Below are 72,089 nucleotides of genomic sequence, written 5' to 3' on the forward strand. Positions count from 1 at the left end.
TAGACCGAAACGATTCTGCATCTACTACTATTACCCCCCACATCGACCGCTATCCAGCATGCATCTAGAGTATTAAGTTCATAAGAACAGAGTAACGCATTAGGCAAGATGACATGATGTAGAGGGATAAACTCAAGCAATATGATATAAACCCCATCCTTTTATCCTCGATGGCAACAATACAATACGTGCCTTGTTGCCCATGCTGTCACTTGGAAAGGACACCGCAAGATTGAACCCAAAGCTAAGCACTTCTCCCATTGCAAGAACGATCAATCTAGTAGGCCAAACCAAATTGATAATTCAAAGAGACTTGCAAAGATAACCAATCATACATAAATGATTTCGGAGAAGAATCAAATATTGTTCATAGATAAACTTGATCATAAACCCACAATCCATCGGATCTCGACAAACACACTGCAAAAAGAGTTACACCAAATAGATCTCCAAGAAGATCGAGGAGAACATTGTATTGAGATCCAAAGAGAGAGAAGAAGCCATCTAGCTAATAACTATGGACCCGTAGGTCTGAAGTAAACTACTCACACATCATCGGAGAGGCTATGGTGTTGATGTAGAAGCCCTCCGTGATTGATTCCCCCACCGGCGGTGCTCCGGAAAAGGCCCCAAGATGGGATCTCTTGGGTACAGAAGTTTGCGGCGGTGGAAATAGGGTTTTGTGGTGCTCCTGGATGTTTTCTGGGTATATGGATATATATAGGAGGAAGAAGTAGGTCGGTGGAGCCATGAGGGGCCCACGAGGGTGGAGGGCACGCCCAGGGGGGTAGGCGCGCCCCCTGCCTCGTGGCCTCCTCATTGATTTCTTGACGTACAGTCCAAGTCCTCTGGATCTTGTTTGTTCCAAAAATAACTCTCCTGAAGGTTTCATTCCGTTTGGATTCCGTTTGATATTCCTTTTCTACGAAACACTGAAATAGGCAAAAAAACAACAATTTGCATTGGGCCTTGGGTTAGTAGGTTAGTCCCAAAAATAATATATAAGTGTATAAATAAGCCCATTAACATCCAAAACAGATAATATAATAACATGGAACAATCAAAAATTATAGATACGTTGGAGACGTATCAGTCACCCAAGAGCCCTTCTACCAGCAGAACCTGGTTCTGCATGGTGATGGGTTGGATAGAGCTAACCGAGCTCTTCGCCACGAGTTGTACACCACTCGTAAGCACTTTACCGTGCTCTGACGCTGTTGCATCCCCTTGTCCGATCTGGTGATCTATCGCGATGTGTGGTCTTCCCAGCCAGGACAATGATGCCCCAGGGTGTAGGCTGGCCAGATGTGGGAGGCTACTCTCCTGCACTTGGTCCTCTTCTGCCACCTGAGCATCGGGTTCTGCACCAGAGTATCCGCGGACCCCAGACTACTGACATGGTGGACTTCCCACTGCGTCACTACCAGTTGTCAGGCTACACCTACCTCCACAGTTCTTCCTGGGACTAATGTAGGCTTGCTTATTAGTATTAGATGCATTCGCCGCGAGCCTGTGTGCCGCCTATGATGTCTTTAGTCTATGTACTGAACTCTGTGTACCGAACTCTATGCATGATCCCTTTTCTAAGATATACCGACTACTATGCAGTATCTATCATGCTCCTTTCATTATGCATGTTTCATCATGAATGATTCTTGTCTTTGCAAATTTCCCAATGCTGAACTACCCCTGTTATATATTATCAGGATGGTTAGACCAGGTGGTCGTGGTTGTGGTAGCGATCCCCCACCACCGCCTAAGTACATGGCTGGTATGATGCAATAGTTCAAGCTGAATCGCCAGTTCATGGAGAATATTATGGCTCAGTTTCCTCGCCCAAATATGAACCAACAGCCGACCCAGGTGACTCTGCAGGATTTCATGCGCCTCAACCCAACTGTGTACCGCAGCTCAACTTAGCCTCTGGATGCTGATGACTGGCTCTGTGACATCACCTATGAGATGGAGTCTGCTGATGTAGCCCCTGCCAGCTATGTCACCTTTGCTTCATTCTTCCTGAAAGGACCCGCAGCTCAATGATGGGACAACCACAGGCGTACTCTACCGGTTGGAACAATCATCACCTGGTTAGACTTCCAAGCCGCTTTCCGTGCCCTCTTCATTCCTCGGGGAGTCATGGACCGGATGAAGTGTGAATTCTGCAACCTCAATGATAAGCCACAAGTATAGGGGATCGCAACAATTTTCGAGGGTAGAGTATTCAACCCAAATTTATTGATTTGACACAAGGGGAGCCAAAGAATATTCTCAAGTATTAGTAGCTGAGTTGTCAATTCAACCACACCTAGAAACTTAATATCTGCAGCAAAGTGTTTAGTAGCAAAGTAATATGATAGTAGTGGTAACGGTAACAAAAGGTAACAGTAGTAAAAGCAATGTTTTGGGTATTTTGTAGTGATGATAGCAATAGCAACGGAAAAGTAAATAAGCGAAGAGCAATATATGGAAAGCTCGTAGGCAATGGATCGGTGATGGAGAATTATGCCAGATGCGGTTCATCATGTAACAGTCATAACCTAGGGTGACACAGAACTAGCTCTAGTTCATTGATATAATGTAGGCATGTATTCCGAATATAGTCATACGTGCGTATGGAAAAGAACTTGCATAACACCTTTTGTCCTACCCTCCCGTGGCAGCGGGGTCCTTACGGAAACTAAGGGATATTAAGGCCTCCTGTTAATAGAGAACCGGAACAAAGCATTAACACATAGTGAATACATGAACTCCTCAAACTACGGTCATCACCGGTAAGTATCCCGATTATTGTCACCTCGGGGTTAACGGATCATAACACATAATAGGTGACTATAGACTTGCAAGATAGGATCAAGAACACTCATATATTGATGAAAACATAATAGGTTCAGATCTGAAATCATGGCACTCGGGCCCTAGTGACAAGCATTAAGCATAGCAAAGTCATAGCAACATCAATCTCAGAACATAGTGGACACTAGGGACCAAACCCTAACAAAACTAACTCGATTACATGATAGATCCCATCCAACCCATCACCGTCTAGCAAGCCTACGATGGAATTACTCACGCACGGCGGTGAGCATCATGAAATTGGTGATGGAGGATGGCTGATGATGACGATGGCGACAGATTCCCCTCTCCGGGGCCCCGAACGGACTCCAGATCAGCCCTCCCGAGAGGTTTTAGGGCTTGGCGGTAGCTTCGTATCGTAAAATGCAATGATTTCTTCTCTCTATTTTTTTCCTCCCCGAAACTCAATATATGGAGTTGGAGTTGGAGTCGGAGAGGCAACAGGGGGACCACGAGGTAGGGGGCGCGCCCTAGGGGGGCAGGCGCGCCCCCACCCTCGTGGACAGGTGGTGGGTCCCCTGGACTCCATCTTTTGCAGGTATTTTTCATATTTTCTGAAAAGTGGCTCCGTGAAGTCTTAGGTCATTCCGAGAACGTTTGTTTCTGCACATAAATAACACCATGGTAATTCTGCTCAAAACAGCGTCAGTCCGGGTTAGTTCCATTCAAATCATGCAAGTTAGAGTCCAAAACAAGGGCGAAAGTGTTTGGAAAAGTAGATACGGTGGAGACGTATCAACTCCCCCAAGATTAAACATTTGCTTGTCCTCAAGCAATTCAGTTGATAAACTGAAAGTGATAAAGAAAAAAATTTACAAACTTTGTTTGCTCTTCTTGTTGTAAATATGTAAAGCCAGCATTCAAGTTTCCAGCAAAGATTATAACTAACCACATTTTCAATAACACATAGGTCTCAAGTTTACTAATATCAATAGCATAATCAACTAGCGAGCCATAATAATAAATCTCGGATGACAACACTTTCTCAAAACAATCATAATATGATATAACAAGGTAGTATCTCGCTAGCCCTTTCTGAGACCGCAAAACATAAATGCAGAGCACCTTTAAAGACCAAGGACTGACTAGACATTGTAATTCATGGTAAAAGAGATCCAGTCAAGTCATACTCAATGTAAACTAATAGTAATGAATGCAAATGACAGTGGTGCTCTCCAACTGGTGCTTTTTAATAAGAGGATGATGACTCAGCATAAAAGTAAATAGATAGGCCCTCCGCAGAGGGAAGCAGGGATTTGTAGAGGTGCCAGAGCTCGGTTTTGAAATAGAGGTGAATAATATTTTGAGCGGTATACTTTCATTGTCAACATAACAACCAAGTAATGGCGATATCTTCCATGCTACACACATTATAGGCGGTTCCCAAACAGAATGGTAAAGTTTATACTCCCACTTCCACCAACAAGCATCAATCCATGGCTTGCTCGAAACAACAAGTGCCTCCAACTAACAAGAGTCCCAGGGGGAGTTTTTTTGTAATTATTTTGATTTAGTTTGCATAAAGCATGGGACTGGGCATCCCGGTGACCAGCCATTTATCTCATGAGTGAGGAGCGGAGTCCACTCTCCTCTTGAGAATAACCCGCCTAACATGGAAGATACAGACAACCCTAGTTGATACATGAGCTATTCGAGCATACAAAACAGTATATTTATTTGAAGGTTTAGAGTTTGGCACATACAAATTTACTTGGAACGACGGGTAGATACCGTATATAGGTAGGTATAGTGGACTCATGTGGAATAACTTTGCGGTTTAAGGAGTTTGGATGCACAAGCAGTATTCCCGCTTAGTACAGGTGAAGGCTAGCAAAAGACTAGGAAGCGACCAGCTAGAGAGCGACAACAGTCATGAACATGCATTAAAATTAATCAACACCGAATGCAAGCATGAGTAGGATATAATCCACCATGAACATAAATATCGTGAAGGCTATGTTGATTTTGTTTCAACTACATGCGTGAACATGCGCCAAGTCAAGTCACTTAAATCATTTAGAGGAGGATACCACCCTATCATACCACATCATAACCATTTTAATAGCACGTTGGCACGCAAGGTAAACCATTATAACTCATAGCTAATCAAGCATGGCACAAGAAACTATGATCTCTAGTTGTCATTGCAAACATGTTTATTCATAATAGGCTGAATCAGGAACGATAAACTAATCATATTTACAAAAACAAAAGAGGTCGAGTTCATACCAGCTTTTCTCATCTCAGCCAGTCCATCATATAACATCATAATTGCCTTTCACTTGCACGATCGAATGATGTGAATAATAATAATAGTGCACATGCATTGGACTAAGCTGGAATCTGCAAGCATTCAATAAATAGGAGAAGACAAGGCAATATGGGCTCTTTTGTCAGATAAGCAATAATGCATATAAGAGCCATTTCAACACTTTAATTATGGTCTTCTCCTTCTACCCCCAAATAAAAGAAAAGAAATAAAACTATTTACACGGGAAAGCTCCCAACAAGCAAAAGAAGAACATGAAATCTTTTTGGGTATTCTGTTTAATTACCCTACAAGCATAGAAATTAAACTGATTAAAAGCTACAACTAATTTTATTGGTTTTTCTTAAGGTTTATTAAACACACAAGAAGAAAGCATAAAAAGGAAAATGAACTAGCATGGATGATACAATGAAAAAGTATGAGCACCGACATCTAGCAATGAGTGTGTGAGCATAAATGTAATGTCGGTGGGAAATACATACTCCCCCAAGCTTAGGCTTTTGGCCTAAGTTGGTCTATGGCCACAGCTGGCCTGGTGGATATCCATAATAATAGTTGGGGTTGTACTGCGATGCAGTGGCTATCGCCTGCTGAGCTGCAGCGTGGCGATGAGCGGCCTCCGCTCTCCTCTTGTACTCATCTGCCTCCTCTCTGGAAATGGTATATATTCCTCTTTCCTGATAATCAAAGAAGGCAGGAGCAGGGAGAGTAATACGGACAACACGGTGTCTATCAAAGATTAGTCGATACTGGAGAGGTGATTTGTTCCTCTCGACAAACTGGTGGTGAACCATAGCATTAAAATCTAGATAAGCAGGAGGTAATTCAATATCATCTTCGCGTATGGCTACACTAAGAAAATTAGCTATGCGGGTTGCATAAATTCCACCAAAGAAATCTCCATTAAATCTATTAAGATGCAACCAACGTGCAACAATGGCTCCCAAATTATAAGATTTGTCTTCTAAGACAACACTCTGAAGAATACTAAGGTCAGAGACACACATGTGACATGCCTCATCTTTACCATTAATGCATCTACCTATGAAGAGAGAAAAATAATGTATAGCAGGAAAGTGAGTGCTCCCTATGGTGGCTTGTGTTATATCTCTAGATTCTCCCACAGTTATACTAGCAAGAAAATCTCTAAATTCAGATTTGCGAGGATCCCTTATACTACCCCATTGTGGAAGTTTGCATGCAGTGGTAAAATCCTCTAAGTCCATAGTGTAAGAATTATCATAAAGATCAAACAGGATAGTTGGAGAATTACGTGAAGTTGAAAATTCAAACCTCATCACAAAGGTACTGGTGAGGTTGTGATACTGGCTGCACTTCTCTTCCTCGAAGCTCACAAGATCAGCATTACGCAAATATGCGCTGAATTCTTCCTTAATTCCCGCTCGATCCATAAAGTTCTCAGAAGGCCATTCACAAGGACGCACTGGAGTGTCTCTTGGTGGCTCGTCATCAGCATCACACATTGCAAGCCTGGCTCCTTGCTTCCTTGAAGAACCACCTTGGAACATTTTCCTAAGCATATTTCTTCCTCTGAAAAATTCTGATTTTTTTAGTAATTTCAAAATAAAAGTAAACCAAACTCAATAAAACTGATAACAACTACTCCTACAAGTGCCTAGGGCCTATATCATGCATCAAAATTACTTGGAACCATATAAATTTGACATGCAAGCTCAAGAACATGCTCACCTAAGCAGCAAAAATTTGCAATGAATAAAGCACTAGAACAAAAACTAATTGGACCAATGGAGGAGTCACATACCAAGGAACAATCTCCCCTAGCAGTTTTGTGAGAGGTGCTTTGAGCAAGGAGATAGAAAATGGCAGCAAAGTGAGCTAGAACTTGTGCTTGAGCTGGATATTCATGTTTGTGGGAGGAAGAAGAAGTGTATGGGTGAAAGGATAAGTGGAGGAGGGCCACCATGGGCCCATGAGGCAGGGGGCGCGCCCAGGGGGGTAGGGCGCGCCCTCCACCCTCGTGGGCAGGTGGTTGCCCCCCTGCTATGTTCTTAGTGCCAAATATTCTCAAATATTTTGGAAAAAATCATATTTAAATTTCAGGGCATTTGGAGAACTTTTATTTTCGAGGTATTTTTATATTGCACGGATAATCAGATAACAGACAGAAAAATATTTATTTTTATTTTATTTAATATAAATAACAGAAAGTAAAAGTGGGGTACAGAAGGTTGTGCCTTCTAGTTTCATCCATCTCATGATCATCAAAAGGAATCCACTAACAAGGTTGATCAAGTCTTGTTAACGAACTCATTCCGAATAACATGGAACCGGAGAAATTTCGAATAACACTATGTTACCTCAACGGGGATATGCACATCCCCAATAATAAGAATATCATATTTCTTCTTGACAGTAGGAAGAGGAAATTCAAAACCTCCAAATATAATCGATGGAATTTTTCCAATAGAGTTGATACTATGAACTTGAGGTTGTTTCCTCGGAAAGTGTACCGTATGCTCATTACCATTAACATGAAAAGTGACATTGCCTTTAGTGCAATCAATAACAGCCCCTACAGTATTCAAAAAGGGTCTTCCAAGAATAATAGCCATACTATCGTCCTCGAGAATATCAAGAATAACAAAGTCTGTTAAAATAGTAACATTTGCAACTACAACAGGCACATCCTCACAAATACCGACAGGTATAGCAGTTGATTTATCAGCCATTTGCAAAGATATTTCAGTAGGTGTCAACTTATTCAAATCAAGTCTACGTTATAAAGAGAGGGGCATAACACTAACACCGGCTCCAAGATCACATAAAGCAGTTTTAACATAGTTTCTTTTAATAGAGCATGGTATAGTGGGTACTCCGGGATCTCCAAGTTTCTTTGGTATTCCACCCTTAAAAGTATAATTAGCAAGCATGGTAGAAATTTTAGCTTCCGGTATCTTTCTTTTATTTGTAACAATTTCTTTCATATACTTAGCATAAGGATTCATTTTGAGCATATCAGTTAATCGCATACGCAAAAAGATAGGTCTAATCATTTCAGCAAAGCGCTCAAAATCCTCATCATCCTTTTTCTTGGAAGGTTTGGGAGGAAAAGGCATGGGTTTCTGAACCCAAGGCTCTCTTTCTTTACCATGTTTCCTAGCAACAAAGTCTTTCTTATCACAACGTTGATTCTTTGATTGTGGGTTATCAAGATCAACAGCAGGTTAAATTTCTATATCATTATCATTACTAGGTTGAACATCATCATGAACATTATTATTAACATTATTACTGGTTTCAGGTTCATTACCAGATTGACTTTCAGCATCAAAAATAGAAATATCATTTGGATTATCAGGTGTTTCAACAATAGGATCACTAGGAGCATGCAAAGTCCTATCATTTTTCTTTTTCTTCTTTTTAGACGAACTAGGTGCATCTATATTATTTCTCTAAGAATCTTGCTCAATTCTCTTAGGGTGGCCTTCAGGATACAAAGGTTCCTGAGTAATTCTACCAGTTCTAGTAGCCACTCTAACAGCATTATCATTATCTTTACTATTCAATTCATTAAGCAAATCATTTTGATATTTAAGTACTTGTTCTACTTGAGTGGTAACCATAGAAGCATGTTTACAAATAAGTTTAAGTTCACCTTTAACATTATCCATATAATCACTCAAGTGTTCAAGCATATTTGAATTGTATTTCAATTGTCTACCAAAATAAGCATTAAAATCTTCTTGCTTAGCCATAAATTTATCAAACTCATCTAAGCATGGGCTAGCAAATTTAGTAAATGGGATTTCAACTTTATCATATCTATAGAGAGAATTTACCTGTACTACCTGTGTCGGGTTATCAAGACCATGAGTTTCTTCAATAGGCGGTAAATTAAGACCATGTATTTCTTCAATAGGAGGTAAATTCTTAACATCTTCAGCTTTAATACCCTTTTCATTCATAGATTTCTTTGCCTCTTGCATATCTTCAGGACTGAGAAATAGAATACCCCTCTTCTTCGGAGTTGGTTTAGGAATAGGCTCAAGAATTGGCTCCGGAGGTGTCCAATTATTTTCATTTGTCAACATATTATTCAATAGAATTTCAGCTTCATCCGGTGTTCTTTCCCTGAAAACAGAACTAGCACAACTATCCAGGTAATCTCTGGAGGCATCGGTTAGTCCATTATAAAAGATATCAAGTATTTCATTTTTCTTAAGAGGTTGATCAGGAAAAGCATTAATTAATTGGAGAAGCTTCCCCCAAGCTTGTGGGAGACTCTCTTCTTCAATTTGCACAAAATGATATATATCCCTTAAAGCAGCTTGTTTCTTATGAGCAGGGAAATATTTAGCAGAGAAGTAATAAATCATATCCTGGGGACTTCGCACACAATCAGGATCAAGAGAATTAAACCATATCTTAGCATCACCCTTTAATGAGAACGGAAATATTTTAAGGATATAAAAGTAACAAGTTCTCTCATCTTTAGTGAACAGGGTGGCTATATCATTCAATTCAGTAAGATCTGCCACAACAGTTTCAGATTCATAACCATGAAAAGGATCAGATTCAACCAAAGTAATTATATCAGGATCAACAGAGAATTCATAATCCTTATCAGTAACAAATATAGGTGAAGTAGCAAAAGCAGGGTCAGGTTTCATTTTAGCATTTAGAGATTGCTTACTCCATTTAGCTAATAACCTTTTGAGTTCATTTCTATTCTTGCAAGCTAAAATAGCTAAAAGAAGCTTCTTGATCAAAAACATAACCCTTCGGAATAACAAGTGATTCTTCATCATCACTGTCATCAGTATCATCAGATTCAATATTTTCAATCTCTCTAGCTCTAGAAAGTTGTTCATCAAGAAAATCACTAAGTGGCACAATAGTATCAGGCATAGAGGTAGTTTCATAATAAGTAACATGCATAGCAGAAGTGGCATCATCAATAACATGCGACATATCAGAACGAATAGCAGAAGCAGGTGTAGGTGTCGCAAGCTTACTCAAAACAGAAGGTGAATCAAGTGCAGAGCTAGATGGCAGTTCCTTACCTCCCCTCGTAGTTGAGGGATAGCTATTGGTTTTTGGATCTCTCAAGTTCTTCATAATGATAAGCAGATATATATCCCAAGTGACTCAAAGAATAGAGCTATGCTCCCCGGAACGGCGCCAGAAAATAGTCTTGATAACCCACAAGTATAGGGGATCACAACAGTTTTCGAGGGTAGAGTATTCAACCCAAATTTATTGATTTGACACAAGGGGAGCCAAAGAATATTCTCAAGTATTAGCAGCTGAGTTGTCAATTCAACCACACCTGGAAACTTAATATCTGCAGCAAAGTGTTTAGTAGCAAAGTAATATGATAGTAGTGATAACGGTAACAAAAGGTAACAGTAGTAAAAGCAATGTTTTTGGTATTTTGTAGTGATGATAGCAATAGCAACGGAAAAGTAAATAAGCGAACAACAATATATGGAAAGATCATAGGCAATGGATCAGTGATGGAGAATTATGCCGGATGTGGTTCATCATGTAACAGTCATAACCTAGGGTGACACAGAACTAGCTCCAGTTCATTGATATAATGTAGGCATGTATTTCGAATATAGTCATACGTGCTTATGGAAAAGAACTTGCAGAACACCTTTTGTCCTACCCTCCCGTGGCAGCGGGGTCCTTACGGAAACTAAGGGATATTAAGGCCTCCTGTTAATAGAGAACCGAACAAAGCATTAACAGATAGTGAATACATGAACTCCTCAAACTACGGTCATCACCGGTAAGTATCCCGATTATTGTCACCTCGGGGTTAACGGATCATAACACATAATAGGTGACTATAGACTTGCAAGATAGGATCAAGAACACTCATATATTGATGAAAACATAATAGGTTCAGATCTGAAATCATGGCACTCGGGCCCTAGTGACAAGCATTAAGCATAGCAAAGTCATAGCAACATCAATCTCAGAACATAGTGGACACTAGGGATCAAACCCTAACAAAACTAACTCAATTACATGATAGATCCCATCCAACCCATCACCGTCCCGCTAGCCTACGATGGAATTACTCACGCATGACGGTGAGCATCATGAAATTGGTGATGGAGGATGGTTGATGATGACGATGGCGACGGATTCCCCTCTGCAGGCCCCGAGTGGACTTTAGATCAGCCCTCCCGAGAAGTTTTAGGGCTTGGCGGCAGCTCCATATCGTAAAACGTGATGATTTCTTCTCTCTGATTTTTTCTCCCCGAAACTCAATATATGGAGTTGGAGTTGGAGTCGGAGAGGCAACAGGGGGCCCACGAGGTAGGGGCACGCCCTAGGGGGGCTGGTGCGCCCCCACCCTCATGGAGAGGTGGTGGGCCCCCTGGCCTCCATCTTTTGCAGGTATTTTTCATATTTTCTGAAAGTGGCTTCGTGAAGTTTCAGGTCATTCCGAGAATGTTTGTTTCTGCACATAAATAACACCATGGTAATTCTGCTGAAAACAACGTTAGTCCGGGTTAGTTCCATTCAAATCATGCAAGTTAGAGTCCAAAACAAGGGCAAAAGTGTTTGGAAAAGTAGATACGATGGAGACGTATCACTCACCCAAGGCAACAAAATTGTGGAAGCTTATTAGCAGGAATTTCTGGATTTATCCCGCAATGCTGAAGAAGACATTGCAACTAATGCACGCAGACAGGAGAAGTTCTGTGATGGCCTTCAAGCTGACATCAAGCTATCACTTTTAGTGCACGACTTTGCTGATTTCTCCACCTTGGTGAACAAGGCCATCAATGTCGAAACTGGTCTGCAGGAACACCAGAGCTCTCACAGGCGCAACCATGACACGAGCTCATCTTCGGGCCCATACTCGCAGAAGCGTAGGATATGGATTCCCAACATCATGTACCAGCCAACTGCACCTGCTCCAAGGAAGTCCTATGCTGCACCTCGTCTACCTCCTCCACCACCTAGGCAGCCAAGTCTTCCTGCACCACCACCCGAGCTCCTGCTCCCACTCCCAATAATGGTCTGTGCTTTAGGTGTGTACAACCAGGACACCGTGCTAGGGAATGAAACCAGAACCAGAATCAACTGGCCCTTCCCATAGCTGGCCGTGGAAGCAACCAGCCCTGCAACAACAATGCCAAGTCTTATGGTCGTGTTCATGCCAACCACGTTGATCTCAATGAAGTTCTAGACCAGCCTAGTACTTTGATGGGTACACTCCTCGTAAATTCTGTACCAGCATTCATTTTATTTGATACATGAGCATCGCATTCGTTCATATCAGCTAAGTTTGCATTCATGCATGGCATTAAATAGGAAGAGATGAACACTGCGATAGTGGTACACACCGCTGCGGGCCAATGTCAAACCTCTATGGTAAGTCACAATGTTCCTGTTGAAATCAAAGGACTGGAATTCCTTGTCTCTCCCATCGTACCGAAGTCCTGTAGCATTGATCTCATTCTGGGAATGGATTGGTTGAAAGCGCGTACTGTTTCTATAGTTTGCGCCACTAAGACCGTCCATCTGCTACACCCTTCCGATGAAATAATAAGCTACAATGCCCGCATGGTTCAGAATGCTGGGGCAAGGCTATATGCGTTGAATGCATTGAATGGTGCACCACTCGAGGGCATTGAAAACATTCCCGTCGTGCGCGAATTCCTGGACGTCTTTCCTGAAGAACTTCCAGGGATTCCCCCTGCTAGAGCTGTCGAATTCATCATCGACTTGAAACCAGGCACCACTCCTATAGACAAACGACCCTACAAGATGCCACCGCAAGAACTCATTGAGCTTAAGGAGGAAATCAACAAATCTCTTCGCAAAGGTTTCATTCGCCCTAGTTGCTCTCCTTGGGGAGCACCTTCTCTCTTTGCTAAGAATAAGGATGGGACAAACTGATTGGTCCAAGATTATCGTTCTATTAACCAAGCCACCATTCAGAGCAAATATCCCCTCCCTCAGATCAATGATCTTTATGATCAACTGGCTGGTTCATCAGTGTTCTCCAAAATCGACTTGAGGTTGGGTTACCACCAGATCCGAGTTCATGAGGAGGATATCCCAAAGACCACCTTCGTGACTCGATATGGATCATACGAATACACCATCATGTCTTTCGGCTTAACCAATGCTCCGGCCACCTTCTCTCGTCTGATGAACTATATATTCATGGATTACCTCGACAAGTTCATCGTGGTTTATCTAGATGATATCCTGATATTTTCCAAGAACAAAGAAGAACATGCTGAACATCTTTGTCTTGTGCTGGAAAAGCTTCGAGAGCATCAACTATATGGCAAGTTCTCCAAGTGTGAATTCTGGCTACCCGAAGTAACCTATCTTGGGCATGTCATCTCCAAGGATGCTATTTCCGTCAACCCTGAACAAGTCTAGGCTATTCTCGATTGGACTCCTCCGAAGAATGTCAAGCAAGTTAGAAGTTTTCTCGGACTCACCAGCTATTGCCGTCGATTCACTGAGAACTTCTCCAACATTGCCAGGCCTCTGAATAACCTCTTGCATAAGGGCATCAAGTTCCAATAGACAGACAAGTGTCAGGAAATTTTCCAGGCACTCAAGGACAAGTTGACTTGTGCCCTAGTGCTTGATCTACCTGATACTAAGAAGGACTTCATCATTTACTGCGACGCTTCTTGTCAAGGATTAGGACGTGTCCTGATGTAGGAGCGAAAAGTGATTGTTCATGCCTCTCGTCAATTGCGCCCTCACGAAGAGAACTACCTAGTTCACGACCTCGAGCTTTCTGCTGTCATTCATGCACTAAAGCAGTGGCGACATTACCTTCTCGGTAATCGTTGCGAGATCTTCACCGACCACCAAAGTCTGAAGTATCTGTTTACTCAGCCAGACTTGAAACTCCGTCAGCATAGATGAATGGAGACCGTTGCAGACTTTGACTTGGGTATTTGCTATATCCAAGGCAAGGCTAATGTAATGGATGATGCCTTGAGCCGCAAGTCTTACTACAACCACCTCTAGGTTCGAAAAGTTCAGCCCTCGCTTGTCGAAGAATTTAGAAAGTTGAACCTTCATATTGTCCCTCCTGGTGCACTCGCTCCCCCTCCCCCAGAGTTCCAAAAGATGAATCTTCGTGTTGTTCCTTAGGGTTCTCTAAATACACTGGCTGTCGTACTAGATCTCATAGACGGTATCAAGACTATACAATATTATGACTCTAAAGTCAAGAATATTAAATGCTATCTCACAGAAGGAAAGCCCTCATTCTTCACTGTCACCGATGATGGCGCCTTGTACTTCAAAGGCCGCCTAGTGGTACCATGTTCGAGGAAAAACCTAGATCGGACTCAAAAGGTTATGAAATAAGCTCATGATATGCTTTTGTCTATTCATCCCGGTAGTACAAAGATGTACCAAGACATCCGTCAGAGATTCTGGTGGTCTAACATGAAGCAAGACATTGCTTGATATGTTGCTGAGTGTGATGTTTGCCTTCGTATCAAAGCAGAGCATCAAAGGCCTGCTGGAACTCTGCAACCTATCTCTATTCCTGAATGGAAATGGGACCATGTTGAAACGGACTTCGTCACTGGATTTCCCAAATCGTAGAAAGGTAATGATGCTGTTCTTGTCGTCATTGACCGGCTTTCTAAATTTGCACATTTTCTGGCGGTCAAAGAAACGATCACTGCTAGTCAGCTTGCAACTCTCTACATGTCTAGAATTGTTTCACTTCAAGGTATTCCACTGCTTATCAGTTCAGACCGCGATAGCTTGTTCAATTCAAGATTATGGGAAAGTTTCCAAGAAGCAATGGGAACTCATCTGTAACAGCCTGATTTTTGTCCCTTTCTTTTTCTTTTGTTTTTCTGAGGTTTTTGCCTGAGATTCTCTTTTTTCATGGCTTTGTGGTCTGGAAACTGAAGAAGATGCACTCTTCTTTGCTTCCAGAGTGGCTTGTCATACCCAAATCCTTCCCTAGACCCTGTCATTTTCATCCTAGCCCAAATCCCAATATTCTTTTATTGGGAATATTCCTTTTCTATTAAAGGAATAACTCAAATTGCCCTAGGTTGTGAAGCAACCTTTATTTCCATCACTCCTAAAATTCCCAAATAATTCTCATAAATTGTTTGGGTCATATCTTTCTCAAATATGGCAAAATATTTCATTTGTCATGTTCATCATCATGCTCAAATAATTCATTTCCTATTTTGTCCTAAATGGCACATTGTGAAGGAAGTGCTATTTTCCTTTCCCAATTGACCTAAAACTCCTTGGACACCTTTTCCTGTCCATATCATTGCCACATGCCAAAATTCAACTTTATTTGCCTAGGCAATCTTCCTCAGTGATCTTTCAAAGTTTCTGTCAAACAGAAGCCCCTGTGAAGGAAGTACTAGCTAGGTGCATTAAAATGAGTTGAAATTTGGCATGACTCTTCATGTGCTCATATAATTAGCCTCCTCCAAATTTCAGCTCCATCCCTTGATCTATTTGAGCACAGGACCAAATCTTTGATTCTGGCAATATTTTCAGGTTGTGAAGCAAGTGCAGTTTATATTGCTTCATTAATTCTGGGAAAATACCAGATTGTTCTCCTACTCAAATAACAACTCTCCACCCATTTTGGCAACATTTCACGTAGCCAATAATTCTCCAAAATTCTTGCAAGATTCTGGTCAGTGAAGATAGCTGTGAAGCAATACCATTTTGGTGAATCCAATTGGTATGAAACTTATATACATCTTTATATGATCAAATCATGAAGCCTTGCCGAATTTGAGATCAAGTTGACACTCCATGTGAGTGCATCATCCAAAATCTCATTTTTGACCAGATTTGGCAGTTGCAAAGGAACTCCATTAATCCTTGATCCAAATCTTCTCAAAATTTCCAGGATGAAAGTTCTTTTTACCCTAAACCTCGCAGACAAACTCTATGGCTCCAAAACCCTTCCTGTTGATCACTAGTTCTCACACAAGTTTACTGCAGTAAACTTCAGAGACTGCTTACCGTTTAACCAGATCACTTCCCCCTCTGTCAGCCCCTCCGCCAGCTCTCGTCGCCGCGCGCCCACGAGAGACCTGTAGCCGACCGTCTCTATTCGCGCCATGGCTTCTTCCTCCTCTTGTCCCCGAGCTCTGCTCGTCCCTGTGCATCGCTGTAGCTATGCTGCACCTCTTCGTCGCCTTCCCCGAGCTCATGCGCGAGCACACGCGTCCGCGGCGCCGGCCACGCGTCCGCGTCGACGCCAGCATGGCTCCTCCATCGCCCGGCTATATATAGCCCTCCCCCGAGCCGTTTGAGCACACCACCAGCCTCACCCCTCCTCTCTAAGCCTCCCTGACCTCTCCTCTAAGCTCCAGGAGCTCTCCTCTCCGCGTTTGGCCGCCATGGCCACCGTCTCGATCAACTCAAATTCCGGCAAGCCGGAGCTCTTCTCCTCCTTCTACTACCACCATTAGACCACCTAGACTCCAATGCACCTCTCCCTTGTCTCAGCTCGACGGCGGGTCGACCTTGGCCTCGACCCCAACTCCGGCCGAGCCGCCACCTTCCGCAGCCTTCGCCTCCGCCGTTCCTGAGCTCTCCGGTCACCGCGCTGCCCTGGGATGAGTTGGCCTCATCGCCCTAAGCACGTGGGTAGGTCGGGCGCCACCTGCTGTGGCCGGAGTCGCCGGCAAACCTCGTCGGGGCCGGCTCTGCCTTGGCCAGGTGCGGGCGCAGGCGAAGAGAAGAAGGAGACAACCCCCTACCCATCAGCTGGCCGCGGGCCCCGCGCGTCAGCCACACATGCATAGGCCCCACCCCTTAATCATCCCCTCCGAGAGAGAACTGTTTTGACAAATCTTTCCACGACTTCCACTACAAAAAAATACACTTCCATGATGATACGTGTTTGTCATAGTAGGTCACGTTTTTTGTCATGCATGTACATCCATGACAAATTTATGACCGAATCAAGATAGTCATACCTGGGCTGTCGTAGAAGTGTTCCATGAAATTACAAAAATTATCATCACAGAAGTGTCCACTTCCATGACGATAAATCGCGCGTCACAGAAGTGCTTTCATCAATGGTGACCGACACGTGGCATCCACTGTAATGGAACACCGTTAAGCTATCGGGTCGGGTTTTGGATCCGATAACCCGTTAACAGCCCCGACCAATGGGGATTTTCCACGTGTAAAATCATCATTGGCTGGAGGAAACACGTGTCGGCTCACCGTTGGGACAGATGTCATCCGCTCATTGGACCGACGGCGCCTATGATACAGTGACACGTGGTACGGCCCAACAAAGGCCAATTCCTGTGAAAAGGCCGGCCCGTTTGACTTGGTCAAAAGGTGGCGGGCCGGCCCACGGAAAGCCTGTTAATGGCCTGTTCGCATATAGCCCATTTACAGCCCGCTAACCCAGGGCCCGTTACGCCCTTTCCGAATTAGGCCCAGTAGCGTCATCTGGGCCGTCCAATATGATTCAGCCCGTTTTAACTTCCGGCCCATGTGTGGCCCATGACTTCTTTCGGCCCATATGAGGACCTTTGTAACTATTGGCCCATTAACGGCCCGTGGTGAAACTGGCCCGTAATGAACAGTTTATCACTTTATACCCATTAACGACCCATTATTCCATTGGGCTGTTGAGGGAGTCCTGGATTAGGGGGTCTCCGGACAGCCGGACTATATCCTTTGGTCGGACTGTTGGACTATGAAGATACAAGATTGAAGACTTCGTCTCATGTCCGGATGTGACTCTACTTGGCGTGGAAGGCAAGCTAGGCAGTACGGATATCTCCTCCTTTGTAACCGACCTTGTGTAACCCTAGCCCCCTCCGGTGTCTATATAAACCGGAGGGTTTTAGTCTGTAGGACAACATACAGCCATACCATAGGCTAGCTTCTAGGGTTTAGCCTCTCCGATCTCGTGGTAGATAAACTCTTGTAATACTCATATCATCAAGAATAATTCAAGCAGGACGTAGGGTTTTACCTCCATCAAGAGGGCCCGAACCTGGGTAAAACATCGTGTCCCCTGCCTCCTGTTACCATCCGCCTTAGACGCACAGTTCGGGACCCCCTACCCGAGATCCGCCGGTTTTGACACCGACATTGGTGCTTTCATTAAGAGTTCCTCTGTGTCATCGCCGTTAGGCTTGATGGCTCCTACTATCATCGATAGCGATGCAGTCCAGGGTGAGACTTTTCTCCCCGGACAGATCTTTGTGTTCGGCGGCTTCGCACTGCGGGCCAACTCGCTTGACCATCTGGAGCAGATCGAAAGTTACGCCCCTGGCCGCCAGGTCAGGTTTGGAAGCTTAAGTTACACGGCCGATATCCGCGGAGACTTGATCTTCGACGGATTCAAGCCCCTGCCTTGTGCTCCACGCGGTCACGATGAGTACAATTTAGCTCTACCATCGGACTGTATTCTGGAGATCGCACCGGCAGCCGCTCCGAGCCTCAATTTGGAGCCAGTTGCGCCATCCATGGACGGGTGGATAGACCCCGTCACGGAGGCCGTATCCTCAGCAGCGATCGAGCCGAATATCGACCTTACCCTTCACGAGAGCCGTGTTGCCAAACTGCCGGATCCTTCTTCGGCCACGGACTCCGAACTGCCTGCGCCCATTCCTATCAAATCCGATTGGGCGCCGATCATGGAGTTTACCTCCGCGGATATTTTTCAGCACTCGCCCTTCGGCGAAATACTGAACTCATTAAGATCTCTCTCCTTGTTAGGAGGATCCTGGCCGAACTATGTCCGGCAGGATTGGGATGCGGATGAGGAAGAAATTCGCCGCCCACCCACCACGCACTTAGTAGCCACTCACGTCCGACTATGCTCTGGCGAGGCCAGCGATCACGGGAAGGCGCGGGAACACGACGAGGGAGGAGCAGACGAGCAACAATAGCGCAAAGGGTAAGAGGGGCAAACGGGCATAGAGGAGAAGCTGCCGAACGCCATTAAAGCCTTGTCGCCTACAGCTCGCTCATGGGCGCGCGGCGACAAGCACCGATGGAGAAGTGGACGGAGGAGGAAGTGGCTCCAGGAGGACGGCGACGACGCGGGGAACACGATAGACAGGCCCGTGCTCGCTGACACGGTGAGCAGAGAAGGGGCCCGAGCAAAAAGACGCTCTGGACGCGGCCGGTGCATGCCAAAGCGGTGGTCACCGCGTGCACTGGTGCCCACAGTGCCACAAGCTAAGCCAAACAATGTCTGAGTGGATTCCTTCTTGGGAAGGTTGCAACTGTGGTGGTAGTTTGGTAAAAAGGGCTCTAGTTAAATGGTAAGCTACCTCTCAAGTTTACTGCAGTAAACTTAGTCGTGTAATGCTGATCAACAGGGAAGTGATTGGAGCGAGAGAGTTTGTCTGGGGGGTTTAGCTTAGGAAGGACTAAAATCCTGTAAATTTTGAGATGATTTGGACCAAGATACACCATAGTTGCTTCACAACTGCATATTTAGTCCAGAATCAAGATTGGGATGATGCACACCCCTGGAGCATCAATTGAGATCAGATTTCGCAAGGCTTAGGGATATGGACATAGGAAGATGCTGTAAAACTTTCATACCAAATGGACTTGCTAACATGGTACTTGTTTCACAAACATCTCCTATGTCTTGAAACTTGAGAAAATTCCTCAAGGAAAATGGCTAAATGAAATGAGCCAAAACTTTGTGGAGATGGATCATGTGGATAGGAGAAGGTCTGGAAAAAGTTTCAGACAAAATGGAGCAAGATAAAATATACTTGTTTCACAAACTGAAAGTTTTTACAGAACCCAAGAATTGCTCCTGTGCTCACATAGTTCAATTAAAAGAACTGAATTTGGGTGGAGGCTAATTATTTGAGATACTTGAGAGTATGGAAAAGTTTCATCCCATTTGGAAACTCTATGAAGGTACTTCCTTCACAAAGTTGTGTTCTGGTCAGAAACTTTGAAAAATTGCACAGGGAGCTAGGATGAATGGATTGAGCTCATATTTGGCATCCATGGGTTACTTAACAATGTTAATCATCCTGCCAAATTAAAGCTCAATTGGAATTAGGAATAAAGCACTTCCTGTGCAAAAGTTCAAAGAAGGAAGAAACTTGCATTGGATCATGTGCTCCATTTTTGATATATGGAACATGAGATAAGGATGGAACTAGTGATTATATATAAAGGACAAGCTCCGCAATTTATGTGGGAATTTTATCTGCTATAAAAATGGTAGTTCCTTTAGAAAGTGGCATAAATGCAATATTGGCATTAAATAAGAAAATGCAATTTTCCTTATTTAATTATGACCAATATATTTGCCAGAGCTTGGATTAGGCATAAGCATCAATTCCACCAATTCTCATGAATTTAGGAGATGGCTAGTTATGCCTTTGGACTTTATTCCTCAAAAAGGCAAGAAAAGGAATAAATCACAATTCAAAAATATTGCATGGGACTTAGCAATATTTTTGCACATCCAAGGCTCAGAAAGATATGAGGATCTCTGGGAACAATTGGGAGGATCAACAGATCAAGGAGAATGATGGATCCTTTGTAAGCACAAAGGACATATCCAAATTCCAAAAATTTAGAATTAGGGTTTGTGAGGGTTGAGATGAACCAAATGAGGGCTTGCCCACTGACACATACATGGGCAAGGTTTTTGGAAATGTTGAAAATGACAAGAATTGTTAGAGTCATCCAGCAAACTCAGGAGAAATTTTTGTAAAAATGAGTGCGAGGAAGGAATAACACCACAAAAATTGATAACCCAATTTTGGGGTTGTTACAGTATGCCGTGTACGAGTAGTACCATGACTTTAACCAGGAGCAGTACCGTGCCATCGTCCACCTCTACTCTCGGGAGTATGACTCCACTACCGTGCTACACACTGCTCATGGTGTTGGAGTGACTATCGATATGGCAGTCCACGATGCTGCTTATGCTGCTCTAACACGTCTTCGTGGAGAGTATCGGGAGCTGCACACCTCCCCTTTCAGGCACATTGCTATCACATCCGATGTTGGTGTAGAGGGATACTACACTGCTGCCTACTCCACTATCACGGCTACCTCTTGAGCACGGCGTTGGTTTTCCCTTGAAGAGGAAAGGGTGATGCAGCAAAGTAGCGTAAGTATTTCCCTCACTTATTGACAACCAAGGTATCAACCTAGTAGGAGACTACACACAAGTCCCTCGTACCTACACAAACAAATAAGAACCTCAGAACCAATGCGATAAAGGGGTTTTCAAGCCCTTCACGGTCACTTACGAGAGTGAGATCTGATAGAGATAATAATAATAATAAGATAAATATTTTTTGTACTTTTATGATATAGATTGAAAGTAAAGATTGCAAAGCAAAATAGATTGGAAACTTATATGATGGAAAATAGACCTAGGGGCCATAGGTTTCACTAGTGGCTTCTCTCAAGATAGCATAAATATTACGGTGGGTGAACAAATTATTGTCGAGCAATTGATAGAAAAGTGCATAATTATGAGAATATCTAGGCATGATCATGTATATAGGCATCACGTCCACGAGAAGTACACCAAAACGATTCTGCATCTACTACTATTACTCCACACATCAACCGCTATCCAGCATGCATCTAGAGTATTAAGTTCATAAGAACAGAGTAACACATTAGGCAAGATGACATGATGTAGAGGGATAAACTCAAGCAATATGATATAAACCCCATCTTTTTATCCTCGATGGCAACAATACAATACGTGCCTTGCTGCCCCTGCTGTCATTGGGAAAGGACACCACAAGATTGAACCCAAAGCTAAGAACTTCTCCCATTGCAAGAAAGATCTATCTAGTAGGCCAAACCAAATTGATAATTCGAAGAGACTTGCAAAGATAACCAATCATACATAAAAGATTTCAGAGAAGAATCTAACATTGTTCATAGATAAAGTTGATCATAAACCCACAATTCATCGGATATCGACAAACACACTGCAAAAAGAGTTGCATCAAATAGATCTCCAAGAAGATCGAGGAGAACATTGTATTGAGATCGAAAGAGAGAGAAGAAGCCATCTAGCTAATAACTATGGACCCGAAGGTCTGAAGTAAACTACTCACACATCATCGGAGAGGCTATGGTGTTGACGTAGAAGCCCTCCGTGATTGATTCCCCCTCCGGCGGAGCTTCAGAAAAGGCCCCAAGCTGGGATCTCTTGGGTACAGAAGGTTGCGGCGGTGGAAATAGGGCTTCGTGGTGCTCCTGGATGTTTTCGGGGTATATGGATATATATATATAGGAGGAAGAAGTAGGTCGGTCGAGCCATGAGCGGCCCACGAGGGTGGAGGGCGTGCCCAGGGGGGTAGGTGCGCCCCCTGCCTTGTGGCCTCCTTGTTGATATCTTTACGTCCACTCCAAGTCCTCTGGATCACGTTTGTTCCAAAAATAACTCTCCCGAAGGTTTCATTCCGTTTGGATTCAGTTTGATATTCCTTTTTTGCGAAACACTGAAATAGGCAAAAAAAGAGCAATTTGCACTCGGCCTTGGGTTAGTAGGTTAGTCCCAAAAATAATATAAAAGTGTATAAATAAGCCCATTAACATCCAAAACAGATAATATAATAGCATGGAATAATAAAAAATTATAGATACGTTGGAGACGTATCAAGCATCCCCAAGCTTAACTCCTGCTCGTCCTCGAGTAGGTAAATGATTGAAAAAAACAGAATTTTTGATGTGGAATGCTACCTAGCATAATTCTCAATGTAATTTTCTTTATTGTGGCATGAATGTTCAGATCCGAAAGATTCAAGACAAAAGTTTAATATTGACATAAAAATAATAATACTTCAAGCATACTAACAAAGCAATTATGTCTTCTCAAAATAACATGGCCAAAGAAAGTTATCCCTACAAAATCATATAGTCTGGCTATGCTGCATCTTCACCACACAAAATATTTAAATGATGCACAACCCCGATGACAAGCCACACAATTGTTTCATACTTTTGGTGTTCTCAAACTTTACAATCTTCACACAATACATGCGCATGAGCCATGGACATAGCACTATAGGTGGAATAGAATGGTGGTTGTGGAGAAGACAAAAAGGAGAAGATAGTCTCACATCAACTAGGCGTAGCAACGGGCTATGGTGATTCCCATCAATATATATCAATGTGAGTGAGTAGGGATTGCCATGCAATGGATGCACTACCGCTATAAGCGTATGAAATCTCAAAAAGAAACTAAGTGGGTGTGCATCCAACTTGCTCGCTCACGAAGGCCTAGGGCATTTGAGGAAGCCCATCATTGGAATATACAAGCCAAGTTCTTTAATGTAAAATTCCCACTAGTATATTACAGTGATAACATAGGAGACTCTCTATCATGAAGATCATGGTGCTACTTTGAAGCACAAGTGTGGTAAAAGGATAGTAACATTGTCCCTTCTCTATTTTTTGTCATTTTTTTATTTGGGCCTCTTCTCTCTTTTTTATGGCCTCTTTTTTTATTTTTTTTCGTCCGGAGTCTCATCCCGACTTGTGGGGGAATCATAGTCTCCATCATCCTTTCCTCACATGGGACAATGTTCTAATAATGATGATCATCACACTTTATTTACTTACAACTCAATTCTTAGAAAAAAATATGACTCTATGTGAATGCCTCCGGCGGTGTACCGGGATGTGCAATGACTCATGAGTTAGATTTATGAAAGAATTATGAATGGTGGCTTTGCCACAAATACTATGTCAACTACATGATCATGCGAATCAATATGAGAATGATGAAGCGTGTCATAACAAACAGAATGGTGGAAAGTTGCATGGCAATATATCTCGGAATGGCTATGGTAATGCCATAATAGGTGGGTATGGTGGCTGTTTTGAGGAAGGTATATGGTGGGTTTATAGTACCGGCGAAAGTTGTGCGGTACTAGAGAGGCTAGTAATGGTGGAAGGGTGAGAGTGCGCATAATCCATGGACTCAACATTAGTCATAAAGAACTCACATACTTATTGCAAAAAATTATTAGTTATCGAAACAAAGTACTATGCGCATGCTACTAGGGGGATAGATTGGTAGTAAAAGACCATCGCTCGTCCCCGACCGCCACTCATAAGGAAGACAATCAATAAACAAATCATGCTCCGACTTCATCACATAACAGTTCACCATACGTGCATGCTACGGGAATCACAAACTTTAGAACAAGTATTTCTCAAATTCACAACTACTCAACTAGCATGACTCTAATATCACCATCTTCATATCTCAAAACAATCATCAAGTATCAAACTTCTCATAGTATTCAATGTACTTTTTATGATAGTTTTTATTATACCCATCTCGGATGCCTATCATATTAGGACTAATTTTATAACCAAAGAAAATTAACATGCTGTTCTAAAGGACTCTCAAAATAATATAAATGAAGAATGAGAGATCAATAATTTATATAAAATAAAACCACCACCATGCTCTAAAAGATATAAGTGAAGCACTAGAGCAAAATTACCTAGCTCAAAAGATATAAGTGAAGCACATAGAGTATTCCAATAAATTCAAATTCATGTGTGTCTCTCCCAAAAGGTGTGTACAGCAAGGATGATTGTGGTACACTAAAAGGCAAATACTCAAATCATACAAGACGCTCCAAGTAAAACACATATCATGTGGTGAATAAAAATATAGCCTCAAGTAAAGTTACCGATAGAAGAAGACGAATGAGGGGATGCCTTCCGGGGCATCCCCAAGCTTAGGCTTTTGGTTGTCCTTGAATTTTACCTTTGGGTTCCTGGGGCATCCCTAAGCTTAGGCTCTTGCCACTCCTTATTTCATAATCCATCAAATCTTTATCCAAAACTTGAAAACTTCACAACACAAAACTTAAACAGAAAATCTCATGACCTCCGTTAGTATAAGAAAACAAACCACCACTTAAGGTACTGTAATGAACTCATTCTTTATTTTTTTTGGTGTTAAACCAACTGTATTCCAACTTCTCTATGGTTCATAACCTCCGATACTAGCCATAGATTCATCAAAATAAGCAAACAACACACGAAAAATAGAATCTGTCAAAAACAGAACAGTCTGTAGTAATGTGTAGGTTTTGAATACTAATGTAACCCCAAAAATTCTAAAATAAATTGCTGGACGTGAGTAATTTATCTATTAATCATCTAAAAAAAATAATAAACCTAATATCACTCGGCAGTAAAAAATGGCAGCAAATCTCGTGAGAGCTAAAGTTTTTGTTTTTTACAGCAAGATCGCTAAAACTTTCCCCAAGTCTTCCCAAAGGTTTGACTTGGCACAAAAACTAATTAAAAGCATAAAAGCACATCTCAACAGAGGCTAGATGAATTATTTATTGAATAACAGCAAGGAAAAATATTGGGTTGTCTTCCAATAAGCGCTTTTCTTTAAATCCTTATAGCTAGGCATAAGATTTCAACGATGCTCACATGAAAGACAAGAATTGAAGCACAAAGAGAGCATCATAAAACACGTGACAAACACATCTAAGTCTAACATAATTCCTATGCATAGGCATCTTATAGGCAAACAAATTATCAAGGCAAGCAAAAACGAGCATATGCAAGGAAGCAGAAAGAAACAATAGCAATCTCAACATAACGAGAGGTAATTTAGTAACATGAAAATTTCTACCACCATATTTTCCTCTCTCATAATAATTACATGTAGGATCATAATCAAATTCATCAATATAGCTATCACAAAACGTATTATTAACACGATCCACATGTATGCAAAGTTGACACTCTTCCAAAATAGTGGGATTAACATTAACTAAAGTCATGACCTCACCAAACCCACTTTTATCAAAAACTTCATAAGATTGAACATTCTCCAAATATGTGGGATCTAAAGTTGACACTCTTACAAACACACTTTCAATATTTTTGCAAACATTATTATCAATCTCATATTCATCATGGGGCTTAAATAAATTTTCAAGATCAAAAGAAGTATCACCCCAATAATGATCATTGCAACAAGTAGTAGACATAGAAAAACTAGAATCCCCAAGCTTAGGGTTTGGAATATTATAAGCACAATTGACATTAATAGAATTTATACTATAATCATTCCAATCATTCTTTTTATTCAAAGATACATCGTGAATCACTCCATAAAGTACTTCATCACAATTTTCAGATTCACGAATTTCAAGCAAAACTTCATAATGATAATCTAGTGCACAAAACTCACTAGCAATTGGTTCATCATAATTGGATCTCTTAAAAATATTAGCAAGCGAATGAGGATCCATAGATCTTAGGTTCTCTATTTAGCAATAAATAAACAATTATTCCAACCAAACAAGCAAACGAGCCAAGTAAGAAAACAAGGCAAACGAAAAGACGAAAAGAAGAAGGGCGAAGAAGAGGCAAGGGTGAAGTGGGGGAGAGGAAAAGGAGAGGCAAATGTCAAATAATGTAATGTGAGGGATAAGAGTTTGTGATGGGTACTTGGTATGTCTTGACTTGTGCATAGATCTCCCTGGCAATGGCACCAGAAATCCTTCTTGCTACCTCTTGAGCATTGCGTTGGTTTTCCCTTGAAGAGGAAAGGGTGATGCAGCAAAGTAGCGTAAGTATTTCCCTCACTTTTTGAGAACCAAGGTATCAACCTAGTAGGAGACTACACACAAGTCCCTCGTACCTACACAAACAAATAAGAACCTCGGAACCAATGCGATAAAGGGGTTGTCAAGCCCTTCACGGTCACTTACGAGAGTGAGATCTGATAGAGATAATAATAATAAGATAAATATTTTTTGTACTTCTATGATATAGATTGAAAGTAAAGATTGCAAAGCAAAATAGATTGGAAAATTATATGATGGAAAATAGACCTAGGGGCCATAGGTTTCACTAGTGGCTTCTCTCAAGATAGCATAAGTATTACGGTGGGTGAACAAATTACTGTCAAGCAATTGATAGAAAAGTGCATAATTATGAGAATATCTAGGCATGATCATGTATATAGGCATCACGTCCGCGACAAGTAGACCGAAACGATTCTGCATCTACTACTATTACCCCCCACATCGACCGCTATCCAGCATGCATCTAGAGTATTAAGTTCATAAGAACAGAGTAACGCATTAGGCAAGATGACATGATGTAGAGGGATAAACTCAAGCAATATGATATAAACCCCATCCTTTTATCCTCGATGGCAACAATACAATACGTGCCTTGTTGCCCATGCTGTCACTTGGAAAGGACACCGCAAGATTGAACCCAAAGCTAAGCACTTCTCCCATTGCAAGAACGATCAATCTAGTAGGCCAAACCAAATTGATAATTCAAAGAGACTTGCAAAGATAACCAATCATACATAAATGATTTCGGAGAAGAATCAAATATTGTTCATAGATAAACTTGATCATAAACCCACAATCCATCGGATCTCGACAAACACACTGCAAAAAGAGTTACACCAAATAGATCTCCAAGAAGATCGAGGAGAACATTGTATTGAGATCCAAAGAGAGAGAAGAAGCCATCTAGCTAATAACTATGGACCCGTAGGTCTGAAGTAAACTACTCACACATCATCGGAGAGGCTATGGTGTTGATGTAGAAGCCCTCCGTGATTGATTCCCCCACCGGCGGTGCTCCGGAAAAGGCCCCAAGATGGGATCTCTTGGGTACAGAAGTTTGCGGCGGTGGAAATAGGGTTTTGTGGTGCTCCTGGATGTTTTCTGGGTATATGGATATATATAGGAGGAAGAAGTAGGTCGGTGGAGCCATGAGGGGCCCACGAGGGTGGAGGGCACGCCCAGGGGGGTAGGCGCGCCCCCTGCCTCGTGGCCTCCTCATTGATTTCTTGACGTACAGTCCAAGTCCTCTGGATCTTGTTTGTTCCAAAAATAACTCTCCTGAAGGTTTCATTCCGTTTGGATTCCGTTTGATATTCCTTTTCTACGAAACACTGAAATAGGCAAAAAAACAACAATTTGCATTGGGCCTTGGGTTAGTAGGTTAGTCCCAAAAATAATATATAAGTGTATAAATAAGCCCATTAACATCCAAAACAGATAATATAATAACATGGAACAATCAAAAATTATAGATACGTTGGAGACGTATCAGTCACCCAAGAGCCCTTCTACCAGCAGAACCTGGTTCTGCATGGTGATGGGTTGGATAGAGCTAACCGAGCTCTTCGCCACGAGTTGTACACCACTCGTAAGCACTTTACCGTGCTCTGACGCTGTTGCATCCCCTTGTCCGATCTGGTGATCTATCGCGATGTGTGGTCTTCCCAGCCAGGACAATGATGCCCCAGGGTGTAGGCTGGCCAGATGTGGGAGGCTACTCTCCTGCACTTGGTCCTCTTCTGCCACCTGAGCATCGGGTTCTGCACCAGAGTATCCGCGGACCCCAGACTACTGACATGGTGGACTTCCCACTGCGTCACTACCAGTTGTCAGGCTACACCTACCTCCACAGTTCTTCCTGGGACTAATGTAGGCTTGCTTATTAGTATTAGATGCATTCGCCGCGAGCCTGTGTGCCGCCTATGATGTCTTTAGTCTATGTACTGAACTCTGTGTACCGAACTCTATGCATGATCCCTTTTCTAAGATATACCGACTACTATGCAGTATCTATCATGCTCCTTTCATTATGCATGTTTCATCATGAATGATTCTTGTCTTTGCAAATTTCCCAATGCTGAACTACCCCTGTTATATATTATCAGGATGGTTAGACCAGGTGGTCGTGGTTGTGGTAGCGATCCCCCACCACCGCCTAAGTACATGGCTGGTATGATGCAATAGTTCAAGCTGAATCGCCAGTTCATGGAGAATATTATGGCTCAGTTTCCTCGCCCAAATATGAACCAACAGCCGACCCAGGTGACTCTGCAGGATTTCATGCGCCTCAACCCAACTGTGTACCGCAGCTCAACTTAGCCTCTGGATGCTGATGACTGGCTCTGTGACATCACCTATGAGATGGAGTCTGCTGATGTAGCCCCTGCCAGCTATGTCACCTTTGCTTCATTCTTCCTGAAAGGACCCGCAGCTCAATGATGGGACAACCACAGGCGTACTCTACCGGTTGGAACAATCATCACCTGGTTAGACTTCCAAGCCGCTTTCCGTGCCCTCTTCATTCCTCGGGGAGTCATGGACCGGATGAAGTGTGAATTCTGCAACCTCAATGATAAGCCACAAGTATAGGGGATCGCAACAATTTTCGAGGGTAGAGTATTCAACCCAAATTTATTGATTTGACACAAGGGGAGCCAAAGAATATTCTCAAGTATTAGTAGCTGAGTTGTCAATTCAACCACACCTAGAAACTTAATATCTGCAGCAAAGTGTTTAGTAGCAAAGTAATATGATAGTAGTGGTAACGGTAACAAAAGGTAACAGTAGTAAAAGCAATGTTTTGGGTATTTTGTAGTGATGATAGCAATAGCAACGGAAAAGTAAATAAGCGAAGAGCAATATATGGAAAGCTCGTAGGCAATGGATCGGTGATGGAGAATTATGCCAGATGCGGTTCATCATGTAACAGTCATAACCTAGGGTGACACAGAACTAGCTCTAGTTCATTGATATAATGTAGGCATGTATTCCGAATATAGTCATACGTGCGTATGGAAAAGAACTTGCATAACACCTTTTGTCCTACCCTCCCGTGGCAGCGGGGTCCTTACGGAAACTAAGGGATATTAAGGCCTCCTGTTAATAGAGAACCGGAACAAAGCATTAACACATAGTGAATACATGAACTCCTCAAACTACGGTCATCACCGGTAAGTATCCCGATTATTGTCACCTCGGGGTTAACGGATCATAACACATAATAGGTGACTATAGACTTGCAAGATAGGATCAAGAACACTCATATATTGATGAAAACATAATAGGTTCAGATCTGAAATCATGGCACTCGGGCCCTAGTGACAAGCATTAAGCATAGCAAAGTCATAGCAACATCAATCTCAGAACATAGTGGACACTAGGGACCAAACCCTAACAAAACTAACTCGATTACATGATAGATCCCATCCAACCCATCACCGTCTAGCAAGCCTACGATGGAATTACTCACGCACGGCGGTGAGCATCATGAAATTGGTGATGGAGGATGGCTGATGATGACGATGGCGACAGATTCCCCTCTCCGGGGCCCCGAACGGACTCCAGATCAGCCCTCCCGAGAGGTTTTAGGGCTTGGCGGTAGCTTCGTATCGTAAAATGCAATGATTTCTTCTCTCTATTTTTTTCCTCCCCGAAACTCAATATATGGAGTTGGAGTTGGAGTCGGAGAGGCAACAGGGGGACCACGAGGTAGGGGGCGCGCCCTAGGGGGGCAGGCGCGCCCCCACCCTCGTGGACAGGTGGTGGGTCCCCTGGACTCCATCTTTTGCAGGTATTTTTCATATTTTCTGAAAAGTGGCTCCGTGAAGTCTTAGGTCATTCCGAGAACGTTTGTTTCTGCACATAAATAACACCATGGTAATTCTGCTCAAAACAGCGTCAGTCCGGGTTAGTTCCATTCAAATCATGCAAGTTAGAGTCCAAAACAAGGGCGAAAGTGTTTGGAAAAGTAGATACGGTGGAGACGTATCAACTCCCCCAAGATTAAACATTTGCTTGTCCTCAAGCAATTCAGTTGATAAACTGAAAGTGATAAAGAAAAAAATTTACAAACTTTGTTTGCTCTTCTTGTTGTAAATATGTAAAGCCAGCATTCAAGTTTCCAGCAAAGATTATAACTAACCACATTTTCAATAACACATAGGTCTCAAGTTTACTAATATCAATAGCATAATCAACTAGCGAGCCATAATAATAAATCTCGGATGACAACACTTTCTCAAAACAATCATAATATGATATAACAAGGTAGTATCTCGCTAGCCCTTTCTGAGACCGCAAAACATAAATGCAGAGCACCTTTAAAGACCAAGGACTGACTAGACATTGTAATTCATGGTAAAAGAGATCCAGTCAAGTCATACTCAATGTAAACTAATAGTAATGAATGCAAATGACAGTGGTGCTCTCCAACTGGTGCTTTTTAATAAGAGGATGATGACTCAGCATAAAAGTAAATAGATAGGCCCTCCGCAGAGGGAAGCAGGGATTTGTAGAGGTGCCAGAGCTCGGTTTTGAAATAGAGGTGAATAATATTTTGAGCGGTATACTTTCATTGTCAACATAACAACCAAGTAATGGCGATATCTTCCATGCTACACACATTATAGGCGGTTCCCAAACAGAATGGTAAAGTTTATACTCCCACTTCCACCAACAAGCATCAATCCATGGCTTGCTCGAAACAACAAGTGCCTCCAACTAACAAGAGTCCCAGGGGGAGTTTTTTTGTAATTATTTTGATTTAGTTTGCATAAAGCATGGGACTGGGCATCCCGGTGACCAGCCATTTATCTCATGAGTGAGGAGCGGAGTCCACTCTCCTCTTGAGAATAACCCGCCTAACATGGAAGATACAGACAACCCTAGTTGATACATGAGCTATTCGAGCATACAAAACAGTATATTTATTTGAAGGTTTAGAGTTTGGCACATACAAATTTACTTGGAACGACGGGTAGATACCGTATATAGGTAGGTATAGTGGACTCATGTGGAATAACTTTGCGGTTTAAGGAGTTTGGATGCACAAGCAGTATTCCCGCTTAGTACAGGTGAAGGCTAGCAAAAGACTAGGAAGCGACCAGCTAGAGAGCGACAACAGTCATGAACATGCATTAAAATTAATCAACACCGAATGCAAGCATGAGTAGGATATAATCCACCATGAACATAAATATCGTGAAGGCTATGTTGATTTTGTTTCAACTACATGCGTGAACATGCGCCAAGTCAAGTCACTTAAATCATTTAGAGGAGGATACCACCCTATCATACCACATCATAACCATTTTAATAGCACGTTGGCACGCAAGGTAAACCATTATAACTCATAGCTAATCAAGCATGGCACAAGAAACTATGATCTCTAGTTGTCATTGCAAACATGTTTATTCATAATAGGCTGAATCAGGAACGATAAACTAATCATATTTACAAAAACAAAAGAGGTCGAGTTCATACCAGCTTTTCTCATCTCAGCCAGTCCATCATATAACATCATAATTGCCTTTCACTTGCACGATCGAATGATGTGAATAATAATAATAGTGCACATGCATTGGACTAAGCTGGAATCTGCAAGCATTCAATAAATAGGAGAAGACAAGGCAATATGGGCTCTTTTGTCAGATAAGCAATAATGCATATAAGAGCCATTTCAACACTTTAATTATGGTCTTCTCCTTCTACCCCCAAATAAAAGAAAAGAAATAAAACTATTTACACGGGAAAGCTCCCAACAAGCAAAAGAAGAACATGAAATCTTTTTGGGTATTCTGTTTAATTACCCTACAAGCATAGAAATTAAACTGATTAAAAGCTACAACTAATTTTATTGGTTTTTCTTAAGGTTTATTAAACACACAAGAAGAAAGCATAAAAAGGAAAATGAACTAGCATGGATGATACAATGAAAAAGTATGAGCACCGACATCTAGCAATGAGTGTGTGAGCATAAATGTAATGTCGGTGGGAAATACATACTCCCCCAAGCTTAGGCTTTTGGCCTAAGTTGGTCTATGGCCACAGCTGGCCTGGTGGATATCCATAATAATAGTTGGGGTTGTACTGCGATGCAGTGGCTATCGCCTGCTGAGCTGCAGCGTGGCGATGAGCGGCCTCCGCTCTCCTCTTGTACTCATCTGCCTCCTCTCTGGAAATGGTATATATTCCTCTTTCCTGATAATCAAAGAAGGCAGGAGCAGGGAGAGTAATACGGACAACACGGTGTCTATCAAAGATTAGTCGATACTGGAGAGGTGATTTGTTCCTCTCGACAAACTGGTGGTGAACCATAGCATTAAAATCTAGATAAGCAGGAGGTAATTCAATATCATCTTCGCGTATGGCTACACTAAGAAAATTAGCTATGCGGGTTGCATAAATTCCACCAAAGAAATCTCCATTAAATCTATTAAGATGCAACCAACGTGCAACAATGGCTCCCAAATTATAAGATTTGTCTTCTAAGACAACACTCTGAAGAATACTAAGGTCAGAGACACACATGTGACATGCCTCATCTTTACCATTAATGCATCTACCTATGAAGAGAGAAAAATAATGTATAGCAGGAAAGTGAGTGCTCCCTATGGTGGCTTGTGTTATATCTCTAGATTCTCCCACAGTTATACTAGCAAGAAAATCTCTAAATTCAGATTTGCGAGGATCCCTTATACTACCCCATTGTGGAAGTTTGCATGCAGTGGTAAAATCCTCTAAGTCCATAGTGTAAGAATTATCATAAAGATCAAACAGGATAGTTGGAGAATTACGTGAAGTTGAAAATTCAAACCTCATCACAAAGGTACTGGTGAGGTTGTGATACTGGCTGCACTTCTCTTCCTCGAAGCTCACAAGATCAGCATTACGCAAATATGCGCTGAATTCTTCCTTAATTCCCGCTCGATCCATAAAGTTCTCAGAAGGCCATTCACAAGGACGCACTGGAGTGTCTCTTGGTGGCTCGTCATCAGCATCACACATTGCAAGCCTGGCTCCTTGCTTCCTTGAAGAACCACCTTGGAACATTTTCCTAAGCATATTTCTTCCTCTGAAAAATTCTGATTTTTTTAGTAATTTCAAAATAAAAGTAAACCAAACTCAATAAAACTGATAACAACTACTCCTACAAGTGCCTAGGGCCTATATCATGCATCAAAATTACTTGGAACCATATAAATTTGACATGCAAGCTCAAGAACATGCTCACCTAAGCAGCAAAAATTTGCAATGAATAAAGCACTAGAACAAAAACTAATTGGACCAATGGAGGAGTCACATACCAAGGAACAATCTCCCCTAGCAGTTTTGTGAGAGGTGCTTTGAGCAAGGAGATAGAAAATGGCAGCAAAGTGAGCTAGAACTTGTGCTTGAGCTGGATATTCATGTTTGTGGGAGGAAGAAGAAGTGTATGGGTGAAAGGATAAGTGGAGGAGGGCCACCATGGGCCCATGAGGCAGGGGGCGCGCCCAGGGGGGTAGGGCGCGCCCTCCACCCTCGTGGGCAGGTGGTTGCCCCCCTGCTATGTTCTTAGTGCCAAATATTCTCAAATATTTTGGAAAAAATCATATTTAAATTTCAGGGCATTTGGAGAACTTTTATTTTCGAGGTATTTTTATATTGCACGGATAATCAGATAACAGACAGAAAAATATTTATTTTTATTTTATTTAATATAAATAACAGAAAGTAAAAGTGGGGTACAGAAGGTTGTGCCTTCTAGTTTCATCCATCTCATGATCATCAAAAGGAATCCACTAACAAGGTTGATCAAGTCTTGTTAACGAACTCATTCCGAATAACATGGAACCGGAGAAATTTCGAATAACACTATGTTACCTCAACGGGGATATGCACATCCCCAATAATAAGAATATCATATTTCTTCTTGACAGTAGGAAGAGGAAATTCAAAACCTCCAAATATAATTGATGGAATTTTTCCAATAGAGTTGATACTATGAACTTGAGGTTGTTTCCTCGGAAAGTGTACCGTATGCTCATTACCATTAACATGAAAAGTGACATTGCCTTTAGTGCAATCAATAACAGCCCCTACAGTATTCAAAAAGGGTCTTCCAAGAATAATAGCCATACTATCGTCCTCGAGAATATCAAGAATAACAAAGTCTGTTAAAATAGTAACATTTGCAACTACAACAGGCACATCCTCACAAATACCGACAGGTATAGCAGTTGATTTATCAGCCATTTGCAAAGATATTTCAGTAGGTGTCAACTTATTCAAATCAAGTCTACGTTATAAAGAGAGGGGCATAACACTAACACCGGCTCCAAGATCACATAAAGCAGTTTTAACATAGTTTCTTTTAATAGAGCATGGTATAGTGGGTACTCCGGGATCTCCAAGTTTCTTTGGTATTCCACCCTTAAAAGTATAATTAGCAAGCATGGTAGAAATTTTAGCTTCCGGTATCTTTCTTTTATTTGTAACAATTTCTTTCATATACTTAGCATAAGGATTCATTTTGAGCATATCAGTTAATCGCATACGCAAAAAGATAGGTCTAATCATTTCAGCAAAGCGCTCAAAATCCTCATCATCCTTTTTCTTGGAAGGTTTGGGAGGAAAAGGCATGGGTTTTTGAACCCAAGGCTCTCTTTCTTTACCATGTTTCCTAGCAACAAAGTCTTTCTTATCACAACGTTGATTCTTTGATTGTGGGTTATCAAGATCAACAGCAGGTTAAATTTCTATATCATTATCATTACTAGGTTGAACATCATCATGAACATTATTATTAACATTATTACTGGTTTCAGGTTCATTACCAGATTGACTTTCAGCATCAAAAATAGAAATATCATTTGGATTATCAGGTGTTTCAACAATAGGATCACTAGGAGCATGCAAAGTCCTATCATTTTTCTTTTTCTTCTTTTTAGACGAACTAGGTGCATCTATATTATTTCTCTGAGAATCTTGCTCAATTCTCTTAGGGTGGCCTTCAGGATACAAAGGTTCCTGAGTAATTCTACCAGTTCTAGTAGCCACTCTAACAGCATTATCATTATCTTTACTATTCAATTCATTAAGCAAATCATTTTGATATTTAAGTACTTGTTCTACTTGAGTGGTAACCATAGAAGCATGTTTACAAATAAGTTTAAGTTCACCTTTAACATTATCCATATAATCACTCAAGTGTTCAAGCATATTTGAATTGTATTTCAATTGTCTACCAAAATAAGCATTAAAATCTTCTTGCTTAGCCATAAATTTATCAAACTCATCTAAGCATGGGCTAGCAAATTTAGTAAATGGGATTTCAGCTTTATCATATCTATAGAGAGAATTTACCTGTACTACCTGTGTCGGGTTATCAAGACCATGAGTTTCTTCAATAGGCGGTAAATTAAGACCATGTATTTCTTCAATAGGAGGTAAATTCTTAACATCTTCAGCTTTAATACCCTTTTCATTCATAGATTTCTTTGCCTCTTGCATATCTTCAGGACTGAGAAATAGAATACCCCTCTTCTTCGGAGTTGGTTTAGGAATAGGCTCAAGAATTGGCTCCGGAGGTGTCCAATTATTTTCATTTGTCAACATATTATTCAATAGAATTTCAGCTTCATCCGGTGTTCTTTCCCTGAAAACAGAACTAGCACAACTATCCAGGTAATCTCTGGAGGCATCGGTTAGTCCATTATAAAAGATATCAAGTATTTCATTTTTCTTAAGAGGTTGATCAGGAAAAGCATTAATTAATTGGAGAAGCTTCCCCCAAGCTTGTGGGAGACTCTCTTCTTCAATTTGCACAAAATGATATATATCCCTTAAAGCAGCTTGTTTCTTATGAGCAGGGAAATATTTAGCAGAGAAGTAATAAATCATATCCTGGGGACTTCGCACACAATCAGGATCAAGAGAATTAAAACATATCTTAGCATCACCCTTTAATGAGAACGGAAATATTTTAAGGATATAAAAGTAACAAGTTCTCTCATCTTTAGTGAACAGGGTGGCTATATCATTCAATTCAGTAAGATGTGCCACAACAGTTTCAGATTCATAACCATGAAAAGGATCAGATTCAACCAAAGTAATTATATCAGGATCAACAGAGAATTCATAATCCTTATCAGTAACAAAGATAGGTGAAGTAGCAAAAGCAGGGTCAGGTTTCATTTTAGCATTTAGAGATTGCTTACTCCATTTAGCTAATAACCTTTTGAGTTCATTTCTATTCTTGCAAGCTAAAATAGCTAAAAGAAGCTTCTTGATCAAAAACATAACCCTTCGGAATAACAAGTGATTCTTCATCATCACTGTCATCAGTATCATCAGATTCAATATTTTCAATCTCTCTAGCTCTAGCAAGTTGTTCATCAAGAAAATCACTAAGTGGCACAATAGTATCAGGCATAGAGGTAGTTTCATAATAAGTAACATGCATAGCAGAAGTGGCATCATCAATAACATGCGACATATCAGAACGAATAGCAGAAGCAGGTGTAGGTGTCGCAAGCTTACTCAAAACAGAAGGTGAATCAAGTGCAGAGCTAGATGGCAGTTCCTTCCTCCCCTCGTAGTTGAGGGATAGATATTGGTTTTTGGATCTCTCAAGTTCTTCATAATGATAAGCAGATATATATCCCAAGTGACTCAAAGAATAGAGCTATGCTCCCCGGAACGGCGCCAGAAAATAGTCTTGATAACCCACAAGTATAGGGGATCACAACAGTTTTCGAGGGTAGAGTATTCAACCCAAATTTATTGATTTGACACAAGGGGAGCCAAAGAATATTCTCAAGTATTAGCAGCTGAGTTGTCAATTCAACCACACCTGGAAACTTAATATCTGCAGCAAAGTGTTTAGTAGCAAAGTAATATGATAGTAGTGATAACGGTAACAAAAGGTAACAGTAGTAAAAGCAATGTTTTTGGTATTTTGTAGTGATGATAGCAATAGCAACGGAAAAGTAAATAAGCGAACAACAATATATGGAAAGATCATAGGCAATGGATCAGTGATGGAGAATTATGCCGGATGTGGTTCATCATGTAACAGTCATAACCTAGGGTGACACAGAACTAGCTCCAGTTCATTGATATAATGTAGGCATGTATTTCGAATATAGTCATACGTGCTTATGGAAAAGAACTTGCAGAACACCTTTTGTCCTACCCTCCCGTGGCAGCGGGGTCCTTACGGAAACTAAGGGATATTAAGGCCTCCCGTTAATAGAGAACCGAACAAAGCATTAATAGATAGTGAATACATGAACTCCTCAAACTACGGTCATCACCGGTAAGTATCCCGATTATTGTCACCTCGGGGTTAACGGATCATAACACATAATAGGTGACTATAGACTTGCAAGATAGGATCAAGAACACTCATATATTGATGAAAACATAATAGGTTCAGATCTGAAATCATGGCACTCGGGCCCTAGTGACAAGCATTAAGCATAGCAAAGTCATAGCAACATCAATCTCAGAACATAGTGGACACTAGGGATCAAACCCTAACAAAACTAACTCGATTACATGATAGATCCCATCCAACCCATCACCGTCCAGCTAGCCTACGATGGAATTACTCACGCATGACGGTGAGCATCATGAAATTGGTGATGGAGGATGGTTGATGATGACGATGGCGACGGATTCCCCTCTGCAGGCCCCGAGTGGACTCTAGATCAGCCCTCCCCGAGAAGTTTTAGGGCTTGGCGGCAGCTCCATATCGTAAAACGTGATGATTTCTTCTCTCTGATTTTTTCTCCCCGAAACTCAATATATGGAGTTGGAGTCGGAGTCGGAGAGGCAACAGGGGGCCCACGAGGTAGGGGCACGCCCTAGGGGGGCTGGTGCGCCCCCACCCTCATGGAGAGGTGGTGGGCCCCCTGGCCTCCATCTTTTGCAGGTATTTTTCATATTTTCTGAAAGTGGCTTCGTGAAGTTTCAGGTCATTCCGAGAATGTTTGTTTCTGCACATAAATAACACCATGGTAATTCTGCTGAAAACAACGTTAGTCCGGGTTAGTTCCATTCAAATCATGCAAGTTAGAGTCCAAAACAAGGGCAAAAGTGTTTGGAAAAGTAGATACGATGGAGACGTATCACTCACCCAAGGCAACAAAATTGTGGAAGCTTATTAGCAGGAATTTCTGGATTTATCCCGCAATGCTGAAGAAGACATTGCAACTGATGCACGCAGACAGGAGAAGTTCTGTGATGGCCTTCAAGCTGACATCAAGCTTGCACTTTTAGTGCACGACTTTGCTGATTTCGCCACCTTGGTGAACAAGGCCATCAATGTCGAAACTGGTCTGCAGGAACACCAGAGCTCTCACAGGCGCAACCATGACACGAGCTCATCTTCGGGCCCATACTCGCAGAAGTGTAGGATATGGATTCCCAACATCATGTACCAGCCAACTGCACCTGCTCCAAGGAAGTCCTATGCTGCACCTCGTCTACCTCCTCCACCACCTAGGCAGCCAAGTCTTCCTGCACCACCACCCGAGCTCCTGCTCCCACTCCCAATAATGGTCTGTGCTTTAGGTGTGTACAACCAGGACACCGTGCTAGGGAATGAAACCAGAACCAGAATCAACTGGCCCTTCCCATAGCTGGCCGTGGAAGCAACCAGCCCTGCAACAACAATGCCAAGTCTTATGGTCGTGTTCATGCCAACCACGTTGATCTCAATGAAGTTCTAGACCAGCCTACTACTTTGATGGGTACACTCCTCGTAAATTCTGTACCAGCATTCATTTTATTTGATACATGAGCATCGCATTCGTTCATATCAGCTAAGTTTGCATTCATGCATGGCATTAAATAGGAAGAGATGAACACTGCGATAGTGGTACACACCGCTGCGGGCCAATGTCAAACCTCTATGGTAAGTCACAATGTTCCTGTTGAAATCAAAGGACTGGAATTCCTTGTCTCTCCCATCGTACCAAAGTCCTGTAGCATTGATCTCATTCTGGGAATGGATTGGTTGAAAGCGCGTACTGTTTCTATAGTTTGCGCCACTAAGACCGTCCATCTGCTACACCCTTCCGATGAAATAATAAGCTACAATGCCCGCATGGTTCAGAATGCTGGGGCAAGGCTATATGCGTTGAATGCATTGAATGGTGCACCACTCGAGGGCATTGAAAACATTCCCGTCGTGCGCGAATTCCTGGACGTCTTTCCTGAAGAACTTCCAGGGATTCCCCCTGCTAGAGCTGTCGAATTCATCATCGACTTGAAACCAGGCACCACTCCTATAGACAAACGACCCTACAAGATGCCACCGCAAGAACTCATTGAGCTTAAGGAGGAAATCAACAAATCTCTTCGCAAAGGTTTCATTCGCCCTAGTTGCTCTCCTTGGGGAGCACCTTCTCTCTTTGCTAAGAATAAGGATGGGACAAACTGATTGGTCCAAGATTATCGTTCTATTAACCAAGCCACCATTCAGAGCAAATATCCCCTCCCTCAGATCAATGATCTTTATGATCAACTGGCTGGTTCATCAGTGTTCTCCAAAATCGACTTGAGGTTGGGTTACCACCAGATCCGAGTTCATGAGGAGGATATCCCAAAGACCACCTTCGTGACTCGATATGGATCATACGAATACACCATCATGTCTTTCGGCTTAACCAATGCTCCGGCCACCTTCTCTCGTCTGATGAACTATATATTCATGGATTACCTCGACAAGTTCATCGTGGTTTATCTAGATGATATCCTGATATTTTCCAAGAACAAAGAAGAACATGTTGAACATCTTTGTCTTGTGCTGGAAAAGCTTCGAGAGCATCAACTATATGGCAAGTTCTCCAAGTGTGAATTCTGGCTACCCGAAGTAACCTATCTTGGGCATGTCATCTCCAAGGATGCTATTTCCGTCAACCCTGAACAAGTCTAGGCTATTCTCGATTGGACTCCTCCGAAGAATGTCAAGCAAGTTAGAAGTTTTCTCGGACTCACCAGCTATTGCCGTCGATTCACTGAGAACTTCTCCAACATTGCCAGGCCTCTGAATAACCTCTTGCATAAGGGCATCAAGTTCCAATAGACAGACAAGTGTCAGGAAATTTTCCAGGCACTCAAAGACAAGTTGACTTGTGCCCTAGTGCTTGATCTACCTGATACTAAGAAGGACTTCATCATTTACTGCGACGCTTCTTGTCAAGGATTAGGACGTGTCCTGATGTAGGAGCGAAAAGTGATTGTTCATGCCTCTCGTCAATTGCGCCCTCACGAAGAGAACTACCTAGTTCACGACCTCGAGCTTTCTGCTGTCATTCATGCACTAAAGCAGTGGCGACATTACCTTCTCGGTAATCGTTGCGAGATCTTCACCGACCACCAAAGTCTGAAGTATCTGTTTACTCAGCCAGACTTGAAACTCCGTCAGCACAGATGAATGGAGACCGTTGCAGACTTTGACTTGGGTATTTCCTATATCCAAGGCAAGGCTAATGTAATGGATGATGCCTTGAGCCGCAAGTCTTACTACAACCACCTCTAGGTTCGAAAAGTTCAGCCCTCGCTTGTCGAAGAATTTAGAAAGTTGAACCTTCATATTGTCCCTCCTGGTGCACTCGCTCCCCCTCCCCCAGAGTTCCAAAAGATGAATCTTCGTGTTGTTCCTTAGGGTTCTCTAAATACACTGGCTGTCGTACTAGATCTCATAGACGGTATCAAGACTATACAATATTATGACTCTAAAGTCAAGAATATTAAATGCTATCTCACAGAAGGAAAGCCCTCATTCTTCACTGTCACCGATGATGGCGCCTTGTACTTCAAAGGCCGCCTAGTGGTACCATGTTCGAGGAAAAACCTAGATCGGACTCAAAAGGTTATGAAATAAGCTCATGATATGCTTTTGTCTATTCATCCCGGTAGTACAAAGATGTACCAAGACATCCGTCAGAGATTCTGGTGGTCTAACATGAAGCAAGACATTGCTTGATATGTTGCTGAGTGTGATGTTTGCCTTCGTATCAAAGCAGAGCATCAAAGGCCTGCTGGAACTCTGCAACCTATCTCTATTCCTGAATGGAAATGGGACCATGTTGAAACGGACTTCGTCACTGGATTTCCCAAATCGTAGAAAGGTAATGATGCTGTTCTTGTCGTCATTGACCGGCTTTCTAAATTTGCACATTTTCTGGCGGTCAAAGAAACGATCACTGCTAGTCAGCTTGCAACTCTCTACATGTCTAGAATTGTTTCACTTCAAGGTATTCCACTGCTTATCAGTTCAGACCGCGATAGCTTGTTCAATTCAAGATTATGGGAAAGTTTCCAAGAAGCAATGGGAACTCATCTGTAACAGCCTGATTTTTGTCCCTTTCTTTTTCTTTTGTTTTTCTGAGGTTTTTGCCTGAGATTCTCTTTTTTCATGGCTTTGTGGTCTGGAAACTGAAGAAGATGCACTCTTCTTTGCTTCCAGAGTGGCTTGTCATACCCAAATCCTTCCCTAGACCCTGTCATTTTCATCCTAGCCCAAATCCCAATATTCTTTTATTGGGAATATTCCTTTTCTATTAAAGGAATAACTCAAATTGCCCTAGGTTGTGAAGCAACCTTTATTTCCATCACTCCTAAAATTCCCAAATAATTCTCATAAATTGTTTGGGTCATATCTTTCTCAAATATGGCAAAATATTTCATTTGTCATGTTCATCATCATGCTCAAATAATTCATTTCCTATTTTGTCCTAAATGGCACATTGTGAAGGAAGTGCTATTTTCCTTTCCCAATTGACCTAAAACTCCTTGGACACCTTTTCCTGTCCATATCATTGCCACATGCCAAAATTCAACTTTATTTGCCTAGGCAATCTTCCTCAGTGATCTTTCAAAGTTTCTGTCAAACAGAAGCCCCTGTGAAGGAAGTACTAGCTAGGTGCATTAAAATGAGTTGAAATTTGGCATGACTCTTCATGTGCTCATATAATTAGCCTCCTCCAAATTTCAGCTCCATCCCTTGATCTATTTGAGCACAGGACCAAATCTTTGATTCTGGCAATATTTTCAGGTTGTGAAGCAAGTGCAGTTTATATTGCTTCATTAATTCTGGGAAAATACCAGATTGTTCTCCTACTCAAATAACAACTCTCCACCCATTTTGGCAACATTTCACGTAGCCAATAATTCTCCAAAATTCTTGCAAGATTCTGGTCAGTGAAGATAGCTGTGAAGCAATACCATTTTGGTGAATCCAATTGGTATGAAACTTATATACATCTTTATATGATCAAATCATGAAGCCTTGCCGAATTTGAGATCAAGTTGACACTCCATGTGAGTGCATCATCCAAAATCTCATTTTTGACCAGATTTGGCAGTTGCAAAGGAACTCCATTAATCCTTGATCCAAATCTTCTCAAAATTTCCAGGATGAAAGTTCTTTTTACCCTAAACCTCGCAGACAAACTCTATGGCTCCAAAACCCTTCCTGTTGATCACTAGTTCTCACACAAGTTTACTGCAGTAAACTTCAGAGACTGCTTACCGTTTAACCAGATCACTTCCCCCTCTGTCAGCCCCTCCGCCAGCTCTCGTCGCCGCGCGCCCACGAGAGACCTGTAGCCGACCGTCTCTATTCGCGCCATGGCTTCTTCCTCCTCTTGTCCCCGAGCTCTGCTCGTCCCTGTGCATCGCTGTAGCTATGCTGCACCTCTTCGTCGCCTTCCCCGAGCTCATGCGCGAGCACACGCGTCCGCGGCGCCGGCCACGCGTCCGCGTCGACGCCAGCATGGCTCCTCCATCGCCCGGCTATATATAGCCCTCCCCCGAGCCGTTTGAGCACACCACCAGCCTCACCCCTCCTCTCTAAGCCTCCCCGACCTCTCCTCTAAGCTCCAGGAGCTCTCCTCTCCGCGTTTGGCCGCCATGGCCACCGTCTCGGTCAACTCAAATTCTGGCAAGCCGGAGCTCTTCTCCTCCTTCTACCACCACCATTAGACCACCTAGACTCCAATGCACCTCTCCCTTGTCTCAGCTCGACGGCGGGTCGACCTTGGCCTCGACCCCAACTCCGGCCGAGCCGCCACCTTCCGCAGCCTTCGCCTCCGCCGTTCCTGAGCTCTCCGGTCACCGCGCTGCCCTGGGATGAGTTGGCCTCATCGCCCTAAGCACGTGGGTAGGTCGGGCGCCACCTGCTGTGGCCGGAGTCGCCGGCAAACCTCGTCGGGGCCGGCTCTGCCTTGGCCAGGTGCGGGCGCAGGCGAAGAGAAGAAGGAGACAACCCCCTACCCATCAGCTGGCCGCGGGCCCCGCGCGTCAGCCACACATGCATAGGCCCCACCCCTTAATCATCCCCTCCGAGAGAGAACTGTTTTGACAAATCTTTCCACGACTTCCACTACAAAAAAATACACTTCCATGATGATACGTGTTTGTCATAGTAGGTCACGTTTTTTGTCATGCATGTACATCCATGACAAATTTATGACCGAATCAAGATAGTCATACCTGGGCTGTCGTAGAAGTGTTCCATGAAATTACAAAAATTATCATCACAGAAGTGTCCACTTCCATGACGATAAATCGCGCGTCACAGAAGTGCTTTCATCAATGGTGACCGACACGTGGCATCCACCGTAATGGAACACCGTTAAGCTATCGGGTCGGGTTTTGGATCCGATAACCCGTTAACAGCCCCGACCAATGGGGATTTTCCACGTGTAAAATCATCATTGGCTGGAGGAAACACGTGTCGGCTCACCGTTGGGACAGATGTCATCCGCTCATTGGACCGACGGCGCCTATGATACGGCGACACGTGGTACGGCCCAACAAAGGCCAATTCCTGTGAAAAGGCCGGCCCGTTTGACTTGGTCAAAAGGTGGCGGGCCGGCCCACGGAAAGCCTGTTAACGGCCTGTTCGCATATAGCCCATTTACAGCCCGCTAACCCAGGGCCCGTTACGCCCTTTCCGAATTAGGCCCAGTAGCGTCATCTGGGCCGTCCAATATGATTCAGCCCGTTTTAACTTCCGGCCCATGTGTGGCCCATGACTTCTTTCGGCCCATATGAGGACCTTTGTAACTCTTGGCCCATTAACGGCCCGTGGTGAAACTGGCCCGTAATGAACAGTTTATCACTTTATACCCATTAACGACCCATTATTCCATTGGGCTGTTGAGGGAGTCCTGGATTAGGGGGTCTCCGGACAGCCGGACTATATCCTTTGGTCGGACTGTTGGACTATGAAGATACAAGATTGAAGACTTCGTCTCATGTCCGGATGTGACTCTACTTGGCGTGGAAGGCAAGCTAGGCAGTACGGATATCTCCTCCTTTGTAACCGACCTTGTGTAACCCTAGCCCCCTCCGGTGTCTATATAAACCGGAGGGTTTTAGTCTGTAGGACAACATACAGCCATACCATAGGCTAGCTTCTAGGGTTTAGCCTCTCCGATCTCGTGGTAGATAAACTCTTGTAATACTCATATCATCAAGAATAATTCAAGCAGGACGTAGGGTTTTACCTCCATCAAGAGGGCCCGAACCTGGGTAAAACATCGTGTCCCCTGCCTCCTGTTACCATCCGCCTTAGACGCACAGTTCGGGACCCCCTACCCGAGATCCGCCGGTTTTGACACCGACATTGGTGCTTTCATTAAGAGTTCCTCTGTGTCATCGCCGTTAGGCTTGATGGCTCCTACTATCATCGATAGCGATGCAGTCCAGGGTGAGACTTTTCTCCCCGGACAGATCTTTGTGTTCGGCGGCTTCGCACTGCGGGCCAACTCGCTTGGCCATCTGGAGCAAATCGAAAGTTACGCCCCTGGCCGCCAGGTCAGGTTTGGAAGCTTAAGTTACACGGCCGATATCCGCGGAGACTTGATCTTCGACGGATTCAAGCCCCTGCCTTGTGCTCCACGCGGTCACGATGAGTACAATTTAGCTCTACCATCGGACTGTATTCTGGAGATCGCACCGGCAGCCGCTCCGAGCCTCAATTTGGAGCCAGTTGCGCCATCCATGGACGGGTGGATAGACCCCGTCACGAAGGCCGTATCCTCAGCAGCGATCGAGCCGAATATCGACCTTACCCTTCACGAGAGCCGTGTTGCCAAACTGCCGGATCCTTCTTCGGCCACGGACTCTGAACCGCCTGCGCCCATTCCTATCAAATCCGATTGGGCGCCGATCATGGAGTTTACCTCCGCGGATATTTTTCAGCACTCGCCCTTCGGCGAAATACTGAACTCATTAAGATCTCTCTCCTTGTTAGGAGGATCCTGGCCGAACTATGTCCGGCAGGATTGGGATGCGGATGAGGAAGAAATTCGCCGCCCACCCACCACGCACTTAGTAGCCACTATCGACGACTTAACCGACATGCTCGACTTCGAATCCGAAGACATCAACAGTGTGGACGACAATGCGGGAGACGAAGAGGAACCACTGCCCACCGGGCACTGGACAGCCACCTCATCGTACGATATATACATGGTGGACACACTCAAAGGAGGCAATGGCGATGAGACAACGGAGGATGACCCCTCCAAGAAGCAACCCAAGCGCCAGCGTCAGCGGCGCCGCTCTAAGTCCCGCCAAGGCAAAAGCGGTGATACCGGCACAGGAGATAATAGCACTTCGGACAGTGTCGAAGACAGCAACAATCCCATCCACCAAGATTTAGGGTAGGAGGATGGAGAAGCCAGCCCTCCAGAGAGAGCGGCAGATGGAGAGGCGGAGGATGATAATTACATGCCTCCCTCCGAAGACGAGGCAAGCCTCGACGATGACGAATTCTTCATGCCTGAGGATCCCATCGAACAAGCGCGCTTCAAGCGCCAGCTTATAGCCACAGCAAATAGCCTTAAGAAAAAGCAACAACATCTTCAAGCTGATCAAGATTTGCTAGCCGACAGATGGACCGAAGTCCTTGCGGCCAAGGAATATAAACTCGAACGTCCCTCCAAGAGTTACCCAAAGCGTAGGTTGCTACCCTGACTAGAGGAGGAAGCATTCAAACCCACATCTCCAGCACATGATGCGGCTGACCGGCCACCTTGTGGTCGCGACAGAGAGGAATTTCAGCCAAAAGCTTAGTCTGCACTCCAATGCCACTCACATAAAAACGTCAAGGCATGGGGAAATACACCAGACCTGCGAGACGTATTGGAGGACAAAGAAAAACATGCAAGATCGATCTACGGATCACGAGGGCGCGCCACTATGCGAGACGACAATTGCCGGGGTTTCTGATCCACGGGCACCTATGGGACCGGCGGACCGGATTCCTTTTTGGTTCGGCGGGGGGCGGAGGTTGCGCAAAGAGCAGATCGAGGCGAAGCAAGCGGGCGGTTGGTCGTGCGAGGAGTAAATCGAGGCGAAGCACGCGAGCGATTTACCCAGGTTCGGGCCACACGGATGCGTAAAACCCTACTCCTACTTTGTGGATTGGTATTGATTTCTTGCTCGGGAGCGAGCGTGAGTGTGTGGAATTGCTGAACCTCGCGAGAGCTCTCGAGATGGCCGACCCCCCCTACGTTGCACACGGGCCTCCTTTTATACTCAAGGGGTCACCGACATAGAGCAACGGGGGCCAACGGCAAAAATGGAAAGGGTGCCGTGGGTAGGCACAGCTAGGTGCTGTAGTAGGCACAGCTAGCTGCTAAAGTGTTATCATACCAAACCCTGATGGCAGGGGACAAGGGCATTAAATGCCCGTCTGTGTCGCCTAGACAGCACCGAAAGGGACCGCTAGGGACGCTACCGTCTTGCCACGATGGTTGTCTTGTCAGCGCCTGCGTGCCACCGCACGCACCTAGTTGCACAGCCTCCTGCCACGTGCGCTCGGGAGGGGCCCCGGAGCGACACGTGGGTGGATGTGCTGGAGCGCGGGCGTGGAGTGGGGGCTTGCCGCGGCAAGCGCCTTGCCGCGGCCGTCGACTTGTCGCTTCCGGGAGCTGTTTGCTCACCGGGCCTTGTCGGGGCGCGTAGCGCGCCGCGGCAAGTTCCTTGGAATGCCTCGGACGGCCTTCCCGGCAAGCGCCTCTTGCCGGGGTCTTGGAACGCTTCTGATGGCCTTCCCGGCAAGCTCCTCTTGCCGGGGTCTTGCCTTCTTCCCGGCAAGCTCCTCTTGCCGGGGTCTTGTCTTTTGTACTTTGTTCTTGAATGGTCTTCAGAGGGACCACGGGGAATCTTGGCGGTGACCTGGCAGGCCTTGCCGCGGGACGCTGCGACTGCCCGTGCACAAGTTCGGGGTACAAGGGTACCCCTACTCTAGTACACCGACAGGAGCCCCCGGGCCTGGGCCAGACACGGTGCCAAGCGCTATTGGGCCAGGCCCAAACCAGTGCACGGGCACGCGCGGCCTAGGTTACGCCGATTCTTTCTCCACATCTACCGCGCACGCCCGAAACGGCACGCGTTAAAGGCGGCATCGTGGGTGACGTGGGCGGCACGCATGGGGCTAAGCCCCGCGAGCATGAGTCAAGCCATGATGAAGGGGAACGGCCCACGCCCTCTTCTCCAAACGGAGGTAGGCATGGGGGCGTGGCGCATTTACTGGACGGGGCCGGTGCGCGGTTTTCAAAGCGCCCACTCCCTGAGATTGTGGGGTAGGGCGAGGCCGCCCCATCCGTCGCCTCAGTTCTGCATCCCCGCCATGCGGCTACCATGCACTTGGGATCGCGGACGGTAGAAGCGGGAATCCGGGCCGTTGCGAGCGGAGGTGACGGGTCGGCCCGCCTCCCTGCTCTTCCTGTGCCTTGATTCGTTGAGCGGGGCAGCTGGGCTCCCACTTTGCTCCTTTATAAGGAGCGGGAAGGGAGCGCCGAAGCCTGCACGAGCTCATCTCCTCCTTTCTTCAGCTTTTGCTCCCCTTTCTCTCATTCGCCATGGAGAAAGGGAATCCTGGGCCTTCATCGGTGGCGGCGAGGGTCGCCGCCAGGCAGCGCACCCTCCCCTCTTCCTCACTCGTGGTGGCGGAGCCAGCCATAAGGGGAAGAGGGAGGGGGCGAGGTCGTGGACGAGGTCGAGGACGAGGTCGAGGCGCTTGGGGAAGAGGCGGACGGGGCGACGCGCCAGCTTCGCCCCCGCCGGCAGCTCCTCTCCCCGTGGTGGTCCATATAGGGGACAACCCTTGCGAGCTCTTCGTCAAGCTGCGTCGGGCGCCTCGTCGTCGCCTCCGGCTTCCAGCTCTGTTCGCGAGCGCGATGGAGTCGGACCCGCCCGAAACTCTGAGATTACACATGAGGGGCTATGGGATCAGCGGCACGCGAGTTCGCGTGGTGTTCCCAGCCCCTAGTGTGATGTATCTCGATCGAGGGTGGAAGACGTTCGCCCGCATCCACAGCTTGACGGGGGGACTCACCCTCCATTTTAAGCTGGTGGAGGGCGATCTCCTCTCCGTCAAGGTCTTCGGGTGCTTCGGCACCCGGGCGAAGTGCTGCGTGGACAGCTCCTCCGATAGCGAAGGCTCCTCCTCGAGCGAGAGTGACGAGGAGGAGAGCGGCAGTGATGGTGAGGGTGGCGGGCGGCAGGACAGCGGCTCCGACTAGGTGTCGGGCGCCGTCTCGTGCGGCACCGGCGACCCTATCATCCGTGGCGCCGGCTTCTTGAACTCCCCGGGGGCGTCTCCTTGGGCGGCTGGCGTAGGGAGGTCGCGGAAGGGGAAGAGGGCTGGCGACAGGGCCGTCAGGTCGGAATACGAGGGCGTGGTGCCCTCGACAGCGTGCTAACGTCCTGCCGCCCCTCCTTCGCACCCTTCTCCCGGCGTCGCCATCACCGTCCGGCCCCCGGGATGTTCTCTTGGTGTCTTCTGTCACCTGTAGCTCGCCTTGGCGCCCCTTTCCCCTTTTCGCCTGCTTGTCCTACCTCCTGAAGAGAGGGACAGGAAAGGGATTACGGGCACCTTATCTTTTTAATTGTAAGCCTTCGGGCCTTAGCTGTATCTAAAACTTGTAACTCTCTCTTTCATGTTTTTCATCCTCTATGGACTGTACCTGTATGGGATGTTTTTTAACGAAAAAGGGAAGTTTGCCGGGTTATTTGCCTCGCGGGTTGAACCCATGCCAAGGAACAGATCCTTGGTGTCTCTCGGACAGACGTTCCCGGCAACAGGCCCTGCCGCCTTCCCATGTCGCTCGACCTTTCTCGCGCCTTTGACGGAGGCGGGAACGAGGTGGGTGCAGCCTCCTCGTTTCATCCCTTCGCTGCCGCGGCTACGACCAAACTTGGCCCCGGGAACGCGCTCCGGGGCCTAGAGTCGGGGGAGCACGGCAGTTTACGGGAAGAAACGCGGTTTCACATTCCCCAGTCCATATGAGGATGCATGAAGAGGGATGTAAAACTTATCTGATATCGCAGCCCCCGGCAACTCTGGCTTGCCGAGGGTGACATCTTGGCATTCGCAGCCCCCGGCGTTCTTGCCGGGGCCCAGATGCCGGCGCGCCCTTCTTCTCCTTTTCGTCTCCAGGTGGCCTGGCCAGGACGTGCGAGCCCTGCGAACGAAGGAAAAGCAAAGGGACAGACACTCGACCTCTAAGTCAGGGGTTAGTCACTGTTAGGGACTATTGACCCTAACCAAGGACGAGACTCAGACTCAACCTAGCATGCATGCTATAGCCCCCGGGGTATGCAGCACTTCATTTACTGGTGCTCAGGGTCTGCGCCTGGCTCTGTACAGAGGATCACATGCAACAACGGCAAGACTCGTACAGAAAGGTGGTTGCCGGACGGGGTCCGACAACCGCGCCTTACGGGTAAAACTTACGAAGATGCTCGATGTTCCAGGAGTTGCTCACTGGAAAGCCATCTTCGGTCTCAAGGCGGACAGCGCCGGGCCTTGTGACTCGTTTCACCCGGTAAGGGCCTTCCCACTTCGGCGTCAACTTGTTGGAATTCTTGGCCGACTGAACGCGCCGAAGAACAAGGACGCCTTCCTCGAGACTCCTGGCATTGACTCTGCGGCTGTGATAGCGACGCAGAGCTTGCTGGTGGCGAGCAGCTCGCACAGCAGCCTGGAGACGATCTTCCTCAAGGACCAGCGCGTCATCTTGCCGCAGCTGCTCTTGCTCAAGCTCATCGTAAGCGAGCACTCGAGGTGACCCGTATACGAGTTCCGTGGGGGTAACTGCCTCTGCTCCATAGACCAGAGCAAAGGGTGTCTGTCCAGTGGCTCGATTTGGCGTCGTTCTGATCGACCAAAGAACCACCGGTAGCTCCTCGATCCAGTTTCTTCCGCACTTGTGCAGCCTGTCGAAAGTTCTGGTCTTGAGCCCGCGCAGCACCTCAGCGTTTGCCCTCTCCGCTTGACCGTTGCTCCTTGGGTGAGCAACAGAAGCGAAGCAGACTTTGGCGCCGAGATCTTGGATGTACTGCATGAAGGCGTGGCTCGTGAACTGTGTGCCGTTGTCGGTGATTATCCGGTTAGGGATCCCGAAGCGGCAAACAATCGACCTGAAGAACTTGACGGCTGACTGTGCGGTCACCTTCCTCACTGGTTCCACTTCCGGCCACTTTGTGAACTTGTCGATTGCGACGTACAAGTACTCAAAGCCCCCGACAGCTCGGGGGAAGCGGCCGAGGATGTCGAGCCCCCAGACCGAAAATGGCCAGGATAAAGGGATCGTCTGGAGAGCTTGAGCTGGCTGGTGTATTTTCTTGGAATGGAACTGGCACGCTTCACACTTGGTTACTTGTGCAGTTGCATCCTGGAGGGCTGTTGGCCAGAAGAAACCTTGCCGGAATGCTTTGCCGACGAGTGCTCTTGTGCCAATGTGTTGACCACATATGCCTCCGTGTATCTCTGCCAACAGCTTCTGTCCGTCTTCCCGGGGAATGCACCTCAATTTCACACCGTTGAGTCTTCTTCTGTATAGCGTCTTGTCGACGAACTGGTACATACTTGACTGCCGGGCTACTCTTTCGGCTTCTTCTTGCTCTTCGGGAAGTTCTCCTGTCTGAAGGAAACGGACAATCTGCTGCGCCCAAGTTGGAGCCTGTGGCTCGACAACAAGGACTAAAGGCAACTCTGCTGCTGCGGGAACGTCCGCTTCTACGGCGAGAAGCTGTGTCTCTGCCGGAGCTTGACGTTCCGCGACAAGCTTGCCGGGAGCTTCAGCTTCAACGGAACAAACCCTAGGGCTTGCCGGAGCATCTGGCTCACCAGCGCTCTTGGCATTGATCTTGGAGGTTGCTGCGGGAATATCTGCTTCTACGGCGAGAAGCTGTGTCTCTGCTGGAGCGTGACATTCCGCGACAAGCTTGCCGGGAGCTTTTGCTTCAACGGAACAAGCCCTAGGGCTTGCCGGAGCAGACTGCTCCTCAGCGCCTTCGGTGTTGATCTTGGGGACCTTCTTGGTGGCGGCTTCGGGAAGCTCTGCCGGCAGGTAGTCACCAGGAATCAACTTCCTCTTCTTGCTTTGTCCAGTTGATGGTGTTACGGACGGTTGAGTCAGCTTGAGCACAAAGGTCCCTGGTTCCACAGGTAACTTAAGTGCGGCGCACTTTGACAGGCCATCAGCAATGGCATTCTGAGTTCTCGGAACGTGCTCCATTTGCAGGCCGTCAAAGCGCTCTTCTAGCTTTCTCACTTCGTCGACGTAAGCTTCCATGAACGGACTCTGATAATTCTTGTTTACTTGGCGGACGACAAGCTGTGAGTCACCCCTGACAATGAGCTTCTTAATCCCAAGGTCTGCCGCGATCCTGAGACCGGCAAGCAATCCCTCATACTCTGCAGTATTGTTTGTTGCTTGCTCCTTGGGAAAGTGCATCTGGACTATGTACTTGAGGAGCTCTCCGGTGGGCGCGATAAGCAGCACACCAGCGCCGGCGCCTTGAAGCGAGAAAGCACCATCAAAGTACATCAGCCACTCTTTGCTCGCTTCTTTGTCGGGGATGCTCGTCTCCGGGATTTCTTCGTCCGGAGTTGGCGTCCATTCCGCTATGAATTCTGCCAATGCTCTGCTCTGAATAGTTGAAGTGCTTTCAAACTTGAGACCAAAGCTTGACAGTTCCAGTGCCCACTCAACAATCCTGTCGGTCGCTTCTGGATTCTGCAGTATCCTCTTCAGCGGAAAGCGAGTGACCACTGTGATCTCATGTGCTTGGAAGTAATGGCGCAGCTTTCTCGAGGCCATGAGAAGGCTGAAAAGCAGTTTCTGCACACCAGAGTACCTTGACCTAGCCCCCTGCAAGAGGGAACTGACAAAGTAAACTGGGCGCTGCACCATTTTTGTCCGTATCTCCTCGTGTATCAGCGCGGGTTCATCTTTGTCGGGACCAGAGCTTGTCGGGGAAGCGCCCTGCTTGTCGCTGGATGCGCTTGCCGCGGTTGCTGGCCCATCATCCGCCTCCCTCTCTGCCACTAACGCAGCACTAACCACTTGATTGGTTGCCGCTATGTACAGCAGCAACTTCTCTTGTGGTTTAGGCGCGGCAAGTATTGGAGGGGAGGACAGGTATCTCTTCAGGTCTTGCGGCACATCCTCCGCTTCCGGAGTCCATTTCATTGGACCTGCTTTTTTCAATAGTTTGAAAAATGGCAGGGCGCGCTCAGCAGACCGAGAGATGAACCTGCTGAGAGCAGCCACGCAACCCGCAAGTTTCTGTACATCCTTGACGCGCTTCGGTGCTTCAATCTGCTCAATGGCCTTGATCTTGTCGGGGTTGGCTTCAATCCCTCGCTGAGACACGAAGAACCCGAGAAGCTTGCCGGAGGGAACTCCAAACACACACTTCTCTGGGTTGAGCTTGAGGCTGATCTTGCGCAGATTTGCAAAAGTCTCGTCCAAGTATTGGATCAGGGTTGCTCCGTCCTTGCTCTTGACCACTATATCATCCATGTAGGCTTCCACATTTCTGTGTATTTGTGGCTCAAGAGCAATATGGACTACTCTTGCAAATGTTGAACCAGCATTCTTTAATCCGAAAGGCATCCGTACGAAACAGTACGTGCCACATGGAGTAATAAATGCGGTCTCCTCTTCATCCTCCTCTGCCATGAAGAGCTGATGATACCCGGAGTATGCATCAAGAAATGAAAGCAAATCACACCCAGCTGTGGAGTCAACAATCTAGTCAATGCGCGGCAAAGGAAATGGGTCGTTGGGACAAGCTTTGTTAACATCGGTGAAATCGATGCAAAGCCTCCATTTCCCGTTTGCCTTGCACACGACTACGGGATTGGCCAACCACGTGGGATGGAGCACTCCTCTGACGAGGCCTGCTGCTTCCAGTTTCTTGATATCCTCCGCAATGAATTCTTGGCGCTCCACCGCCTGCTTCCGGACTTTCTGCTTGACGGGCCGCGCATGAGGACAAACGGCAAGGTGGTGCTCAATCACTTTCCTGGGAACACCGGGGATGTCAGACGGTTGCCATGCAAACACGTCGACATTCGCCCGCAGGAAAGCAACGAGCGCGCCTTCCTATTTAGGATCAAGCGCGGCACTGATGGTGAAGGTACCACCAGTGCCATCCTCCTTGGCGGACACCTTCTTCGTCTCTGGCGGAGCTGCCATCGTCTTCTTGTGCTTGCCGGTGAAGCTCGATGGTGCGTCCTCGACGGTAGCGCAGCACTCCGAATAGGCGCGCTTGCCGGAGTGGGCATCAGAGCTTCTGCCGGACTGAGTCTTCTTGCCGGTGGAGCTCGATGGTGCGTCCTCGACGGCAGCGCAGCACTCCAAAGAGGTGCGCTTGCCGGAGTGGGCACCAGAGCTCTTGCCGGACTTGGTCTTCTTGCCGGTGGAGCTCGATGGTGCGTCCCCGACGGCAGCGCAGCACTCCGAAGAGGTGCGCTTGCCGGAGTAGGCACCAAAACTCTTGCCGGACTTGGTCTTCTTGGTCCCGGGAGCTTCAGCGGCAAGTGGATCGCGGTCTGCCGTGGCTACTGCTTCCCGGTAGATCTTGTCGGCACAGATAAGAGCGTCCTTCTTGTCGCCAGGGACAGAAATGACGCTTATCGGGCCTGGCATCTTCAGCACGTTATACGCGTAGTGAGAGGCCGCCATGAACTTGGCGAGTGCTGGACGGCCAAGTATCCCATTGTAAGACAATGGGATATCGGCAACGTCGAACGTGACCCTCTCAGTTCTGAAGTTTAACTCGCTGCCGAATGTTACCGGCAGCGTGACCTTCCCCTTCGGCTTGCTCCTTCCCGGGTTGATTCCTTGGAATGTGCCGGTCTCTTCGAGCTTGCCGTCAGGGATCTGGAGTTTTCAGAGCACAGCGGAGGAGATCAGGTTTAAGCCGGCCCCGCCGTCAACTAGCATCTTGGTGACCTTGAGGTTGTGGATAGTTGGTGAAACCAACATCGGCAGACATCTGACCACGGTTGTGCGGTCAGGGTGGTCCTCAATGTCAAAGATGATAGGCGTGCTGGACCACTTCAGAAGCTTGCGCGATTCGATGGGTGGTTCCACTACATTGACTTCCCACACCCACTGTTTGAGTTGGCGGTGCGAGGTATGCAGGGAAGCAGCCCCGTCAACGCACAAGACCTCTGTGGCTTTCTGAAACTCCTGCTCACTGGTCTCAACGTCATCCATGTCTTCATCCTCCCCGTCGTCCTCGTCGTTGTCGCGACCGCGGGGAGGTCTGTCTCCTTGCCGCTGCTTGGCCTTGCCGCGGCGTCCTGCCTGGCCGGTGCGCTTCTGGCCAGGCTTCTCGGCACCCCCTTGGGCTCTCTCCCTGTCGCGCCGCTCGTACTCAGCCCTCTGTTGCTAGACGAGCTGCTTGACCTTCTTGCAGCTCTGGAGGTCATGGCCCTTGGTGCGGTGAATCTTACAGTATTGCTTGCCGGAGCCGTCCTGCTTGTCGGCGACCGCCACAGCCTGACAGTTGGTGCACGCGGCAACTTCCTTGCCGGAGCTACCTACTGTGGCCTTCGTGGCGTCACCTCCATTGCCGGATTGCTCAACGACCAGCACCTCGTTGTTCTGCTTCTTCCTGTTGTTGCGCCGCCGGCTTTTCTTCGCCGGGGCGGCATCCTCACTGTCAGATCCTCCTGCTCCGGTGCTTTCTTCGGGGAATTTCCTCCCCTCCTCAGCGCGTGCACACCGGTCGGCCAGGGCATAAAGCTCGCTGACGTCCTGAATCTTGCACATCGCCATCTCCTCCCGCATCCTGCGGTTACGCACGTTCTGGTGGAACGCGCTGATTACCGCGGCAGGGTGGATATTTGGGATGTTGTGGTGTACACGGCTGAACCTCTGGATGTACTGGCGCAGGGGCTCTCCTTCCTTCTGGACGAGCAGATGGAGATCTCTCTCTTGGCCATGAGGTTTGTGGCCGCCTGTGAAAGCGCCAACAAACTGGTGGCACAGCTCAGCCCAGGAGGATATGGAGTTGTCCGGCAAGTGCATGAGCCAGGACCTGACGTTGGGCTTGAGTACCAACGGGAAGTAGTTGGCAAGGATCTTGTCGTCCCGCCCCCCAGCAGCCTGCACCGCGATGGTGTAGATGCTGAGGAACTCCGACGGATGCAACTTGCCGTCGTACTTCTCTGGTACGTCGGGCTTGAAGTTCTTCGTACTGGGCCACTGGACTTGCCGCAGCTCACGAGTGAACGCAGGGCAACCTACCGGGTATGGCAAGTCGCCTGGTTCCCCTGGCGCATGCATGTCGAAAGAGGGCCCAGCGCGCTGGTCTGACTGACGTCGCGCTTCTCTCCGGCGCTCGATGCGTGTACGAGCGTCTTCCTGCTGCCGTTCTTGAAGGACTTGTCGTTGGTCGCGACGAGCTCGCGGATCCGACGACGCGGTGGAGTCGCTGTCGTGGCGGATCCGGCGGGTCGGCGACCTTGGCCTTCGGGGTGGGGAGTGCACAGTGGTTGCACCCCCACCAGTCTTGTCTCCACCGGTTTGCGCCTGGCTGACTCGCTGCGGCTGCAATGTGCTCGGCTGCCGTGGAGTGTCGCCGTTGGTGAAGCTGATGAAATTCTGGATGGTGGCCCTCCAGTCGTCGATCTTGTCCGCCGCTGGAGGGTAGTCTAGGAGCAGCTGAGCTCGTGCCAGAGCTTCCGCTGCGGTGGCGGGCGGCGGTAGCGAACGGTGCGAGGAGCGGGATACGCTCGGACTCCTAACCACGTTAGAAGGAGCAGTATCCCGTCCAGGCGACCGCGTCTCGCTCGCGCCGGCTTGTTGACGCGCATGGTGGTCCTGGGCGCTCCGGGATCCACCAGCTCGATCTTGATCCAGCGAGCGCATGGTACCGTGAGTACCATGACGCTGCCGGTCCCGCGCCTCCTGAGATGGGCGCGGTGCATGCACGGACGCCGAGGTCTTGGAGTGCGCCCGGTCGTTCTGGGAGCCGGCCACGCCGCCGATGGGCAGCTCCGCCTTGCCCTGGGACCTGGCAGCACCAAGAGTTTCCTCGTCAATGCGTGCCCTTCCGCCGGCGCCTGCCCCACCATCCGTTTGCTCCGGCGGTGGGTGGCTCGGCGCGGACGGAGCAGCTGCCTCCGAAACCTTCTCCTTCGGTGGCATGTTGATGAAGAAGATGAAGATCTAGCTCGCAAGAACGCCGGATCTGATTCACACAACGTCGACGCCCCCTACCTGGCGCGCCAGAGATGCCAGGGTTTCTGATCCACGGGCACCTATGGGACCGGCGGACCGGATCCCTTTTTGGTTCGGCGGGGGGCGGAGGTTGCGCAAAGAGCAGATCGAGGCGAAGCAAGCGGGCGGTTGGTCGTGCGAGGAGTAAATCGAGGCGAAGCACGTGAGCGATTTACCCAGGTTCGGGCCGCACGGATGCGTAAAACCCTACTCCTGCTTTGTGGATTGGTATTGATTTCTTGCTCGGGAGCGAGCGTGAGTGTGTGGAATTGCTGAACCTCGCGAGAGCTCTCGAGATGGCCGACCCCCCCGACGTTGCACACGGGCCTCCTTTTATACTCAAGGGGTTACCGACATAGAGCAACGGGGGCCAAGGGCAAAAATGGAAAGGGTGCCGTGGGTAGGCACAGCTAGGTGCTATAGTAGGCACAGCTAGCTGCTACAGTGTTATCATACCTAACCCTGACGGTAGGGTACAAGGGCATTAAATGCTCGTCTGTGTCGCCTAGACAGCACCGAAAGGGACCGCTAGGGACGCCACCGTCTTGCCACGATGGTTGTCTTGTCTGCGCCTGCGTGCCACCGCATGCCCCTAGCTGCACAGCCTCCTGCCACGTGCGCTCGGGAGGGGCCCCGGAGCGACACGTGGGTGGATGTGCTGGAGCGCGGGCGTGGAGTGGGGGCTTGCCGCGGCAAGCGCCTTGCCGCGGCCATCGACTTGTCGCTACCGGGAGCTGTTTGCTCACGGGGCCTTGTCGGGGCGCGTAGCGTGCCGCGGCAAGTTCCTTGGAATGCCTCGGACGGCCTTCCCGGCAAGCGCCTCTTGCCGGGGTCTTGGAACGCTTCTGATGGCCTTCCCGGCAAGCTCCTCTTGCCGGGGTCTTGCCTTCTTCCCGGCAAGCTCCTCTTGCCGGGGTCTTGTCTTGAGTACTTTCTTCTTGAATGGTCTTCAGAGGGACCACGGGGAATCTTGGCGGTGACCTGGCAGGCCTTGCCGCGGGACGCTGCGACTGCCCGTGCACAAGTTCGGGGTACAAGGGTACCCCTACACTAGTACACCGACAATAATCGTCACGCCGGATACAGTAAAAGTAAGTCCAGCCGGGCCGAACACAGCGGGCAAGACTCATTCGAGCTGTGTCGCGACATAGCCCAGTACAGAGGCGCCGCACACCCCCTATGCTTCACAGATGAAGTAATGGATCATCAAATCCCAGAGGGTTTCAAACCCGTAAATATAGAATCATACGACGACACAACAGATCCTGCGGTATGGATCGAGGATTTCCTCCTGCATATCCACATGGCTCGCGGTGATGATCTACACGCCATTAAATACCTCCCACTCAAGCTCAAAGGACCAGCTCTGCATTGGCTCAATAGCTTGCCAGCAGAGTCCATTGGCTGTTGGGAGGATCTGGAAGCCGCATTCCTTGACAACTTCTAGGGCACTTACGTGCGACCACCAGAGGCCAATGACTTGAGCCACATAATTCAGCAGCCAGAGGAATCGGCCAGGCAATTCTGGACATGGTTCCTAACAAAGAAAAATCAAATCATCGACTGTCCGGATGCAGAGGCCCTAGCAGCTTTTAAGCACAACATCTGCAATGAGTGGCTAGCCCGGCACCTTGGTCAGGAAAAGCCAAAATCTATGGCAGCCCTCACGACACTCATGACCCGCTTTTGTGCGGGAGAAGATAGCTGGCTGGCTCACAGCAATAACATATCAAAGAACCATGGTACTTCGGATACCAAGGATGGCAATGTTAGGTCACGTCGCAACAAACATAAGCGCCGCATTAGCAGCGACAATACCGAGGATACAGCAGTCAATGCCGGATTCAAAATCTCTAAACCCGGTCAGCGGAAAAAGCCATTCAAAAGAAGCACTCCGGGGCCATCCAGTTTGGACAGTATACTCGATCGCTCGTGCCAAATACACGGCACCCTCGACAAGCTAGCCAACCACACCAACAGGGATTGTTGGGTGTTCAAGCAGGCTGGCAAGATAAATGCTGAAAACCAAGATAAGGGGTCACATAGCGATGACGAGGAGGAGCCCCGGCAGCCGAACACCGGAGGATAGAAGAGGTTCCCCCCACAAGTGCGGACAGTGAACATGATATATGCAACCCACATCCCCAGGAGAGAGCGGAAGCGTGCGCTCAGGGACGTATATGCATTGGAGCGCCCCAAAGTTCAACCCATGGTCTTCCTGCCCGATCACCTTCGATCGCAGAGACCACCCCACTAGTATCCGTCATGGCGGATTCGCCGCACTGGTCCTAGACCCAATCATTGACGGATTTCACCTCACTCGAGTCCTAATGGATGGCAGTAGCAGCCTAAACCTGCTTTATCAGGACACAGCGCGCAAAATGGGTATAGACCCCTCAAGGATCAAACCCACAAAAAACGACCTGTAAAGGTGTCATACTAGGTGTAGAGGCCCATTGCACAGGCTCAGTCACATTGGAAGTGGTCTGCGGATCCCCGGATAACTTCCGAAGTGAAGAGTTAATCTTCGACATAGTCCCGTTCCGCAGTGGCTACCATGCACTGCTCGGGCAAACCGCATTTGAGAGATTCAATGTGGTACCACATTATGCATATGTCAAGCTCAAGATGCCAGGACCTCGGGGGGTCATAACAGTCAATGGAAACACAGAGCGCTCTCTCCGCACAGAGGAGCACACTGCGGCCCTCGCAGCAGAAGCGCAAAGCAGCCGCTCAAGGCAATCCACTAGTTCGGCGAGTAAGGACCCGGACACCTTCAAGCGCGCCCGGAGTAATCAGCAACTGGACCGCCTGGCACGTTCCGAGCTCGCATAGCAATACGGCCCCCACCCCGGTCCCAGCCAAATGGCGAAATCCGTGCCACGCGTACATAATTACGCATTAAAAATACCATGGGCACAGGTGGGGAGGGGGGCACAGCTACGGCACGCTCCAAGTCGCAGCTTAAACCGCACTAGGGGCTTCCCGCTTTGTTATTTTTCTCTTTCAGGACTTTAGTCTCTGGAAACCTTGTCCGGCAGCATGATTGCCGAACACATGATGCAGCAACCAAGGAGGTAGAAAGCTACGTCACACCATGGAACTCCCAGGTGGATTACGATAACGAGTGAAATATTTTCTTTAATACTATTCCTCAGCTTGCCCTTGGAAGGGACATGTCAAACAGTCTTATTTTTTGCTTATCGCACTACTTGTATCATTCTGCTTTAACGCACCTTTTTGAATAAACAATGCATAGCATTAAGACTATTATTGCATTCTTCCTTTCTATATATATGTTCATTCATGACATCTAGCACCCGTACACTTTGGTACGGCCAATACACTAGGGGCTTAAGCATACCCCATAATACGACGTGAGAAGTCCGAACACTTTCGACAGTGCGGCACCCCGAACTTCTAGCATTATATGCATCAGCTCCGAATCATGTCTTGGGTCAATAGTTGGGTTTGCCCGGCTCCCATGTTTTGGTACCTTACGTTCCACTATATCGGCTAAGGTAGCACTGGGAGAACTACCTCAGCAGAGAAAGCTAAAACTAACTATCATGATAAGGCGAGAGACTAGTCGTTGTTCGAGAGGTTTCAAGTCCCTAAAGACTTATGCCGCTTAGAGCGAGGAGTCGGCCCTGTCCGGCTTAAGGCGTGTACTGCGCCCCGAATTCGGCCTTCCGAATACTAGGGGCTTCGCTGAAATTTAAAATTATAGAATTCTATGGCTAAGTGAGAGTGATAACACATTATAGTCCGATTGCCTTGTTCGTTGTGCTGAGAATGTCCCTCGAAGGACCCAAAAATGGGAACAAGAGTGCTCAGGTTTATCCCGAACACCCCAGCACTCGTGGCGTGGGGGCAGAAGCCGATGACTAGCCATCTCTCAGATTTGATAAACAACCAAATAGAAGGTAATATTTTAAATTCAGACAAGCGTTGCATAGCTCATATGAACAAGTTTTCATAATACAGGATTACACGAGCAAGTTTATTCAAATATTACATCTTTCGCACACTCGTCTGCTACAAGACGGCCACCCTTAAGGAAACCCTCATAGTACATCTCGGGGTGGCGATGCTCCTTGCCCTTCGCACGGGGGAAAGCCCGGCATGCACCTTCGATGCAGACAGACCGCTTGATGACTTCCAGCCATGGGCAGGCATCCACAAGCCGTCTCACCAGGCCGAAGTAGCTGTCGGGAAGGGCGTCGCCAGGCCACATCCGGACTATAAAGCCCTTCATGGCCTGTTCGGGCACCTTGTGCTGCTCGACCAGTTGCTTCAGCTGGTCGCTCAGAGGCATCGGGTGTTCGGTCCCAGTATACTGAGACCAGAATAGCTTCTCCGTTGAGCTTACCTCCTCAGCCTGGTAAAACTATGCGGCATCCAACACGCTGCGGGGCAAATCTGCGAATGCTCCTGGAGAGCTCCGGACTCGGGTAAGTAACAAGTAATTTACTTTCACATGCTTGCTTTGCATATTGAATGCCTTACCCGCCGCTATCTTCTTCATCGCATCAATCTCCTGGAGGGCCTTTTGGGCCTCAGCCTGGGCATTCTTTGCGCTCCCGAGGGCCGCGGCAAGCTCGGACTCTCGCGTCTTCAAGTCAAGCTCCAACGCCTCGTGCTTCGTCACAAGAGCGTGGAGCTCTTGCTGCACCTTGCCCACCCGTGCTTCCTGCCTTTCCCGCTCGGTGTGCACCTTGGCCGCTTTGTTTTTGGCCTCGGATAGCGCTTGCTTCAGGGTCGCCACCTCGGTCGTGGCCCCTGGCAAATTTACGATGATCCTGTTATTTTGCAATCGCATTATTTTTATATATATCCATAGACTAGGTACTACTTACCTTTGTTCTCCTCGAGCTGCCTCTTGGCAAGGCCGAGCTCTTTCTTGGACCCTTCGAGGTCCTCCTTCAGTACGGCGACCTCCGCAGTCAGTGCGGCAGAGGTCCGCAGCGAAGCCTGCATACGCATATAGACATACTTATATTAGACTCCTGCAGATATTAGTTGATCCTCTATTCGGCTTTTATTTTTGAACACCAAACAGAGCATCAGGGGCTACTGTCTATGCGGTAATATTTTTCCTATATTTCAAATACTTACCTCAAAGCCTGTCAGAAGGCTGGCACAGGCTTCAGTCAGTCCGCTCTTGGCGGACTGAACCTTCTTGATCACAGCACTCATAATAGTGCGCTGCTCTTCGTCGATGGAAGCGCTGCGAAGCACTCCTAGCAGATTGTCCGGTGCCTCTGGATGGACAGAGCTCACCGGCATAGGTGTCTTGCCCCTTTTGGAAGGAGGCCGCCTGCCTAAGTCCGGAACCACTGGAGGTTCCGGCGCGATTTTCGGCTGAAGGCCGAACTCGGAGCCCTCGGGAGCCTCCCTCCCTCTGCACCTGGAGTCCGGAAGGTTGCCTTGAGGCACCTCCGAGATTGTCTCCCCTCGACCTGGTGCCTCTTGAGACAATACCTCGGCATTGTCCGTAGGGCAAGGGAGGTGGCGGTCGGAAGTGGATCGCTATCCATATCCGATGAGTCCAAGGAGCCGCCCGACGAAGATACGTTGATACGGGCTTGGGGCGGTGTGCATAATCATATTCGGCGTTAGGGGAAGTAGTGCGACAAAGGTATGCTATGAGTTACTCTGGTATCCGAATACTTACGACTTCACCAGGGGCTTGGCCCTGAGCAGCCACTCGTCTTCGCCTTCGGCGACGGTAGTGGAGTAGTCCGGAAGGAGGGTCCTCCCCTTCTTGGACCCTTCGCCCCCCCGGTCGGGGCGGCCTTCCTTTTCTTGTCTCCCCCGACTGAAGGGGGGGCATCTTCATCTTCCTCCTCGCCTTCGGGGGAGGAGTGCGTCGCGGAGTTATCGGACGATGAGTCCGATACCACCTGGCGCTGGGAACTCTTTCGGGTTACCTTGGCCTTCTTGGTCTTCTCCGGCACCTTGTAAGGAGCCGGAGTCAGCATCTCTGTCAGGAGAGCGTCCGCAGTTTCTTCGGGCAGAGGAGCCGGACAGTTAATCTGCCCCGACGTCTCCACCCAGTCCTGTCAAAGGCATGGAGCTCAGACCCCGCACATGGTTAAGCTAGGGGAAATAAATGTCCTATCGGATGTATAGAACTCACCGAATGCGCTAGGCGCTTTGCGCTTAGGCCGCGGTCCTCGGTAAGAGAAGGAGGGACCTCGGCGCCCTTGAACAGCACCCTCTAGACGTCCTTGTGCGTCATGTCAAAGAGCTCGCTTAGAGTCTGGTGCCGGGCCGGGTCGAACTCCCATAAGTTAAAATCCCGTTGTTGACATGGGAGGATCCGGGGGAAGAGCATGACCTGGACTATGTTGACAAGCTTGAGCTTCTTGCTTGACATATTTCAGATACATTTCTGGAGTGCGTCCAGCTCCACCGATGAACCCCAGGACAGGCCCTTCTCTTTCCAGGAGGTGAGCCGCGTGGGGATTCCGGATCGAAACTCGGGGGCCACCACCCAGTTGGTGTCGCGCGGCTCGGTGACGTAGAACCATGCCGATTGCCATCCCCTTATGGTCTCCACGAAGCAGCCTTCGAGCCATATAACATTGGGTATCTTGCCCACCATGGCTCCACCGCATTCCGCTTGTTGCCCTCCCACCACCTTCGGCTTGATATTGAAGGTCTTCAGCCATAGGCCGAAGTGGGGTCGGATGCGGAGGAAAGCCTCACACACGACGATGAACACCGAAATGTTGAGGGTGAAGTTCGGGGCCAGATCATGAAAGTCCAGCCCGTAGTAGAACATGAGACCACGGACGAATGGATGGAGGGGAAACCCCAGTCTGTGGAGGAAGTGGTGGAGGAAGACTACCCTCTTGTGTGGTTCTGGGGTGGGGACGATCTGCCCCGCAGCGGGCAGCCGATGCGCGATATTCGCGGATAAGTATCCGGCTCCCCGTAGCTTTTTGATGTGTCCCTCCGTGACGGAGGAAGCCATCCACTTGCCTCCCGCTCCGGACATGTTTGGAGAAGGTTGAGGAGAAGGATGTGGACTTGGGCGTTGGAGCTTGAGTGTGCGAGAATGGATGAGCAAGGAGGAAGAAGGCATGGGTAGAAAAAGGATAAACCTTATCCCTTTATAAGGACGGTCGAAACTATGCGCCCCCCCACTAGCCTGGTAAAACTCGCTTATCCTCCAAGCGCCGTAATTGATGGCGCGGTTGGGTTACCCACGCCCGTATTGATGAGAATCCCGTAATAAGGGGGACACGATCTCTGCTTTGACAAGACGTGTCAAGAAACTGCCTCGCGTTATGTGCGGGGCTGGTTAAAGAAAAATGGTTCGAGTAATCACCGAGCCATGGCATGATGACATGTTGCCAAAACGTGTCAGCAGATTAGATTTGTGGAAATAGTATTCTCTCTACAGTGGTATGTGGAACTTATTTTGCAGGATCGGACACTATCCTGTTATTCAAACTCTTTTGTGGTATTTTCGGAGGAGGAACCCGCCTTGCAATGCCGAAGACAATGCTGCGCGACTCATCGTCATTGAAGCCTGGTTCAGGGGCTACTGAGGGAGTCCTGGATTAGGGGGTCTCCGGACAGCCGGACTATATCCTTTGGCCGGACTGTTGGACTATGAAGATTCAAGATTGAAGACTTCGTCTCGTGTCCGGATGGGACTCTACTTGGCGTGGAAGGCAAGCTAGGAAGTACGGATATGGATATCTCCTCCTTTGTAACCAACCTTGTGTAACCCTAGTCCCCTCCGGTGTCTATATAAACCGGAGGGTTTTAGTCCATAGGACAACATACAGTCAAGAATAAATCAAGCAGGACATAGGCTAGCTTCTTGGGTTTAGCCTCTCCGATCTCGTGGCAGATCAACTCTTGTAATACTCATATCATCAAGAATAAATCAAGCAGGACATAGTGTTTTACCTCCATCAAGAGGGCCCGAACCTGGGTAAAACATCGTGTCCCCTGCCTCCTGTTACCTTCCGCCTTAGACGCACAGTTCGGGACCCCCTACTTGAGATCCGCCGGTTTTGACACCGACATCCCTTTTCCAGCCCAAGTTATCTTTCGGCCTTCTCACTGCCCATTGCTTCTTGGGCTCATTTGCAGTATTCGGTTACATACGGCCCGTTACTGTCATTTTCTGCTTGTGGGCCAAATTCAGCCCGTCGTTACAGTCGGCCCATTTGCGGACCATTAATACGTTGGGCCATTTTCATGTAAAAAACCCGTTGGGCTGTTTTCATAGAGTTATCAAATACGGCCTATTAACGGCCCGTTGTGGTCCACGAATAGTACGACCATGATTGGTGAAATGATGATACGCCCCGTAGAAGGCCCATGGATCCTATGGCCCGTATGAGGCCCATGGATAGTACGGCCCGTAGAAGGCCCATGGATTGTACGGCCCGTAGAAGACCCATGGACCCTACGGCCCATAGAAGGCCCGTGGACCCTAAGGCCCGTATAGAAGGCCGATGGATCCTACGGCCAGACGAAGGCCCATGGATCATACGGCCCGTAGAAGGCCCATGATTATTTTGGCCTAGTTACCAGAAATAGGCTATTGTGGCCACTAGAAAAAAATAGAAAAAGAACTGCAGTGACTACAAGCGAACAACTAAACAAGACAATAAGGAAGTAAATAAGCAAGCAATTAACGCTAGCCTATTACTGCTATTACACATATTACATCCAATGGGCATCAAAGTTCGCCACCAGTGCAAATATAGGGAACAAAGCAGCACATTACATACACTGGCCGTCAAAATTGGCCACCAGTGCAAATAAACACGGCAGCAAAACAAGAGCATAACTGAAACAACTTCAGTAGAGCTCAAGAAACATTATCCTGGGTATCCACCATGCTGGCAATAAGCTTAGCAAGCTGATTAGCTTTGTCCTGTTTGGCGCTAAAATCCTCCAACGCTTGCTGTTGCACCAGAAAGTATGCATCTGAATGCTCCAGGGACTTCCGCAGTCCTTCCACTTCTTGTCACAGCACAGCTGATCGATGTCTTTCAGCTTGTAGTTGAGACTCAAGAAACCGAACTAATTTAGACAGTGAGTTTGAATAGCTTGTGCAAGAGGTAGTTGCCAGTAACTCGAACACTAAACCAAGACAGGACTTTGGGGTTGTCTCGCTGTCTTCAAGATAGTCTTCCTTAGCTGTTTTATCAGCTTTGTTGGAGACCAACAGGGATGTGTCACTATCCTGAACCTTATCTGCATTACTTCCTTTACCATTTCTTAATAAGGCACTCTTCCCCAATATTCTGTCAGCATTCTTAAAGAAGAAACAAGCAGACACATAACAAGTTTAGCATGTACTAGTATATGAAACTCATTTCGGTGAACCAGTTCATTAGTAAGGTGGACAGGATTAAACTACCAAGTCTTCTATCGCCAAGTACTAGTACATAATAAAAGCATCAAACAAACATATATCTATGTCCTATGGTCACTGCATTGTCTTGCCAAATCAAAATAGAGACACGGTTCAAATCATATCAGTTCAAGACAAAGCAGCAGTGAAAGAATACAAAGCGTGGGAAACTACATGCCACAACAAGATTTCAGATGGGTACCACGGGTCTACATGTACAACAACACTATTGGCTCTGTTGTAATGCTAGTAATGTGCATGATATGAAAGTCAACTGTATACACAATTGAAATTGAAATCAACAGAGCTATTGATAAGAGCAAACCTGTAAAAGAAACATGCGTGAACATACCTGCTGTGCCATTGGAGTTTCGATTGGATCCTTCAATTTAATAATAAGTTTGTATGAGTAAATACAGTGATAAAAGAGCAAAGCAATCATAGTTAAAAAAGGCGCGCCTAAGCGAGCACTTAAGCGCACCTAGGCTCTAGGCGTTGGCAAAACGCATTGCGCATAACTACGCATAATCTGTGTATAAGTGCGCATAAGCATGCGCTTTGGTCAGTAAAGCGCAAGGCGGTGGCAAAACACACAATTAACACCTAGCGCTTTTTTGAACTATGATAGCAATGGAATCTTAAATTAGAATAGTTGTTCTTCAGGTTTAGGCACTTGTTCTACATGAACAGAGTACAGTAAGATGCAAGAATATAATACTTAAAAATAGAAAATGAGCTCACAGACCTTACCACATTCTTGGTTCGGGACTAGTACAGAACAAGGTGTTCCCAGTCATCGTCCAGTAAATGTGTCTCAGGAGAACGTAATTGAATTTGATGAGTTTGTTTGCCGGTGAAGTACGTTTTCTTCAGGTAATTCTGATACTACCACCAAGCATTCTTGAAGATAGCAGAGGTATTAGCACAGGTTACCTCATCCTGAGTTTCCAAATCGGTCCTTCTCTATAGAGAAAAATGGGAAAATTTGCTGTATTATCACCATCATGGAGGTAGGATGTATGGGACGAAGCAAAGTAATTGCCATGAATAACATTACTTACACATAACTCCTGGACAAACACCTGCAACTGGCATTTTCCTTCATCTTCAGTATAATATTTCCAAGATGGGAAGATACGCACATACGATTTAACAACATCTAATGCGATAGATGCTAAACTACGACTAGCTGGTTGTGCTTCCTCCACAGGAATAGGCGTACTAATGGTGGAGTTGGGGTTCTCTGTGATAGTACTGGCCCTTTGGGCACTGGAGCTGCCTTACTAACTGCTCTTGTTTGGGAGCTTTGTGGTGGAGATGGTGTTGTGTCAACAGGAACTGGGTTACTATCGGCTGGGGTTGGGGTTAGATTGGGTGAAGCTGGTTCTCTGTCCATCGCAGTAGGGGTACAATCTGCGACAGTTTGGGTTATGTGTGGTAGGGCTGGTTCTTGTGCATGTACAACCGGGGTGCTATGTCCACCAAGAGGTAGCACTGTTTTATTTGAAGATCATGTTTTTAGTCCGCTAAGTACTGGCATCACCCGCTCCAATTCAAATGGCTGATAAACAGGAAACATAGTTGAATGTTCAGACATTGTATAAGCGACAGATGCAATAGATAGTGTGGAAAAAACAGGGCATGAAATAGCTGACATGTATATTTTTTAACTAAAATGGATAGCATGACATAATTTCACATATATGATGTCTATCTAAACTAGATAGCATAGCATAACATAATTCAAAGATATGATGAAAAACTAAACAGGATCGCATGACATAATTCACCTACATGTTATCTAAGTAATCAGGATCGCATCATTTAATTCACATATGTGATTTATATGCTAAACAGAGGGCATTCGATATGATGTCTGAACTAAGAACATGGTGTTGAATATTGTGTATATGATGTCTGAACTATGCAATGCAAGACACCGTATGCATGATATGAGCAGTATAACCGTGCCAAGTTAGAGCATACACCTCAGTGGGGCAATAGGACTGGCCATCAGTCTCTAAATCCATCTCTGAGGAGCTATCGGGACCCAACAAGAGATCTACTTCGACAGGTAGCACTGTCTACTCTGAAGGCCTTTTTTTCACTCTAGATTTTTCCATCTCCCACCCAAATGGATGATTCACAGGAAGAGTAGTTTAATGTACAAACATTGTCGACAAATGGAAATGTAATGAAGAAAAGGATGGGCAAGATATCATTCAAATATATGATGCCTGGTTAAACAGGATGGCATTGCACATTTCACATATATTATGGCTGGCTAAAAGACATGAGACTGCATAATTCCCATATATGATATAGAAACTAAATAGGTGGCATTACAGAACATGTCTAAACTAAGCAGATGACATATATGATGTCAAAAGTAGGCACTGCAAGGCAACATATGCATGATATGACTAACATCATCATGCCAAGGTAGAGCAAACACCTTGGGGGGTAAATAGGAGTGGTCAGCGGTGTCTGAATCCGCCTCAGAACAGATATCTTCCTCTGGATTACAATCTGGAGAGGGGTGGGGAGGGTTTGCCATTGAACCCACCATGGAGCGATGTCTGCATGACATTGTATTGCCGCGCAAAACTCTTCTCTTTTTCTCTACAAGTTCAGCATGACTGTGTACAATATCTGACATGCATACGAAAAAAATATTGTGAGATTATGTAAGGAGAGCATGCAGAAATTTAGAGTGATGGTAACAACCAGTGGATCGACGTTTTTCCGTTGAACCAAAATAGCCCTAATGGATCGACGTGAATGTATAGTAATAAGTGATGCAACAAGTGTACAACCTCTTTGCCGTAGCCGTGTCGACCTCAGCATCATTGGGGTGGTCGCTGAAGCAGTTGAGGAAGAGGTGGCTGTCGGAGGTGTGGAGGAAGATCTAAGGAATCTGTAGACGGCGTCCAGCGCACTGCTCTGTTGTGATGGATCGTTCTGTCATTGGAGCAGCTCCGGTGAGCCGTAAGACGTCAAGGCTGAAGCAGCACAAGACAGACATTGTCAATCTCAACTGGGATTCTAATAGCATCTCCAATAGATGATGTAAAATGGATGTAAAACTAACATCACCAAAAACCACCTGACTACAATAGATGAGGTAAAAAATGTTGACTCTGAACTTAATTGTTGAAACTGAATTTTACTGTGGAATCTGAATGCTACTATCGAAACTGAACGCAATGGTAGCAGAGAGGCACTTCACATGTAGTTTAGGGAGAGCCTGCAGTTCATCTTCAACCTGCACCCCCCTGAGCCGCCAGCCACCACCGGCCGAACCGCCGGCCCCAGTGCCGCCTCGCCGCCCCGAAACAACTCACCACCGCCACCCCGGCCAGCCCTCTAGGCCCCCCGCCCCCACCCTGAACCCTAAGATAGATAGTGGGGTACCTCTCCGACGAGCCCCCATCCCCGCTGCGGGTGGTTCTTCCTTACCTCCGGCGAGCCCCCCAACCCCTGAAAATCGACTGACCCAAAAGTCGATTCAGTCGACTGAAGTGTGGCTTAATCGGAGCAGAGCAGCAACACGAGCGAGGGGGAGAGCAGCAGCAGCTGGGCGAGCGAGCGATCTAGCGAGAGCCGGAGCAGTAGCAGCAGCGCGAGCGAGCGAGCGAGAGCCGAAGCAGCAGCAGCAGATCCGGCTGGTATGTACGCCGCCTCCGAAGGGGCCTCGCACTAGGGGAGAGCCGCCATGGATATGTCACCCGCGGCACCGACTTCAAGGTAGCCGCTCCATGGGGGTGCGAGATGGTGCACCGTCGGCGCCGGGAGGTCGAGTTAAGGAGAAGGTGCTATGCGATGAGTGTACAACCTCTTTGGTGGCGCCGAGTAGGCCTCGGCTTCGTCCAAGGAGTCAGTGAGGATGTTGTGGTTCCAGTGTAGCAGGTTAAGGCGGCGCTGTGGGGATGGAGCAGCCGCGATAGACGAAGCGATCATCGGAGCAGCTCCTTGGAGGTGGAGGACAGGGCGGCTGAACTGGCGGGACGGCGAGATGGACGACGGATCCTCATCCGGGGAGGTGGACGAGGGACGTCGAGCTGTTGCGGTGGATGACGTCGTTTGGGAAGAGGCACCGGCTAGGCAGTGGTGACGTGATGGACGGAGGAGGGCGGGGTTTCGCGGCTGGATCTGAGAGGTTATGGCGGCCTGGGATTTCGAATTGCAAAAAGGGGGCGATGGGAGGGGGTGAAGCATGACTTAGGGACGTGCTTGTCCAAAATGTAGGGTGTGTTACAAAAGTACCCCCCACCAATTTGAACTAGCGGCCATTTCGGCTCAGGGTTAGCAGGGGGATTTGGCGTGTCGGGATTTGGCAGCTGGAGGGAGTTTTCACGCGCGTTGTAATTTCGGGATAGCAAGGCGTGGGTTGTGAAGACGCCAGTTTTGGGAGCACGATATCTGAATTTTCGGGATATAACAAGACGCGGGTTGAATTTTAGGGACAAGCCTAACGTGTAGTCATATTGTACTTGTACGTACCAAATCAATTCACACTTCCCTCAACCAAAAAGAAAATGAAAAAATAAAATTATTCACACCACACAAAGAGAGAGTCTTGCCCCGTTTTACTATACAAACTCTATTCAAAGCTACTCCCTCCTTCCATCTATATAGGGCCTAATGCGTTTTTCGATGCTAACTTTAACCAAATATTAGAGCAATGATATATGACATGCAACTTACACAAAGCACACCGTTAAATTCGTCTGTGAAAGGTTCTTTCAATGATATAATTTTCACATTGTGCATGTCATGTACTATTAATCTTGTCAATAGTCAAAGGCGGTCTTAAAAATCTCATTACACCCTATATAGATGGAAGGAGGGAGTATGAATCCATGTGATGTCCGATTAAATTTTTTCGCTTGCTGTATAATGCATGTAACCTACTCATACCAACATTTTAGTGCATTCCAAATGTCTATACTACCGCTGCAATTCGAACTAAATTTGAATTCATTTCTCTATTTCTATAAGAATCTACAATCATTATTGTTGCCAACTTCAACCATCATAGTTTCCTTGCTATCCGCTAGATATAAATCGGACGGCCTATAATGCAGGATGGCAGGCACACCATCATCAACAACTCTATTTTTTTATAAGAGTAGAGATAAAATATATTAAACGTAGTATAACATGTTCATAACCACACCATGTGTATCACCATTATATATATTCACACATGCGTCGATTTGAAACACTATGATAAATTCTTCAAATATCTAAATTCGCTTTTTATAATGAAGTATATATGATCTCTATTCATCTTTTACACCCACACAACCCTCTTAACTTTGTAGCTAGCGCTAACTTTCTCTTGTGCATGCACACGCCCGCATCCCTCTTACCCTCCCTCAGCATTCCCTAGCTCCATCGCGCAAATTCGTCTTTTCACTTTAGGTCGTTCA

The sequence above is a fragment of the Triticum urartu genome, chromosome 6, assembly GCF_003073215.2.
Source record: "Triticum urartu cultivar G1812 chromosome 6, Tu2.1, whole genome shotgun sequence".
Lineage (NCBI taxonomy): Eukaryota > Viridiplantae > Streptophyta > Magnoliopsida > Poales > Poaceae > Triticum > Triticum urartu.